The 72089-nt window shown below is 39.5% G+C and overlaps 1 protein-coding gene across 2 annotated transcripts; it reads right to left on the bottom strand.

Moving 5' to 3' along the window:
- Positions 1–21987: 21987 nt before the first annotated feature.
- On the bottom strand, positions 21988–65314 carry LAMP2 (lysosomal associated membrane protein 2). 2 transcript variants are annotated; one of them, XM_033201765.1, is made up of 9 exons: positions 65000–65314; positions 52644–52762; positions 51032–51245; positions 44890–45048; positions 43742–43926; positions 42520–42642; positions 38806–38869; positions 37916–38080; positions 21988–27287 (listed from the first exon to the last, which is right to left on the bottom strand). In XM_033201765.1, the coding sequence occupies exons 1-9, from the start codon at positions 65061–65063 to the stop codon at positions 27148–27150; spliced, it is 1233 nt and encodes a 410-aa protein (XP_033057656.1). In that variant the 5' UTR covers positions 65064–65314; the 3' UTR covers positions 21988–27147. The 2 variants fall into 2 exon arrangements, with proteins under 2 accessions (XP_033057656.1, XP_033057655.1); XM_033201764.1 differs by lacking the exon at positions 21988–27287 and adding an exon at positions 34275–35470.
- Between the last annotated feature and the right edge of the window lie 6775 nt (positions 65315–72089).

Below are 72089 nucleotides of genomic sequence, written 5' to 3'. Positions count from 1 at the left end.
GTCCCAGCTACTCGGGAGGCTGAGGCAGGAGAATGGCGGAAACCCGGGAAGCGGAGCTTGCAGTGAGCTGAGATCTGGCCACTGCACTCCAGTCCGGGCGACAGAGCGAGACTCCGCCTCAAAAAAAAAAAAAAAAAAAAAAAAAAAAAAGACCACAGACTGGGTAATTTATAAACAATAGAAATTTATTTCTCACAGCTAGGGATAGGAAGTCCAAGATTAAGGTGCCAGCATTCGGTGTTTGGTAAGGGCTTGCTGCATCCTCACATGGCAGAAGACAGAAGGGCAAAAGCACCTAGCTAGTTCCCTCAAGCCCTGTTTTAAGGGTAGACCCCTCATGACTTAATCAACTCCCAAAGGCCCCACCTCTGACTATTACACTGGGTCTTAGGTAACAACATATGAATTTGGGGGAGACACATACATTCGTCATAGCAGACAAAGATTTAGAGAAAATAGTTTATCTTAGTATATCTCTAGGTCAGCAGTCCCTAACTTTTTTGGCACCAGGGACTGGTTTTGTGGAAGACAATTTTTCCATGGAATGAGGTCGGAGCATGGTTTTGGGATGGAACTGTTCCACCTCCGATCATCAAGCATTATATTGTCATAAGAAGCACGCAACCTACATCCCTCACATGCGCAGTTCACAATAGGGTTCGTGCTCCTGTGAGAATCTAATGTCACCACTGAGCTGACAGGAGGTGGAGCACAGACAGTAACGCTTGCTTGCCCACCACTCACCTCCTGCTGTGCAGCCCGGTTCCTAACAGGCCATGGACTGGTATCAGTCTGTGGCCTGGAGGTTGGGGATCCCTGCTCTATACTGTCATTTTTAGTGACATGAAGATGTTCATAATATCCCCCTATAATCCTCATAATGCCAGGACGAATCTGTAGTGATGTCTTTTCTCTCATTCCTTATATTGGTAATCTGTGTCTTTTCTCTTCTTTTCCTAATGGGTCGGGCTAGGTATTTATCAATTTCATTGATTTCTTGAAATAACCAGGGGTCTTGCTTTTTTTTTTTTTATCCTGACAATCTCTAACTTACAGTATTTTCCTTGTACTATATAATCTCTGGTTTCATTCTATTCTGAATAGAAAAAATATTTTGTCTTTTCACTCTGCTGATCATGTTTGTGCACAGAAGTTCTTAATTTTGATGTAGTCCAATTTATCTATTTTTTCTTTTATTGACTATGCTTTTGGTCTCATATCCAAGAAATCATTGCCAAATCCATCCTTCTACTTTTAAATTATTCGTGTCTTTATGTTTAAATAGTGTTTCTTTGAGGCACCATATAGTTAGGTCTTGCTCTTAAATCTACTCTCCGGACCAGGTGAGATGGGTCACATCTGTAATCCCACTTTGGGAGGCTGAGGAGGGCAGATCACTTGAGCCCAGGAGATCCAGACTGGCCTGGGCAACATGGTGAGCCCTCATCTCTATAAAGAATTAAAAAATTAGCCGGGCATGGTGGTATGCACCTGTAGTTCCAGCTACTTAGGAGGCTGGGATAGGAGGATTGCTTGAGCCCAAGAGACAGAGGTTGTAGTGATATGAGATCGCACCATTGCACTCTAGCCTGAGTGATAGAGTGAGACCTTCCCTCAAAATAAATAAATACATACATATATAAATCTACTCTCTGATAATCTCTTACTTAACTGGGGGAAAACCATAGATATTAAATGTGGTTATTCATATGGTTAGTTAGTTTAAATCTATCATCTTGCTATGTGCTTTCTCTTTGTCTCATCTATTCTTTGTTTCACTTTCCTTCTTTTTTTTACCTTATTTTGGATTAATTGCATGTTGTTTATGATTTAAATTTTTTAACCTTTGTTGGTTTATTAGCATTAACTCTCTGTTTTGTTGTTTTAGGGTCACTTTAGAGTTTATAGTATACATTTTTAAGTTATCATAGTCTACCTTAATGTGATATTAAACCATTTTACATCATATGAGAAGTTTACAATAGTAGTAAATTTCTATTTCTCCTCTCCTAGCCTTTGAGCTATTATTGTCATGCATTTTACATTTACGTATATTATCAATCCTATGCTATATTGTTATTATTGTTTTAGCACTCAATTATATTTCAGAGATTTAAATAATAGGAAAACCTTTATTTAAAAGGAAGATATACACACACACACACACACACAAACACACACACACACGCACATAATATATATTCTTGTCTCAAAGATTTCCAGTGCTCTTTGTTCCTTTATGTAAGTCTGCATTTCCACCTATCATTTCTCTTCTGCCTGAAGGAATTTCTTTAACATTTCTTGCAGTATGGATCTGCTAATAATGCATTCAGTTTTTATATGTCTGAATAAGTTTTTTTTTTTTTCACCTTCTTTCTTGATATTTTCACTGGGTATAAAATTCTAGGTTAAAAATTATTTTTCTTTAAATAATTAAAAAATTTGCTCCCCTGTCATCTCACATTATTTCTGATATTAAATCTATTGTCATCCTTTTATGTAACATACTTTTTATTCTGGTTGCTTTAAGATCGTCTCTGGCACTCAGGTGAGTAATTTAATCATGATATGCCCTGGTGCAGTATTCAGTTTTTGTGTGTTTGAGATTTATTGAGCTTCTTGGATCTGTGAGTTTATAGTTTTCATAAAATTTGGAAAATTTTTTATCTATTCGTTCTTCAAATATTTTCTGTACTCCCCTTTTGGGAATATATATTTGTTTTTTGAGAAAACAAATCGCTTTCTCGCAGTTAACTGATGCTTTGCTCATTGCTTTAGATGTCTTTTCTTCTGGATATCCCATTTTGGAGAGTTTCTAATGCTAAATTTTCAAGTTTACTATTTTTTTCTGCAATGTCCAATTTGCAGTTCATCCCATCTAGTATAGTTTATCTCATCTCTAGAAACTTTATTTTTGCCTTCTTACATTATCTGTTTTTACTTAATTTTTTGAACATATGGAATATAGATATAACTGTTTTAATGTCCTTTTCTGCTAATTCCAACATCTATGTCACTTTGGGGTTAGTTTGGATTGTTGGATATTTTGCCTTATTATGGGTCATGTTTTTCTGTTTCTTTGCATGCTCGGTAATTTTTAATTGAATGCTCAATGTTGTTGAATTTTAACTTTGGGGTATTTGTTGTGTTTGTATTCTTATAAATATTCTTGAGCTTTGTTCTCAGACACAGTTAGATACACAGGAACAGTTTGATCCTTTAGGATCTTGCTTTTATGGTGTTTTAGATAGATCAAGAGCACTGTTCACTCTGAGTCCAACTATTCTCCACTATTAATGCAAGAGTCTTTTTAATACTCTACCCAATGTTCCATGAATTATGAGGTTTTACTAGCCTGGCTAAAGGGGACAGGCACTATTTCCAGTTCTGTGTGTGCCAATTCTTTTCTGTGGTTAATTCCTTAGCCTTAGGTAGTTTCCTCACATGTGTCCATCAGTTCTTCTTCTTTTTTTTTAATTTGACATCCTTGAGCCATGAGTCCATCGGTTCTTCAGGGGACCATTACTACTCAGAAGGATCCCCTGCAGGCTTCTGGAGTCCTCTCTATCTATATTTCCCCTCTCTGGTACTCTGTCTAACAATCCCTAGCCACCCTGGTCTCCCCGATTCTCCTACCTTCCTCTTTAACTCATGGAGTTTTCCAGACTCCACCTGAGTTCCTCTTCCCTGTGTCATGGCCTGCAAACTCTCTCCAGACAGTATGCTGAGTAAACATGGGTCTCACCTCATTTCTTTCCCATTTTTCAGGGATCACTGTCCTTCATTACTTAATGCTCAGTGACTGAAAAGCCACCATTTCATATCTTTTGTCCACTTTCAAAGTTTTTTGTTTCTAGTGGGAGAGTAAATTCAGTCTATATTATACCAACTTGGCCAGTAGTGGAAATATTCTTCCTTTTTTGTGAAATTTTATTTCCAAGTGTGTCAGTCAGGCTTCAATCAGAATAGCAGAACTACTGTAAGGTAGAATCCACAAGCACAAGCTGGCACCCTCAAGGATGGACTAAAACCCGTATCACTTCTTGTTTCCTCTGACCTTAACGGTATGGGTATCCTGTAAAAGCCAAGACACTTTGTCACAAAGCCAAACTCACACACCTGGCCCAGGAATAGGAGAAGCTAAAGGAGAATCCAGAAGAAGGTGGAAGAGTTCCAAACCCAGCTAATGTCTTGTGCCAGTGTGGTGAGCCAGCAGAAAAGAGGTAATGTATTTGAGCTCCAAAATGGCTACTGCATCACTTCTGTCCTCCAAGTCTCCCACAATAATCTCTCTTGTGACTAACCCTAATTACAAACCTAAAGGAAAGAAAATTCTGAAAATGTAGCTGAACCTAAAGAAGTTTGCCCATTACAAACCTACAACATAATGTATTTTATAATTTAAGCCATTTTGGTGAATAAAATATTTCCCCCATTTCTATTTATCCCCACTTATTCCTACTTTAGGATAATTTTTTTTTATGTTCACCCTGTGTCCAGCAATCTTGACAACTGTATTAACTGAATTGGTATTTATTAATGTCTCTTGCATTTTCTGGGCATACACTCACACCAGAAAAAGTTATATCTTTTTCAGTAGTTATTATGCGATATCATTCTCTTCCTTTATTGCATTTATTGGAACCTCACAGAATATGTGAAATAATTGTAATAGTATTCCTGTGTAATTTCTGATTATCTTAAAAACCCTGAATAGACCAATAGCAGGCTCTGAAACTGAGGCAATAATTAATAGCTATTAATAATTAATAGCCAACCAAAAAAAAGTCCAGGACCAGACGGATTCACAGCCGAATTCTACCAGAGGTACAAGGAGGAGCTGGTACCATTCCTTCTGAAACTATTCCAATCAATAGAAAAAGAGGGAATCCTCCCTAACTCATTTTATGAGGCCAACATCATCCTGATACCAAAGCCTGGCAGAGACACAACAAAAAAAGAGAATTTTAGACCAATATCCCTGATGAACATCGATGCAAAAATCCTTAATAAAATACTGGCAAACCGAATCCAGCAGCACATCAAAAAGCTTATCCAACATGATTAAGTGGGCTTCATCCCTGGGATGCAAGGCTGGTTCGACATACGCAAATCAATAAACATAATCCAGCATATAAACAGAACCAAAGACTAAAACCACATGATTATCTCAATAGATGCAGAAAAGGCTTTTGACAAAATTCAACAGCACTTCATGCTAAAACTCTCAATAAATTCGGTATTGATGTAACGTATCTCAAAATAATAAGAGCTATTTATGACAAACCCACAGCCAATATCATACTGAATGGGCAAAAACTGGAAGCATTCCCTTTGAAAACTGGCATAAGACAGAGATGCCCTCTCTCACCACTCCCATTCAACATAGTGTTGGAAGTTCTGGCTAGGGCAATCAGGCAAGAGAAAGAAATCAAGGGTATTCAATTAGGAAAAGAAGAAGTCAAATTGTCCCTGTTTAAAGATAACATGATTGTATATTTAGAAAACGCTATCATCTCAGCCCAAAATCTCCTTAAGCTGATAAGCAACTTCAGCAAAGTCTCAGGATACAAAATGAATGTGCAAAAATCACAAGCATTCTTATACACCAATAACAAACAGCCAAATCATGAATGAACTCCCATTCACAATTGCTTCAAAGAGAATAAAATACCTAGGAATCCAACTGACAAGGGATGTGAAGGGCCTCTTCAAGGAGAACTATAAACCACTGCTCAGTGAAATAAAAGAGGACACAAACAAATGGAAGAACATACCAAGCTCATGGATAGGAAGAATCAATATCTTGAAAATGGCCACACTACCCAAGGTAATTTATAGATTCAATGCCATCCCCATCAAGCTACCAATGACTTTATTCACAGAATTGGATAAAACTGCTTTAAAGCTCATATGGAACCAAAAAAGAGCCTGCATTGCCAAGACAATCCTAAGCCAAAAGAACAAAGCTGGAGGCATCACGCTACCTGACTTCAAACTATACTACAAGGCTATAGTAACCAAAACAGCATGGTACTGGTACCAAAACAGAGATATAGACCAATGGAACAGAACAGAGTCCTCAGAAATAATACCACACATCTACAGCCATCTGACAAACCTGACAAAAACAAGAAATGGGGAAAGGATTCCCTATTTAATAAATGGTGCTGGGAAAATTGGCTAGCCATAAGTAGAAAGCTGAAACTGGATCCTTTCCTTACTCCTTATACGAAAATTAATTCAAGATGGATTAGAGACTTAAATGTTAGACCTAATACCATAAAAACCCTAGAAGAAAACCTAGGTAATACCATTCAGGATATAGGCATGGGCAAGGACTTCATGTCTAAAACACCAAAAGCAACGGCAACAAAAGCCAAAACTGACAAATGGGATCTAATTAAACTAAAGAGCTTCTGCACAGCAAAAAAAAAAACTACCATCAGAGTGAACAGGCAACCTACAGAATGGGAGAAAATTTTTGCAACCTACTCATCTGACAAAGGGCTAATATCCAGAACCTACAAAGAACTCAAACAAATTTATAAGAAAAAAACAAACAACCCCATCAAAAAGTGGGCAAAGGATAGGAACAGACACTTCTCAAAAGAAGACATTTATACAGACAAAAGACACATGAAAAAATGCTCATCATCACTCACCATCAGAGAAATGCAAATCAAAACCACAATGAGATACCATCTCACACCAGTTAGAATGGCAGTCATTAAAAAGTCAGGAAACAACAGGTGCTGGAGAGGATGTGGAGAAATAGGAACACTTTTACACTGTTGGTGGGACTGTAAACTAGGTCAACCATTGTGGAAGACAGCGTGGAGATTCCTCAAGGATCTAGAACTAGAAATACCATTTGACCCAGCCATCCCATTACTGGGTATATACCCAAAGGATTATAAATCATGCTGCTATAAAGATACATGCACACGTATGTTTATTGCGGCACTATTCACAATAGCAAAGACTTGGAATCAACCCGAATGTCCATCAGTGACAGACTGGATTAAGAAAATGTGGCACATATACACCATGGAATACTATGCAGCCATAAAAAAGAATGAGTTTGTGTCCTTTGTAGGGATATGGATGCAGCTGGAAGCCATCATTCTCAGCAAACTATCGCAAGAACAGAAAACCAAATACCGCATATTCTCACTCATAGGTGGGAATTGAACAATGAGATCATTTGGTCACAGGAAGGGGAGCATCACACTTCCAGTGGGGAAGTCATTAAATCTTAAAGCTCCAAAATGATCCCTTTGACTCCATGTCTCACATCCGGGGCATGCTGATGCAAGAGGTGGGTTCCCATGGTCTTGGGCAGCTCTGCCCCTATGGCTTTGCAGGGTACAGACTCCCTCCCAGCTGCTTTCACAGGCTGGTGTTGAGTGTCTGTGGCTTCTCCAGGCACACTGTGCAAGCTGTCAGTGGATCTACCATTCTGGGGTCTGGAGGACGGTGGCCCTCTTCTCACAGCTCCACTAGGCAGTGCCCCAGTGGGGACTCTGTGTGGGGGCTCCAACTCCACATTTTCCTTCCACGTTGCCCTGACAGAGGTTCTCCATGAGGGATCCACCCCTGCAGCCAACTTCTGCTTGTACATCCAGGCATTTCCATAGGTCCTCTGAAATCTAGGTGGAGGTTCCCAAACCTCAATTCTTGACTTCTGTATACCCGTAGGCCCAACACAAACTGGAAGCCATCAAGGATAGGGACTTGCACCCTCCAAAGCAATGCCCTAAGCAGTACCTTGGCCCCTTTTAGCTACTACTGGAGCTAAAGTGACTGGGACGCAGGGCACCATGTCCTGAGGCTGCACAGACCAGGGGGTGCCTGAACCTGGCCCACAAAACAATTTTTCCCTCCTAAGCCTCCAGGGCTGTGATAGGAGGGGCTGCTGTAAAAATCTCTGTCATGCCCTGGAGACATTTTCTCATTTTCTTGGTGGTTAACATTTGGCTCCTCTTTACTCATGCAAATTTCTGCAGTCAGCTTGAATTTCTCCCTGGAAAATGGGTTTTTCTGTTCTATCACATCATCAGGTTGCAAATTTTCCAAACTTAGGCTCTGCTTCCCTTTTAAACATAAGTTCCAATTTCAGATAATCTCTCTCAATTTCAATGTTCCACAGATCTTTAGGTCAGGGGCAAAATGCTGCCAGTGTCTTTGCTGGGAGAACCTCCCCAAAGTGTATTCAGTAATCACACACACACACACACACACACACAAAGAAAAGACAGAAAGACAGGCAGAAAGATGGAAGGAAGGAAGGAATCTGGATACAAGGGAGGGAACATAATACTGAAACAGAAGTCTACAATTTGACCCAACTAGAAATTCAAAAATTACTTAAAGAATTTGTGAAACAGAAAGATAAATGTGCACTGAATTTCTTTTGCACCTCTACAACATAGCTTATGAATTAACTTCAGTATCTGTTAAAATGCACCAATTGGCAAACCTTCATGGCTTCAATCAATACTTGGGTTCACTAATACCTGGGGATCCTTCTAAATTTGAACAACACACCCCCTATAATGTTCAGGGAGTTACTGAACATAAAAGTAGAGGACAAACAGTTATGCCCCACTTTAACTATCAAAACAATTGCCTTGCCTAAATTCCCCATGATTATTGTACCCATTGCCCTAAAATATCCCATAGTGGACATGGATACTCTGATCCAGCAGGTAATAAATTAAAACTAAGTTTTTGGCACTTACAAATTGGCTTTAAAATGGGACCACATGGACTTTTCCATCTCTCCCCACCCCCACTAAAGTATTTAATAAGGTCCAATGTAAACTAAAATAGGGTCTTCAAGGATTGAAACACATTATACAAGGCTTATTGAGAAAAGGAGTGGTTGATACCACTGCTCCTGTTTATCACCATCCAATATAGCCTGTTCTTTCTTTCTTTTTTTTTCTTTTTTCTTTCTTTCTTTCTTTCTTTCTTTCTTTCTTTCTTTCTTTTTTTTTTTCTTTTTTCTTTCTTTCTTTCTTTCTTTCTTTCTTTCTTTCTTTCTTTTTTTTACTTAAGTTACTGGGCTTCAATAGCCTGCTGTTAAACTTGGAAAAAATGAATGGTGCCTCACAGTAGATTAGTGCAACTTCAATGCTGTGGCCTCCTCCATTAAGGGCCTATACCCAAAATCATTTAAGTTATTGACTGCATCTAATCAGAAACTGATAAATATTTTGCTATAATAGATATGGCTAATATATTCTGTTCAATGCCTATTTTAACAACCTCTCAACTCCAGTTTGTGCTCACCTCCTAAGGGATACAATATATCCATGGGGTACTTCAACAGCCTTGCCATTACACACAATCTTTGCAGATACAATTTTATCTGCACCCAACTTTTTTCATGGGCACAGATATGACATTATATTCATGATATCCTCTTCTGATGATATTCATTTCACACACTAAGAACATACAGTTACTCATAAAGGAGCTCAAAAGAATGAACAGGCCGTTGACTTACACAATACAAGGCTCCACCAGATCCGTAAATTCCCGAAAATTATTTGGCAAACCAAGGGCTACTCTGTACCTGACACTGTCAAGAAATAGCTATAGACCCTCTCAGTCCCTGCAGTGTTAAAATAAGCCACAAGCCTAACATCTTTTAGGTTTTTTGAGTTCAGAAGGCAACATATTCCTCCCTTACGAATTTTACTTAAGTCCATCTATGTGGTTATTTGCAAATCAACCCACCTTGAACGGACACGCCTCCAACAAAAGGCTCTAGATTCTGTCCAAATTGAAATACAACAACCCCTCCTGTTAATGCTCCTCCATCAGATTCTTTTCATGGTATAGGTGTTAGTAACCTCCTTTTGTGCCTCTTGGAGTCTCTGGACCACCCATATTGTCCATACATTGCCTATGGGCCAAAAAAACTGCCCTCCTCAGCCCTGTGCTGTAGGCAATTGCTAGCTGCATACTGGACTTTTCCAGAAATAGAGGGCCCGCATGCCTTGAGCCCATGGCCCTCCATACCTAGATGTCCACTATGTATTGAGCCATAGAAGCAGCACCCCAGAAGCTTGCGATGGCCACCAAGTACTCCTTATTCCCGGATGGAACCAAACCTAAACCCAGTGGCATATCCCACCTTCAGGAGGGCGTGGCCTCCCTTGTACTCAGTTCCTTACCAGATGTCATGGTGGTAGAGGAGGTCAACCTTCTACAAGACCTCTTAGCCACCTGAGGCACCCTCTAGGATCAACTAAATCAATGGCAATGGGAGTTTGTATACTTTACAGATGACATTGTTAACATTACATGTGATTGGTATAACTGAAGCTACTGTTTTTCATCCCTTTACCAGGACATCCCTGACAAAAGATGAGACTCAAGGCTAATACAATTGGCAAACTTCAGTCAGGCATCTTAGTGCTGTTTTCTATGGCCAAAAATCAGCCCCATCTGCACCATTTTACACACTTTCAGGCCATTGTCAATGGTCTTGCTATTTGGTCTAGCCAATGACAGTAATAACAATTTCTTGTCCAAGGATTCCTCTTTGAGGTAAAGAACTGTGGTAATCTACTGCCTCATAGTTATCTGAAATATAAATCAGGGTAGCACATACCTGTACATATACTGAAGCAATATAAAACTTCATCAGGACAATCCTTACCCTCTTTGTAGTTCCAGACATTACTGATAGTTACCAAGGCACTTATTTCACTTCTCAGAATACACAACACTAGGCTCTGAAACAAGGCATTCAATGGAAATTTCACCTTCCTTATAGGTTACAGGCTTCAGGCTTCATAGAGTCCCACAACCGCTTATTTAAACAAGTTCAAATTCAATTAAATGAAACATGTTATATTTTTGTCATCACTCAAACATCAGGGGTAAATTATAATGAAGTGCCTGACTCCATTTTTTGATGTTTGACAGTTAACAGCTTTTAGGTCTCACCCTTCACTCTCCCCTTATGCCTCACATCTGGGCAAGTTGATAAGAAAGCTTTAGTGCTCCCTCCTTTAGTGCCAGCAGGTGTTTCAAACCATACAAGCCCCTGCCCACACACAGAAACCTTTACCCGAGTCCCATCCCTAACCATAATTAAAATTCTAAGCCGATCTCCTTTCTTTGCTCTCTCAAGCAATTTTTGAATCAACTTGGGAGGCTTACCTGCTTTCTCCAGAAAGCTGCATTAGGTAAGTAATAAACATTTTTGTACTCTCTTAGTGCATGTGTGGTACCATCAGTCTTGACCTCTGAACCAAATTTGGGTGACGGTTCACCCTGTTTCTGCATGATGGTCATAACATATGTCTGTCATGTCTGTTCTCATGGTCTCAAGGTAACTCCTATAGCTCCAAACAACATGCCCTTATATACTTGCATCACAAACATAAAGGATTGGGACTCATGGTGAATGGATTTCACTTTATTGGTCCTCTATCTAATCGCAAAGAAAAATATTTCCCTGAAACCCACCCAGAAAATTTCCTGATATATCTTATTGACCATCACAGGGTTACATGTCTACCCCTAAACCAGTCACTGACAAAGAATAACATTGCCTGAAACCAATCATGAGGTGCTACCCAGGGCTTGCCACTCACTGAGCAATGTGTAGGCTGTGTTAGCAAAAGAGTGGACTTTGTTGTTGGTTATTAACCAACAATATCTGCCACAAGAATGTTGATACAGTAACTTTACAGATATTTTATATAGAATTTTTGCAGATGTGTCAGTATAATTTGTACAGTATTACTTTATACACTATCTTTCCTGATTGACTGTTAAAATTGTGTTGGCTTCACAAAATGAGCCTGGAAGTTGTCCCTCTTTTTCTATGGTGTGGAATATACATCTTTAACTTATAATGTACATCTTTAACTTATCATAATATACCTTCAAAAGTTGTACTACTTCAAGTATAATGCAAGAATCTCACAAGGAATTGCTCTTGGATATTAAACAAAAACAACGCAGACATGTCAGTGCCATCTCTTTGCAACTATACTTATAAATAAGATAGGCCAATAGCATTCTTTTTGATAATATATTTTTCTCACTGGGTGTGATTATAGATACACAAAATTATCTGGGGAGTTTTTCATATTTTTCATTGGCTGAAATAACATACATCACCATAATTATCTGATTTTAAAGGTTAAATCCAAATTAACATGGAATCATCTTTACACTTTCAATGACTGACTGTAACTATGATTCTAACATTTGGAGTGCCCCAGGACTCAGTCCACTGTTTTCTATTCATCTCTATATGACTCTCTTCTCCCTAGGGGGTCTCATTCAGGTCCATGGTTGTTAAATACCATCAATAGATTTCCAAATTTATATTTCCAACACAAATTCTTCCCTGTGCTCCAGACCTTTGAATCCCAGAAGACCTACTTGATATCTCTATCCTGGTTGCTAAGAGACATCACAAACCACGTCTCTGAAACAGTACTCTTGGGCTGGGCATGGTGGCTTATGCCCATAATATCAGCACTTTGGAAGACCGAGGTAGGAGGACTGCTTAAGCCGAGGAGTTTGAGACCAGCCTGGGCAACATAGTGAGACCCTGTCTCAAAAAAATAAAAATAGAAATAAAAGTAAATTTAAAACTAAAATATATATATAAACAGTACTCTTGCTTTTTCCTTTCCTTTCCCAATCTTCTCCATCTCAGAAATGGTACCATTATTCAGCCACTTGGCTCAAACTTAAAAACTGTAGGTCACCCTTATCTCCTTTCTTTCTCGCAATCTTTACACCCCCCTAGCCAAACAATCTATAATGCTTGTCAAGTTTACTTTCAAAATACATTCTCAGCCTCTCCCCAGATGAACCCCATTCCACATATTACTGGAGTTGGTGTTCATCTCCAATAACAACACTTTAGACTAAACCAAATCTTGATCATTACTTGCTTTGTCAGTTGCAACAACTCCCACACTATTATCCCTATTTATATTCTTAATTTCTATATAAGCTCTATTCCACGCCACATTCAGAGTAAAACGTTAGATCTGATGACGCTATCACTAAAAAAAGAAAAAAAATAAAAAAACAGAACAACAACAACAAAAAGCACTACAGTGTCACCTACTCACACCTAGAATAAAATTCAGTCTTCTTACTATTGCTTTTGAGGCCATGCAAGATAATATCTTTGTTTATATATGTTCTCAACATCATCTCATTCCACTGTCTCCCAAACATATCATGCTCTAGTCACACTAAGATCTTTCTTTCTTTTCTCTCTCTCTTTCTTTTTCTTTCTTTCTTTCTTTCTTTCTTTCTTTCTTTTTCTTTTTTTTTTTTCGAGACAGAGTCTCGCTCTGTCACCCAGGCTGGAGTACAGTGGCGTGATCTCGGCTCACTGCAAGCTCTGCCTCCTGGGTTCACGCCATTCTCCTACCTCAGCCTCCCGAGTAGCCAGGAATACAGGCGCCCTCCACCACACCCGGCTAATTTTTTTGTATTTTTAGTAGATACGGGGTTTCACCGTGTTAGCCAGGACAGTCTGGATCTCCTGACCTCATGATCCGCCCGCCTTGGCCTCCCAAAGTGCTGGGATTACAGGCATGAGCCACTGCACTGGGACAGGCATTTTCTTGGTTGCCCACCAGCCTGACTGAAAGACCACTGGGGTGTCTTGAAGAAAGACCGTGCTTGAGGGCAGGGGGTGCTGGCTACACACTCTAGCCCTCAGCCTGGGGCTGCCCCCATCCCAAGTCCCTTTCCAGTCAACAGTGGATGAAGAACAAAATGGATTCCAAGGACAGACCTCAGGGGCACCAAGCTCTGGATGGTGCTTCTCTTGAGAGGAATATGTGGGTTAAAAATAGAACTGGACTGGGCGAGTACTCTTGGGAATGCCTCTGGGCCCCTTTTCTCCCTCTTGGTGTGTTCACTGCAGGCTGTCTGCTCTCCAAGGCAGCTGCTACAAGGCAAGAAGGGGGCCAGGAATGGTTAGTTAGATCTACCTCCAATCTGAGCTAAAGGTGTTCACCGGTTACCCCATGAGATCCCGCCCAGCTCACCAAGATCAATCTTTGTCAAGGGTTTTCTGATCCTAACTAGTAATAAAGAGTGTGCACTTCACTGCTGTGTCTTCTGTGTCATGTGTATGTCAGGGCAGTTTGCTCAGAGGTGGCAGCTTAAATCTGTATGTTCCCTCCATCCCACTGAAGTTCAATCTCATTCACTACTGGAGGGCCCTTCCTCTTCCGACAAGTTACCCAAGGATTAGGGGCACCTCTGTGGGACCTTCAGTACATCGTGATTTTCCCTGCTACCCTCACTGTCCACATGGCCCCTTGAAGATGGGACTGCTCCAGGGCAGGCTGCTCCAGGGATGGTGGGACATGAGAGGTCAGGTGAGGAAGATGCTTCTTCTACCTAGGCTTGGCGCTCTGATGCCTGGGATCCAGCCTCCTGTGTACCACTAAGCCATTTCCCTGAGATCCTGTCTCCCTGAGGTCCCCCGATGTCCCATGTGCAGAAACTTCCCTCATGCATTTCTGCCTGCCAAGTCACTGTCCCCTCTCTCCTATGCATAATCCTATCAAGGTGTTTAGGATTCTGGAAAGCAGCCAGGCTGTAGCCTGTCTGCTCACAAGACAAATGTTCCCTGAGGTGAAGGGGAGTGGAGGCCGGCTACCTGCTTGGTATGGGCACAGGAATGGGGACAGAGAACAAAAGTGGCCCTGCCCCACCAGCATTCTCATTTCCCTGACAGTCACAATTACCAGGAAGGCCTTGGTTACTTACTTTGGAGTGCTGGAGGGGAAAGGGTCCATCAGAGACATCAAATCCAAAGCTAGGGTTTCTGGATTGGCACCTAAGGTTTTGTGATACTCATATGCTGATAGCTCCTTGGAATTTTTGGAAGACAGGACACAGATGAGACTTGGAAGTGTTATAGTACATTTTAATGTGGTTCTCAATGTGTAGTTTCTGGACCAGAAGCATCAGGATCACCTGGGAACTTGCTACAAATGCAAATGATCAGGTCCCACTCAGACTTCCTGACCCCAGAAGTTCCAGAAGTGGGGCCCAGTAGGTGTTTCTGATGCACACTGAAGTTTGAGAACTTTTGTTTTCATCCATAGTGTAATGTGAACGAATAACCCTAGTTCTCATTATAATTGGTTCATTTAGGGCTTCACAATGTACTCTGATGTCCACTGGAATGTATGAAGTTCTGTGCATAGCTTTTTGTATAGCTCAGTGTGATTACCCCACATATCAGGGCTTTTTTCACAGTAACCTGCCTGAATCTTTGGCCAGAATCACTGAAGTTGGCTGTCAATTCTCCCTTCGTTCTGGGAATGGAACATGTAGGTAAAAGCAGGAAGTGAGATGTTTGTGGGAAGAGCCTGAGCTTTGGCACCAGAGAGAACTGAGTTCAAATACCTGCTCTGCTATTCACTAGGTGTGCAACCTTGAACAAGTTTCTGAATTTCTTCAGACCGCAAAAAGTGTTGATTCCCTTCCCCTACCCTCGGGGTTCTGCTTTGTGATGCTGGGGTAATGAGTATAAGGGATGCCTCTCGATTGCCTACTCATACCATTGAGTGCCTTCTATGTGAGACTTTATGGCCATTATCCTGTCAGTAACCATCACATCTCTGTAAAGTTATAGGTATAATAGCTAACCCCCTTTAACTGTCTTCAAGGAGGATATTCTATCCTATTTTACAGATGGAGCAACTCAATCACCTACCTAAAGTCATTCAGTTGGGAGTTGGTAAAGCCTGGGTTCAAACTCCAATTTGCCTGGCACCAAACTCTGTCCGGAGCCATGAGGCCCGGAATTAGCCGACCTCCGTTGCTTAATCTCCGTAAAGCGGAGACAAGATGGCACATTTCCGGGTTCTTCATTACAAACTTTTCCCGCGCGCGCGTAAACATTTCCGCGCCCAGGAAGATATGCAGCCTACAGCGCAGGCGCGATTCCGCGCCCGGGAAAATTACCAACCAACGGCGCAGGCGCGATTATAATTGGGGAAAACCCGGCCCCCGTCACCGCCCTGGCCCAACCTCTTCCCCTGCCAGCCTATATAAGGCATTGCACCGCCGCCATTAAACGAGACTTAATCAGGCTATTTGTCTTGTCTTTATTTCTCTTATTTTCTTGTCCCCCCATTCCCACTCCCCCTTCCAGGGTCCGTGTCGACTGTCCTGCAGGTCGGGACAAAACTCCATGCTTTTTCTACTATAACACAGTGCCTTAACTTTTTACCCTTACCAATTAATAGCAGTTAATAGGGTATGCCAATACCTTGACCCATATCATTGATGATAATGAAGGAAATTTGAGTCACAGAGACAGTATGGCAGAAAGGGAAGTGGGATGATGTGCCAAAAGAGTCAGGCTTCGTTGCTATGGATAGTATTGGTGCTAGGAAAGGAAATGGCAGGAGAGGGTTGGGGACATGGCTCCTAGGAGTGTTGGCCTGGCAAAACCTGCAGAGACAGAGATGCAGGAGATAGACAGCATGCGATGTTTGGCATGTCCCCCATCCCCACCCCCACCAAGGCTCTTGCCATCAAAACTTCCACTCTCATTCAGCTGCAAGTAGTGGCTCCAACTCAGACCCTTACTATGGAAACCTCTGCAGATAATATGCAGGTCTAGGGGGAAGCACCTGTCAGGCATCACAGGAGAGAACAATAGACTGACGGATAAGTGTGCTTCTGTATTCCTGTGGGGGGCGGGAGAGCGGCACGTGATCAAGGCTAAGTGACTGGACTGATGAACAACGTAAAATAAAGGAATTTTTCTTGATAAAAACATGTTTCAAATGAGGAGAGTGCCCTGATATCTGGTAGAAGTGGAGGCTTTGTCCTCTCATGGGGCCAGCTCTCACATGCAGAACGCAAGAAAGAACCAGGCCAACACCCCTAGGAGCCATGTCCCCAATCCTCTCCTTCCGCTAACTCCTTTTCGAGCACCAACACTAGAAACCAAGACACACAGGAAAGAATCAAGGAGATTTAAATCTACTCTCTTGGGAAATCATTTTCCCGAGACCCTTCTGATTATCAAAATAGACTGCATTTATCAAAAAAGAACTATGAAAAACAATTCACACCACCCATAATCCCAAAACCTGGAGGTGACTGCTGTTTATACTTTGATGTATTTACTTTACATACACACACATATTTACAGATATACGTACATATATACCAAGACAGGACACAGTACACATTCTGTTGTGGCCTCAACTGTAGAAGTAACGGTTCCAATCTGGAGCCTGCTGTGGTGGACTCTGTACCAATCACGTGGTAAGGTATAAGGACAGGCAGAAACACTTTTTGGGTGGTAGACGAGTAGTTAGATGTAGATATGTAGAGAGAAAGAGAGATAGAGGTAGAGAGATTTATTTACCAAAACAGAATGGTACATATTTCTTTCTGATGTTCATTTCTCACTTAACAGTAAGACACAAGCACAGTCTCATATTCTTTATTTTTGATATTGTGATATTAAATGGCTTTGTAACATTTTGTCATGTCAACATTTCACAATATGCTTACTTAGTTCTATCTTACTGGGTACTTAGATTGTTTGAAAATTTTTATTTTCACTCCCAACATTGTTAGTGTGCGGTCTTCTGTATCATGGCCAAGAGTGAATATTGTCACTAAAAATATCTTAGCCAGTTTGAAAGATATGTTGTTTTAATTTATACAGGCTGAACATCTGTAATCCAAAAACCCAGAACCTGAAATGCTCCAAAACCCAAAACTTTTTGAGTGCCACCATGATGCTCAAAGTAAATGCTCATCAGAGCAGTTCAGATTTTCAGATTAGGGATGTTCAACTGGCAAATATAAGGTAAATATTCCAAAATCTAAAAAAAAAAAATCTAAAATCCAAAACACTTCTGGTCCCAAGCATTTCAGATATGGGATACTCGACCTGTATTTCTTTGTTTACTAGGGAGATGGAACATTTTTTCAAGTTGCTTATCCATCAGCAATTCTTCTGGCATGACTTTGCTATTCATGTCCTTATTCCAGCTTATTCAGGGAATATTCATCTTATCTTGTTTGTATTTATTTGATAGTAAAAATATCACCTTAACTCTTTGTTATACTTAAGATTGCAAATACTTTCCCTTGTTTGTAGTTTACCTGTGAATTTGTGTCTGGTAGCATTTTAGTGGTCAGATATATTAAATGTTTTTATATGGAAATCTTTTTTTCCACTGCCATTTCTTCTTTTTCTTCTATTCTTAGGAAGGTCTTTATTTTGAGGTAAAATAAACAGCCATTATATTTGATTCTATACCTTTTATAGTTTTTTTTTTTTAAAAAAACTTAACTCTATCCTTGAATTCTTTTGGTATTGTGAGTAGGCAACTAAGTGTATTTTCCCCCAAATAGCTAACCTAGTATCTTAGTATCTTAGCATCATATTTCTTTTAATTTATTTTTTGAGACAGGGTCTCCCTCTGTTGCCCAGACTAGAGTGCAGTGGTATAATCATGGCTCACTGCAACCTCAAACTCCTGGACTCAAACAATCCTGCCACCTCAGCCTCCTGGGTATCTGGGAATATAGGCATGTGCCACCACATCCAGCTAATTTTTATTTTTTATTTTTTGTGGAGACAGGGTCTTGCTATTTTGCCCAGGGTGGTCTCAAACTCCTGGCCTCAAGTGATCCACCTGTGTTGGCCCCTCAAAGTGCTGGGATTACAGGCATGAGCCACCATGCCTGGCCCTCAGCATCATTTGTAAATGTTCCATTCTTTCCCCACTCATCTGAAAACAATATCCTTATCAAATACCATATATATATACACACACACACATATACACACGCATACTGTATATACATACATAATGTATATACACATACACATAAATACATACTGCTGTATATATTTGTGTGCATACTGTGTCTTGTCCTTTGAACTGTTGGTCTATTCTTATACCCACCTAACATCTGATTCTAGCTTTCTAATACATTTTAACAAATGCAGTGAAAGCTATTACTCATTATTCATTTTTTCCTAAACCTTCTTGGTAGTCATCACCCGTGTATTCTCTCAGTTGAAGCTTTATAATCTAATTCTGTATTCCTTTGAGTCCAAGATGTACTTCTTTCAATTGAATTCTGTGAGACTTACCCCATAGCTTCACAATTCGATCTTTTCTTTTTTTCTTTTTCTTTCTTTTCTTTTTTTTTCTTTCTTTTCTTTTCTTTTTTTTTTTTTTTTTTTTGAGGCGGATCTTGCTCTGTCGCCCTGACTGGAGTGCAGTGGCACTATCTCGGCTCACTGCAAGCTCCGCCTCCCGGGTTCACGCCATTCTCCTGCCTCAGCCTCCCGAGTAGCTGGGACTACAGGCGCCCGCCACCACGCCTGGCTAATTTTTTTTAATTTTTAATAGAGACGGGGTTTCACTGTGTTAGCCAGGGTGGTCTCGCTCTCCTGACCTCATGATCCGCCTGCCTCGGCCTCCCAAAGTGCTGGGATTACAGGAGTGAGCCACTGCGCCCGGCCTCTTTTGTTCTTTTTAACCCAGTCTAAGTAGATTTCTGTTCCTTAAGGTTTTACCTCAGCCTTTTCTCTCTCCACTTCCTCTTTCTATGATCTTATCTAAACAGCTGACATCTGTCATCTTTAGGAGGAAGTCCAGATTGATATAAATAAAAAGCTAACATTGGCCGGGTATGGTGGCTCACGCCTATAATCCCAGCACTTTGGGAGGCTGAGGCGGGCAGATCACTTGAGGTCAGGAGTTCGAGAGCAACCTGGCCAACATGGTGAAACCTTGTCTCTACTAAAGATACAAAAATAAACAAAAATTAGCCAGGTGTAGCAAGGGGGTCAATATGGCTGAAGTGAATACAGGAAAGTAGTAGATGAGGAGGGAGGGGCATGGGGCTGCCCCAGATTATGGCTGGAAACTGCAGGTAAAGATTTCTTGAAATCGGCTGTGTAAACAGTGGCTCACGCCTGTAATCCCAGCACTTTGGGAGGCCAAGGCAGGTGGATCACCTGAGGTTGGGAGTTCGAGGCCAGCCTGGCCAACACGGTGAAACCCCGTCTCTACTAAAAATGCAAAAATTAGCCGGGCATGGTGGCTATCCCAGCTACTTGGGAGCTACTCGGGGGGCTGAGGTATGACGGTCGCTTGAACCTAGGAGGCAGAGGTTGCAGTGAGCCGAGATCGTGCCCCTGCACGCCAGCCTGTTCAACAGAGTGAGACTCTGTCTCAAAAAAAAAAAAAAAAATTCTTGAAACCCTTCCCAAAAGGCCTTAGATTTGGGAATAGGAACTGTGTATTAATAGGGTTCAGAACCACCTGGCAAAGATAGTTGAGTGTCATGGCTACACTGCACTTAAAGCTGAGGGAGGAGGGGAAGGGGTATGAATGGTATTAAGGAAAGTGAGAAGAGAGAGACAGTTCCATTTAGTTTCTTAAAGACACTTATACACAGTCAAAATGATTCATGATGCACAAGAGTTTGAGGGCAGAATGACAATGATATGTGATCAGAATAACCAGATGAGGCTACCCTGAAAAAAAGTGACATTCAGGGCTTAATATTACTGATGAGGTACAGTGCAAACTGGGCTTGGTTTTGATCTTCCAAAAGGCATGCTGCCATAACATCCATCTGCCCCACAAGTGGGCTGGATAAACTCAAGTTATTTTAAGAATATTGAAGAATATTTATAAGGCAACTACATACAAGATAGAAGAGTACAGAAGTCAGATTTCTGTAATCATTTAATGTAAGGCATGTGCTTTGAAAAAATCTATTGTTTCTGCAAAAGGCAGGATGTATAGTGGTTAACTGCATGTTCTTTGGGGGGCAAATAGAACTGGGCTCAAATGTTCATTTTGCCACTTAATCCTGTGTGACTTTGGTTAAGCAACCAACTCGAGCCTCAGTTATCTCATCTGTAAACTGGAAATGATACCCCCAACCTCAGACAGTTGGTATATTAAATGAAATAACGTGTTTAAAGTGCACAGCACTATAACTGCTCAGTAAAATTATGGCTTTTTCCTACTAAAGATGCATTGTATGGCAAGATTTCTCACATTCATTATGCATACCTCTTGAAATTAAAGGGACCCAAACTTACACTGCTATCAAAATACATGCAGACAGCAAAAACAAAGGAAAAACATTTCATCAGAATTCTAAAGGCAGTTCTGGCATTCAAAAAGTATACACATTGAACTTAAAAAGATGACCCTCCAAATTGACTTTCTAGATACATTGTAACCCTCACAGCAGCATATATGGAACCACTCCTCCTGATGATCAGTCAACTTAAAGTGCTTATTTCAGAGGCCTCGTGAGGTGGCAGAGTTATGAAGGCCATTTTTTTTTGACTTAATTACAAGCTATTAAATGTCTTTCAGAAAATGAAACCCTATTATTCTGGAACTATAGAGGGAGCCAATGTCTAATTCCTTCTCCCACCAAAAATACTTCTTATGTAAAAAGGAGTATGTTTATGTATGTGTTGTCGTTTTATCCAATTATATAAAAATTGAGCATTAGACTGGATTGCAAGGAATTTAAAGGAAATTCAGAAAATGGATAGCTCGTCCCCTTGCCCCACCATATCCCTGAGGTATATCTCACTCAGAATGAAATGAACTTCAACAATGAGTACAGTTCATCAATGCAGACAGACATACGCTGAAAGTACATTTGTTAAGATGTTCTTACATTTGTTAGATTTCCATATTTTGTTTTTGATGTTTTCCTGTAATTTCCATGACTATGTAGGTCCCCCTATTTGAGGTGTCTGTACTAAAGGTTCTGTACTAGCGCCTTCCTAATGACAGGACTTGGTTAAGTTGCAGATCTATGAGATCCTACGATTCCTGTTGACAATCCAAGAGACTAGAATTTAAGGAACTTAGGTTATACAATTAACTCTAAGCTCTTAAGGCTGAGCATATAGAATAAAAATGAGGTTATCCATAGTGGCATGAAATGTATGATCTTTATTAATTTTTAATCCATCAATCTAAAATCACACATACTAGATCAAACAGAAGTACCACAGTATGCTTTATTTTGCAGGTAGTAATTGGTTCTCTAAATTGATACATCCAAAACTTTAGTTAGCAGCAAGCATCAGTTCTTCCAAAGCAGCTTAGGTGAAAAACAATTCTTTACATTCACCAGTTCAAAGTCGTACTGTCTGATCCACTGTTGTATTGACATAAAAATGAACCCAGTAGGCAAAGCTAATTAAACACTCAGCTCATAGATGTTGAGCTTCCTTTATCTTATTGGAGTTGAAGCAGTTTTTAACCCTCTGTTAATATTCTGTATTTTAATTCTCAAAGAATTAAACACACATATTTTCTAATTAATTAAGATAGAGCCATGATAACTATTGAGGAATTAGTGATATTAGTCTCATACCCAAAAGGTAGAACACTTTTAAATGAACCCATAATTTTGAATGTATCTGAATTTCCAATTTATATGCTTAGCAAGGTCACAAGCTGGATTTAATTAATCTGGCTTCTAGACAATCATCTCAAAAATATGTATTGAAATGAAGCCACTGTTTTTTATGATGCTATCAATTTAACCAAATGCTTTTATAACAGATAAGCAGTTGTTCTCAAAAGAGAACACTTTAAAAGAAAACATTCTTTACATACTTAGCAAATAGAGGAGAGTGTGAATCTGCATGTCAGAGCTGTAGAGTTCTAGAGGAGTTGTAATTGAGCAATCTAACTTTCTACTCCAGTTTTTGAGATGTACATGTTTTCGAGATGTACATGTTTTTGAGATGTACATATAGAGAAGGCAGTAAAGAAAGATCTTGATAAATTTTCTTTAACAAAATTTTGTAATTCCAGTTATTGACAAAGGGTTCTGGCATGAGTTAATGGCAGCAATACAGTGGTGAGCTTCTGCATTGTGCTGAGAGGTAGATTGGGACTTAATCCTTGGATTGAATAACCAACTCACTTTATTTAAGGTTTAGGCTTAAATTTTTTAATCCAAAAAATATTTTCTGAAGTGAAGGCAGATCTTTGGGAACTTTTGTTTTTAGTTAAATATAGAGATAAAATAGCTTGATAAAATAAACATCTGCCTTACACTAATGACAGGTGTACAAAGCAGCCATTTGAACCCCAGACAACTTCAACACTGTGCTTCCAAATAAAAGTGCAATTGAACAGCTGAACCAATCAAGCAGACACGGGGATGAGCGGTCTCTAGTACCTTACTCCAGAAGCCAGAGCTATTAGCGGTCCCTACAGGGATATAAGTCTACATCAAGATCAACAAATGTACAGAATAATCTTGGTCCAGCTTTGGCTAGGCAGGCATCTGACTGGTGACATATCAGGGCCCACTAACCTCTAGAGTAAGCACTTGTTGCTGTGAGAAAAAAGAAATCAATATATTAAAAATATCAACTAGAGCATATTCATGTAGGGAATGGGAGAGTGCAGGAGGCACACAAACAAAGTATATAGAGTTTTTGTTTTCAGTGCAGGATAAATGAACCTTCTTAACAAGTTAAGGCTCTGAGGGAAAAAATCTTTCTAAACCACAACCTTAATAAACCATAACCCATACAGGTGTTCCAAATCAACACCTTTTTAAAAAAAGCTGAAGGTCTTACTTCATCCTTCAGTATAAATGTCAAGTCTGAGATAATCAGTATATTCCAAACTCCAGAAAAAAAAAAAAAGAAATTTCCTTGTTAAAATATAGTAGCTATTAACAGTGACGAAGAAAACAGCCAAACTTTTGCTATTAATACGATATCATGAAGCCATTTCTTTCTTAACAAAAAAAATACAGATTTAAATAATGCTGATCAGGAGGTGGGGAAAGGAAGTCTTATCATGAACCAAATTTCGTTTCTGCCACTAATGAAAATGAATCCATTATATTCTTGAATTTATTTCCTGAAGCACGTTAAATTCTTTAACACCTTTGATTTTGCAAATAACATCAAAGTAGTAAAATATAAGTAACTGTAACATATAAAATTACACATCAGTAAAAATGCTTTCATAATTGGATCCAGGGGCCTAAAATCATTACTAACTTAAAATATTCTAAGCCACAATTTTTCTTTTAATTATACTTTAACAAAGGAAGAAAAAAAGCAAAAGAATTGGTCCTAATATATTTTCTCTTAAATAAGTGTACTCATGCCCAAGTTAGCTAGCAACTCACTTAAGTTTGTCTGCATATCTTAAACAATCTATTGCACAGCATGTCCTGGCTTTTAGCCAAAGGAAACGTAACTTCTAATTGAAAACAAAACAAAACAAAACCCACTAGATTTAATTGATTACACAGACTGATAACCAGTACGGCTTTTCCTTCTTCCAATCATATAAGAGATAAAGACAACAATTATAAGGAAGCCCAAGGCCACACCCACTGCAACAGGAATAAGAAAGTTGAGGTCAGAGTCAGCAGAACATTCTTCAGCTGTTAGAAAAGAACAGACAGCAAGGAAAGGAAATTAGTAAAGAATGCAATTAAGTAGTAAAAAGCATGCGAGAAACAAGCATTTTTAAAGTGTACATAGCTTAGTCTTTTATAGCATTACCTCTATTTTATTTGCTCAATATCTCATTATCGCTTTATTTAAAATCACACGAAATTCCTCAGTACAAAAAGCAGAAGGTAAGGGAAGAACAGGAAGGGCCCAAAATAGAGAATTGTGCTTGCCTAATATGGGAAGACTTTAGGTTTGATTATCTAATGACACTGGGTTAAGGAGTCATCATCTTCACTTAAAACCACTGCCTGTGTATTCCCTACTCTCTTTCTCCTTTGTTACACCTATAATTAAAGTATAATAAGAATTCTGTATAAGTAATAAAATATAAGTTAAAAAAGACTTAGGATCAAGAATGCAGTATATATATATACACACACATATGCACACACACATATATGTATGTATATATATATATTTTTTTTTTTTTGCACAGGCATTAGGTAGCTAGCAGGTTATACACAATTACTTTTAGCTGAGCAGTGGCCTGGAAGAATAACAGCAGTATTTAATTCATTGCAGTCCATTCCACCGAACCACCAGGAAAGCAACATGTGCAATGTAGATTTTGAGTTCTGGATTCAGACAGCACTGAGTTTAAATCTTGACTCCTTCCAGTACTAGCCAAAGGACCTTGGGCAAGTTATTTAAATGGGGCCTCACTTTCCTCATCTGTAAGAGGGGGATAATACCCGTAAGGTATTTGAGGATTAAATACAATTTTATTTCTAAAGCACCTGATACACATCAGGAGGTCAACAAGTGTTCCTTCTCTTCTCTTTTCCTCTTATGCTCATGGTCCCATCTGAGAAGGATTAGGTTTTGAAGTAGCAAACAGAGATTAAAATAGGAGTGTTTTGGTATATTACTATTGAAAACGTCCATATTAGTATTAAAAAAAAAAACTTAAGCAAAACATAGTATGGAAGCCCAAAGTGCCCAATTCTGATCTCATAATTTCAAGTGTAAACCAGCTGTTGTTTTACTGTTGAGTGAGTAGATTTCATTAGGGGCAGTTTTAATCAAAATGCTAATAATAGTTTTGTTGCCCACTTGATATGGAACCTCAATGAATTTCACTCCCCTTTCTGTAAATAATCGTTAAGGTCATTTCCGGTAATAGCTAATGAAATTAACAAAATGTGTTATCTGGTGTGATTTATGATTAAGCAATGACTTGTACTTTTCTTCTAATTTTAACTTTTCCTCCTCTTGTACTTTTGCCATTCATAAAAATGTTGCTACAGTTCTGAGTACATAACACTCATTTCAGTAAGCACACATTAGCCTATGTTGAAAGAACTTACTATATTTTACTGAAAGCTCTCAAAGACTGAGAGCTGGGTAACAAGATACACTGTATTGTTAATCAGGAAGTTATAGAAACTCTGATCATGCCCATATATACATACAATGGGTTAATAATACTTCAACGCGGAAGTCTTCTAGTCTATTAATCTTCCTTATCTATGTTTCATATCTGTGCCACTCTTATACCACAGAATATGCTTCAACAAGGGCTGATTATCTAGTTCATTTTAATGCCAAAAGCTTCTCTTTACAACCCTATCTATGCACTGTCCCACAGGGGCCATCTTGAAGAAACAAGAGCCTAGTTGCTATTGCTTCACTGCCTCCCTTCTGAGATTGCTGTTAGCTTACATTTCATAAGTACCACTCTGATGACAACACTAAATAGATTTTAATGCTCCAGAGATCAACAAGATGAGGTAGAGAAACACAACACAATCTGTCCTAATTAGTTCATAGAATATTTCTATCTTTCAATACCAATCAGGCATCCAAAGAAGAACAAAACAAGAAACAAAAAAGCAAGTGGTTAAATATGCTTGAATCTTTTCAGTCTATATTGCTGAAACACAAACAATTCTCTTAAAAACTCTAATTATGAAGCCAGTTTAAGTTCTGTTGTAGCCTCTTGGGTCTGTATCATCCCTAGGGAAAAAATCACAAGCCTGAGGTACTAACTTCATGCTTAACTTAAACTCAGAGAAATCATCAGAAGTCACATAACCTTTAAAATGCTGATGGTCCTGAGGACATTCTCTACTTTATTCAACTGAAAACCAAGTTTAAGCACATCTGATGGGTATTTATACCACATCAATATTTATTTAATGAACTTTATACAAAGGCACATTGATGAGTTTAAATCACTATAGTCCTTATACACTGAAACAGAATACCAGTCGTGAAATGATATTTATTAATTCCATTAAGACACAACTACATATTTTATTCTTATAATGGCCATGTTAATAAGTTCAATGCATACTTCAAAGTTAGGATCAAAATTTGGCCAAGGCTTCTTAAGATAGACCTTAAAACATTGCACATCGATGTTCCTTTGAACAAGTTTGTCTCCAGGACCAGTAAATATGACACTTTGGATTTTAAGCTTATTAAAGAGAACAGGTTTTATTAAATAAAGACTGATATCAAAATGCTGGGATTGATAAAATAATTAAAGTTTCAACATATCAATTTTAAGAAGCAAAGTGTTTCAACAACTGAGAGGTAAGAAAACCTTGTTATTTGCATGTATTTTTATATAATCAATCAGGTTGCAGATTCTAAAATTGCTCATATCCAGCATGATGGCGCTTGAGACCAATAAAATAAGCCAGCAACACTAGAATAAGTACTCCTGCCAAGGCTGCTCCCACTGCTATGGGCACAAGGAAGTTGTCGTCATCTGCACTGCAGTCTTGAGCTAGATGTGGAGAAAGGACAATTGAGAACAGAAACAGTGACAAACTTTCAAATCTGTGTATTTTGAGTAAAATGACAGCACTTCCTAACATGCATATTTTGTTTTTTTATACCAAGGTAACAAGTCATTGGCATTCATTATCAGCAAATGAGATGTTCCACAAAAGTGATTTTCCAAATAACCAAATAATACACTTTTAAGTACCAAGTAAAAATGTAGTCATTTTGGAGGAAAAATGTATAACATGGTCACATACTTCCCAGATTTCTTAAACAGAACATAATGAACAAATATAATTAGCCTTGCCTTGATGATCAGGCCGTGAGCTTTCAGAGGCAAACTGTTATGATGTCGAAGAAGCACAGTGCTTCAAATATTGCAGATTGTTAAATATTAACTCACTGAATGAACAACTATACAAAGCAGACATAAGAACTCAATACATTACAATCTGGGGTCATTTACTAATGGGAAAAGAGATATAAGCGGGCCCTGATGACATAACTGTTTGCCTCAAGATGCTCAGTCCTAGTGTGAGAGTCAGACAAGAAAAATCAGTGGTTATAATTTCAAAATGTGTTGTGGTAGGAGCAGGCAACACAAAGTGCCATGGAAAAATTTCAGAGGCACACTCAAGCTCAGCCTTATTACATAAGACACACTTTGAAAAGGTAAGACTTCAGCTGAGATTTTAAGGATGAATAGGAATTAACGATGCAAGTAATGGGGGAAGGGCATTCCAGGTATAATAGCACAGACAAAAATATGGAGAGTAAAAAGACACAGCACTTCAAGGGAAACGCAAGCAGGTTGGCATAGCTAGAACAATGGATCAAAGGTATTTTGGCTGGACAGAAGGCAGAAAAAGTGTACAGGGACCCAGGTCACAAAGGTCCTATATGCTCTTAGGTAGTTTGGCCTTATCCTGATGAAAAAAAAAATTCAGCAGCAGGATATTAAGCAAGATTTCATTTCAGAAGTTATGGCAGATGGAGGTAGTAAGGTAGGGGGCATCTCTATCACTAGAGTCCAGGTAACCAATAATATTGTCCTGAGCTGGATTAATGAAGTGCAGAAGAAAAGCAGAAGGTACAGACTGGAGATCAAATTAGAAGGCAAAATTGGCCAAATGGATGTAGGGGATGTAGGAGGAGGAGATAATAGAATGGTTTCCAATTCCATACTTGACTGATTATGTAGATGCTGGTGCCAGTCTATAAAAGAGGAAGAATATATGCATTTCAGTTTTTTGTAGTTATATGGAACAGGGGGTGAAAAGGATACGTGGAAGAGAGAGATGCTCAGTTTTGGATATGTGAGTTTAAGATACCCGTGTCCTTAGTTGAGCGTGGTGGCTTATGCCTATAGTCCTAGCTACTTGGGAAGCTGAGATGGGAGAACTGTTTGAGCCCAGGAGTTTAAGACCCAGCCTGGGCAACATATCGAGAACCCATCTCAAAAAAAAAAAAAAAGACTATGTCCTAACCAAGTGGCTATATGAACCTAAGTGGTAGTTAAAACACGGGGCAAGAACAACATTTCTCAGTAAGGGGAAGTAGAATAAAAAGAGGACCACAGACAAAAACCCTTGGGAACACCAATACCTGTGGAATAGACAATGGAGTAGGAAAAAGATGTAAAAGGGCAGGTAGAAAATGGCACCAGAGGAGCCAAGGATGGGAAGTTTCAATTAGGGTGGAAAGACAGCAAATAATATTAGAGAGCTTTGAAACATGTCCATTGCCTCTAGCAATATGAAGGGTGGGAGATGTGAGTAAAATTGCTGCAGGTTTAAGAGGGAATGGGAAGTGATTGGTTAGGACATCAAGAACTTGGGCAAGTAACGAATACAATACTCATTTTGAGAAGTTTAGAATGATTAAGACAGGACAAAAGGGAGGTAATTAGAAGGGGGACATAGGGACAAGAAAGGATAGCTTCAGGTTAGAAGAACTTAAATAGGATGAGGGAAAGAGCCATTAGCAATCGACAGAAGATGCTTTGGTACAAGTTCTCCTACAAGGCAAGAGAAATGGGATTCCAAAAGCATAAGACATAAGAACTCAATACATAACAATCTGGGGTCACTCAGTAATGGGAAAAGAGATATAAATGGGCCTTGATGACATAACTGTTTGCCTCAGTTTAACCAGGAAAAGAAAACCTACTCTGAGACTGGAGAGGAGGAAGGAATGGTGGAACAGATGGTGGAAGGATGTTAACTGCTACTTCTATTTCCCATTTCCTGTGTCTTGTTGCCCTAGTGCTCTGCCTAGCTTGCAGTCTATTAGGGACTGATAAATCAGATAACTAAGCTTATTAGAATTGTATCAAAGATAGGACAAATAGGCTGCATGGCAATTCTGATTGTGCTTGCATTCAAGAAATGTGCCAAGCTTTCCACGCACCCCCTACTAGCCTCTGGGGCAATAACTAGGAACAAAATGCAACCCTGGAGTTTATGAACTTTCCTGACATTGACTTTGGCTGCCAGTTCAATTATTTTTTTTACTGGCTTCTTGGTTCTGTTAAGAATCCAGATAGCTGAGATTGCCGGATGTGACCTGTGAATAGATGGTGTTAAGAGTCCCCAGTTAGCACCTCCCCTACAATTTCCCAAATTACCATCCAGCCCATAAACTATTAGGTGACATGTACCATAAAGTATTATGCCGTGGGTTTAATATAACTTGGTTTTTAAAAAATTCATTAGTAGATTAATTTCTTATTCTGGCAACAGACTCATAGTTCTCTCTTTCCCAAATGGGTATTTGACCTAGTACTGAAACGACTTTCATAAATACTGCCAATAAGGCTTTCATGTAAGACAAATATTCCCAGAGTAGCTCAAAAGGCAATTCCACTAATACAAAGATCTTTCTAGATACTGTCACTTACTTAAAATGCTCTCAATTAGTATGTGAAATATTAATTTATAATAACTATTGATTGTATGAATTCAACCTTTAAAAATTATTGGCCGGGCGCGGTGGCTCAAGCCTGTAATCCCAGCACTTTGGGAGGCCGAGACGGGCGGATCACGAGGTCAGGAGATCGAGACCATCCTGGCTAACACGGTGAAACCCCGTCTCTACTAAAAAAATACAAAAAACTAGCCGGGCGAGGTGGCGGGCGCCTGTAGTCCCAGCTACTCGGGAGGCTGAGGCGAGAGAATGGCGTAAACCCGGGAGGTGGAGCTTGCAGTGAGCTGAGATCCGGCCACTGCACTCCAGCCTGGGAGACAGAGCGAGACTCCGTCTCAAAAAAAAATAAAAAATAAAATAAAAAATAAAAAAATAAAAATTATTTAGTTAATGGGAAAAATTTTGGTAAAACAGTAACTTTAATGGGATCACATTCTGAAGAAAAGAAAATCTCATCCTATAAGTCATTTTGACCTGATCTACTTGCCTAATGTATACTTAATGCTATATTGAAAATGCTTCTGGGGAAAAGTGTATTTGCAGAAGAATTTAATAGCCACAGAAGCAATAAAGATTTTTAAAGTTTAAAAAGTTCCATGGCCACTAAAATTGCAATAAGAAGTTTCATGTAGATTAAAAATGCTGTTAATCTTCAATTTTCTATCAGTTCAGACATTTTTCAAATACAATTTTCAACACAAGAACTGGAAAGCTGAGGTATACATTTACAACAAAAACTAATACAATTTCTCTTAAAAACCAATTGAGGCCAGGCACAGTGGCTCACACCTATAATCCCAGCACTTCAGGAGGCTGAGGCAGGCGGATCACTTGAGGTCAGGAATTCGAGACCAGCCTAGCCAACATGGCAAAACCCCATCTCTACTAAAAAAATACAAAAGGTAGCCAGGTATGGTGGCACTCATCTGTAATCCCAGCTACTTGGGAGGCTGAGGCACAAGAATTGCTTGAACCTGGGAGGCGGAGGTTGCAGTGAGCTGAGATCGCACCACTATACACACTCCAGCCAGGGCAATAGAGCAAGATTCCATCTCAAACAAAACAAAACAAAACAAACAAAAAAAACAATTGAGTCAAAACTTCTTTTTGGAAGAATCAACATTAAGAAGCACATTCTTAGGTGACATCTTATTTGTTATATACATTTTATATCTATAATCAAACTGTGTTAAGTAAATCACATGCATCTGAAAAGATTCGTGAAGCTACTCAGTATCATTCATGAATATGTATACCAGTTTCAAGGACAAGAAATGGTAATTATTAACGCAAAAAGTTAGCTACCAGGGTAAAAGAAAAGCAGATGGGTGGAAGATGAGCCCAAGACAAGTTAACATTATCTATCTAAATAAACAGATGAAATACTATAATCTTAAAATGTCCGAGTCTGATAAGAATTCCTACTGAAAAACTGCAGGAAACTTAAGTGGTACATTTTACACTGAACTTATAGTATGTTCTTGATACGTAACAAGTAGCTTCTTATCAGATTCCTTCTAAAATACTAAGATGTATGAAATACTGAGATGCATTCCTCTGAAATGCAAATTATCATTTAAAGAAATGAGTAGCAGGATTTTAAAGTCCCCATCCACTGGATGAAGAAATTGAGACACTAGAAGTTAAACAACTTGGCCAAAGACAATGGTAGTTAACTGCAGAGTTTGCAGCCGTGATGACTAACTGGCGTTCACATGGCTTAACTGGGTAATTCAGAGAAAAGTTACCACCTATATTGCTAAGTTTTCTTATGTGATATAGTAAGGTGACTAGGAAAACTATTCGTATATGGAAACTGGAAGGCTCAAGTATTTTAGGGTGATCTAAGTAAGAGAGAGACTGCACACAATCCTATGTTGGTTCAGATTAATAGCTCAATATGTATGGCTGCAATGTAAAGCTACTATGTAGAGATACTAAATATCAACCTCAACTTAGGAATTGAGAAAAATGTACAGAGAGATACTCTGAAGCTTTTATTATGAAATAACTATTCTAGATCACTGGTTCCCTAACTGACTATGCATCAGGTTTAGCAGGGGAGCTTACACACACACACACACTCTCTTTCTCTCTCTCTCTCTCTCTCTCTCTCTCTCTCCCTCCCTCCCTCCCTCCCTCCCTCCTCATTAGACCTACTACGTTAAATCCTCCAGGGAATCTATTTTTATATTTTATAAAACACTTCCCAAGTGAATTTTATTCTGTAGCCTGCCTACCATCAGTCGAGGCTTATGTATGGGACCATTCTTCCAGATAGTAATATACAGACAGAACATCAGAACATTTTGCAAATAATTTAGTTCTACTTCTAAACATTTCCAAAGTTTTTCCATTTGAAAGAAATTGCCATTATGCAGCATACAAAATCTTGATTTTAACCAACGGGAAAAAATGTGAGCAAATTGCCTTAAGAAATAAAAGAATCTTTATTGTTTTAGAAGCAATTTTGAGTAAACAGACAGGCAAATATCTAAAGATACCATACATCAACTAGTGGTTTAAACATTTGAGGACGAAAACATGGAAAGTATTTACATGGACCAGTTTCTTTATACAAATGCTAAAACATGAAAAACACCCAAAACCAAATAGAGGGTTACCATCAAGGTATGAATCCAGTAATACAAATAAAACTACAAAAGGTACAAAGAACACATAGCTATAGGAAATAATAGTGTAAATAGCAGTGTATAAACTGGCCCATGTAAAATACAAAAATATTCACTGAAGTCAGGTTTTCTATAAAACAGTGTTTATTAGAGGTATTTTACTATGAATCAGGCATATAATCTGAATGTAGAAACTTTTAGAAATATTAACAGCATTCAGTCAGTGCCACGCACTTGTGCTTCCAATTATTTTTTTAAAGCTGCTTTGTTTTGACTCATGTGAAATAGTTAAGGCCTACATTCTTATACGCATTATCCATCTTATAAGGTTAACAATTTTACACTAAAACACAGTTTAAATAAAAAATGATTTTGAAAAATCACATCTATATTTAATCTTTAAGAAGTGTTTTAAGCTGGTAATGCAGCTCACTGTAGCTCTAAGACAGGGGTTAGTCAGGAATCTGATCTTGAGCCATAAAGGTTTTCAGGCTAAATAAAGGACAAATTTAAGTGACAGAAAATATTTGTAATTCCAATATAACTCAGTTATATTGTTATAAAAATACACATGCTAGCATGCAACTGCCTAGATATGTGTGTATATATATATATATATAATATATATATATGTGTGTGTATAATATATATATGTGTGTGTGTGTGTGTGTGTGTGTGTGTCTGTGTGTGTGTATTGATCCATTCAATATCAATACTTTGGAACCCAGACATTTTCTCATTTTCTAGTGAATGGGAGGCACATAATCCCCCCACCAAAAAAAAACAAAAAACAAAAAACCAAAGAAACCTTCCATATATGGCTGCATATTAACAATTTTAATATTTGCTCTGCCATTCCAACACACACCAAAGAAGTTCTCCTAGAAGCAGCAAGAAATATTTGATGTGTTAACTATCAAGCTGATGTATTTTGCTTTATCCTATAAAATTAGGTGGTGCACGGTAATTTGACAATTGGTGCATCTCTCAGAGCACAAAACTGAACACAAAGCACATGAATTAATAATGATTCTACCATAACGAATAATAACAATGAAAGTTTTGATTAGCACAGAACCATTTAAATGTGAAAGCCAAATTAGTACTGTTGTAGCAATCAATGCAAGCTGGAAACAAAGAACAACTTTTTAATGGATTAAGAGAAGACCAAGACTTTTGGGTTAGATGCAAGTTTTTTTTGTTTTTTTTTTTTTTGCTTTTTTTTTTTTTTTTTTTTTTGAGACGGAGTTTTGCTTTTGTTGCCCAGGCTGGAGTGCAATGGTGCGATCTCAGCTCACCACAACCTCTGCCTCCTGGGTTCAAGCGATTCTCCTGCCTCAGCCTTCCGAGTAGCTGGGATTACAGGCACCCGCCACCACGCCCGTTTAATTTTTTGTATTTTTAACAGAGACGGGGTTTCACCATGTTGGCCAGGCTGGTCTCAAACTCCTGGCCTCAAGTGATCCACCCGCCTTGGCCTCCCAGAGTGCTGGGATTACAGGCATGAGCCGCCATGCCCAGCCTAGATGCAAGTTATTTTATAAGTGTAAGTGCACTTCGTTATCTAGGTTCTAGGACACACTGGCATTTCTTAAGAAAAAGAAAATAATAAAATACATCACTACCAACAAGAAATATTGGAAGGCTAAAGAGAAATCTGCATTAATTTTAGTACTGCATACAGAGGCCAATTTATGAGCACAAAGTACTAATGCCCTCAATTGGCACTGGCAAGCAATTATCTCTAAAGCACCTAAAAAATGGATTGAAATGCCCTGTTGGAATAGTCTTGTATCTTGCAATTTAAAAGATTGAAATATCCAGTTTTTTAAAAAAAGGATTAAATAATAAGATTAATACCTACTCTAAATTTTAAAAAGCTTTTGTATCTTTTGTCATTACAGCCACATAATACAAATGTATTCAAAAAGCATTAGAAAAGCATTTATTGCTAAGAACATAATAATACTAGCCCCTGTTCAAATCTACTAGTATATCTCTCATAGGTCAAATATGCAGCAATGCCAAAGTAGCTAAGTTAACCTGCAAACAAAAATCACAACAAAAAGAGCAAAAGGAGCAAGTACAAATCCACTATAGAACATGTTGTTCCAACTCAACTACATGCAGGGAAAAAAAAACATCTCTTTTTCAAAAATTGTTTTTTCTAAACTGTGTATTTTTAGTCTGAATGTCTAAAATGAAAACACTGAAATACTAATTCAAGACAGTAAAACAGAACCTATAATTCAGTGATTTTGCACATCTTTTGCTGTAAAAATAAGTTTTAAATTGCTTGGTTGGAGAAACCAAAGTCAGGCAACTAATTTGTAGTTGATAGTTTTTTGTTTAAGTTTGAAATCCCCCACACCACCCATTCTAAAGAGCCGGACTGCAACTAAATATACCTTAAATTGACCAGTATTGCATGTTGGAACTTGTACTTGCTTTTTTCTTTTGTAACAGAGATCACGTATTGATTAGTGTTACAGAGTCTGATATCCAGCATAACTTTTTCTTCTGCCAATTACGTAAGCAATCACTATAACGATAATCAAGCCTGAAAGACCAGCACCAACTATAATTGGGATTAGAATGGTGTCATCATCCAGCGAACACTCTTGGGCTGTAGGTGAGAAAAAGTGTGTAACAAATAATGAGTATAATCACAAAACAATGTCCTAAAGTAAAAGATGTTGATTTAAAAGTCAGAAATGTTCTTACAAGATCAACTTCAAGTAACTAAGACAGGTATATTTTTATGATAAAGCTATAGAAAATGGAGAACTGTTCTAGAATTAAAATTCTAAGACTTACTTTGTTCTTTCATTTGTTTACGTGTATATATGTAGATATTCATATATATGAATATATGTATATTCATTTACATCTATAAACACAGCTCATATCATAATATATATCATGATATATATAATGCACACATCACACATGATATATAATGCACACATTATATACATGATATATATAACGCACACATTATATACATGATATATAATGCACACATTATATATGATATGTTTGCATATACATATATACACACGTATATGTTTGTTTATATTCCAAGTCCTTTCCAAAATAGGAGTATTACTTTATCAGAAATTAAGGGAGCTAATCTAGCCCACTTTTACATAGCCAGATTAGCCTCTCAGTGGTAGCATGAATGTCTTTTGGGAAAGTAGAAACAGGATCAGGAAGGTATCATGTGATGAAAATAGCCAGGCTGGCTCTGGAGTCCCTTTAGAGTTAGGGGTCAGCAAGCTGTAGCCCATGGGCCAAATCTGGTACAAGAGCTAAAAAGGGCTTTTACATTTTTAAATGGTTGAAAAAAATATTTTGTGACTCATGAGAGCATATAAAATTCAAATTCCAGTGTCCATAAATAAGGTTTTATTGGAACCCAGCCCATCATCTGTTTATGTGTTGCTGTTTTCGTGCTACAATAGCAGAGTTGAATAGTTGTGACAGAGACCATATGGCCCCAAAGCCTAAAACACTTACTGTTTGGAACTTTAAAGTTTGCAGATCGTGACTTAGAACATACAATTTTAGTGGTTGCAAAGTCAAGAAATGGGGACCTCTTACTAATTTGAGTGTGCTTACTGCATTTCTTATCTGGTCAGGGTTGGCAGCCTAAAGGGGCTATTTTTTTCTATTTCTAGAAAGTGGTCTGATCCAGTAAAATCCAATCAACACTCTTCTGCCTTATTGCAATTCTATTTCTTTCCCTTACAGTCAAATATTACCTATGTGTTGTATTTATAGGTACCCACAGCCAAGAACCTAGTTCCACGAATAGATTATACATTCAATATCAGTATTAAATGTTGTATATCTCTTTGGGTGATATTTTTAATTCTACATACATAAAAACCAAAGTTTCAAAGTGAGAGAAAGAGCACAGCTCATCCCTATTACAGTTGACTAGATAAACCGTCCTGAAGTGATGATACTAATACTACAAATGATTTTAAACTGTAAACACAAAACTGGTCTTAAAATTAGGGGAGTAATGAAGGGGAGCCAAATAAAAAGTCCAAAAATAAAGCTAGTAAAGGATCAAAATAATTGAAGTACATAAGCAAAACAGGCAAGAGGGAAAATGAATTCTTGAAAATATTTTTAAAGTGTAACTAACGTCTTTAACCACAAGAATGGTAGGGTCGAGAGCCCAATTTATTGTGGCCTAACCAAGTCAGACTAGGTATTCAACACCACTGCAAAAGCAGTCGAATGGCTCACAGTATATTCGCTTCTAAACACAGCTTCCACATTTCCTTCCAAACCGTAGAATTAATGGTTGAAAAGGATGTGGATGACTGGAATAGCTCTGCTCAACAAAGTTGTGATCCACAAACCCCCAATTTTAGGTAATGGGCTTAAAATGACAAGTCAATTAAGGAATTTTACGTGCTTTTTTCTTCATGCAAATTTTAATCTTATAATGCCAAATATGTCTTTCATATTCGTATGAACACATTATAATGAACCTTCACAAGGGTTTCATTAAAAATCTAATAAATACTACCATTAGCCCTGAGTGATCTTCAAAAAGCCTCATTCACACTGGCACACGCTTTGAAAACTCTCCAGATCGTTTTGGCTTGTAAAAACATAGTTCATGACATTTGAGGCTTTGCTACCACTCTTTTATCTTTTGTCTTAACAAAATCAGACCAAACTGCTTTCATTCAGGTATGAAAATGTTTCCAGTGAGAAGACGGCCTCAGGAAGCAGATGCAACATGCTCAAAGCTGCTGCTCCCAAGTGCCATCTTCTCTACAAACTAAAACCCATACCTCAAATAAAGCTCACTTAAAGCTTCTATCAGTTTTTAACTTTTTTGCAAATGATTTTAAGATCACAAAAACATCTCGGTTGAGCAAAATGATGAGCCAAATATAGAGGTGCACAATTTGCTCAAGGCTATGAGACCTCTGGTGATTCATATTCCTCTATTTCAACGTTTAAATGTCTGTGATTCAAAGGAAAAGCCACCTATCAGTCAACATAAGAACATAAATTATTAATGAAAAGTTTGCTTGATTCTTACCTGTAGAATACTTTCCTTGTGTCACATTGAAAGGCTGAACCCTTAGATCAAAGGTATTTATCTGAAATGCTCCAGACACTGAAACAGTCTGCTCTTTGTTGCACATATAAGAACTTCCCAGGGGGGCATCCCAGTAGCTAAGATTGTTATTTGCAATGCTGAAAACTTCAAAGAAAAGAAACAGGTTAGTAACTTCTTATCCTATCAACATCAAAAATGGGAAAGTTGGCCAGGCACAGTGGCTCACGCCTGTAATTTCAACACTTTGGGAAGCCAAGGTGGGCAGATCACATGAGCCCAGGAGATCAAGACCAGCCTGGGGAAACATGGCAAAACCCTGTCTCTACAAAAAATACAAAAAAAAAAAAAAAAAAAAAAAAAAAAAAATTAACTGGGCATGATGGTGCACAGCTGTAGTCCCAGCTACTTGGGAGGCTAAGGTGGGTGGTTGGCTTGAACCTGGGATTGAGCTGTGGTCACGCCCCTGCAGTCTAGCCTGGGCACAGAGCGAGACCCTGTCTCAAAAAAAAAAAAAAAAAAAGAACAGTCCTCAGGGTTTTTCAGTGAAGCATGGGAGCCTGGGGGACAAGATCAACCCACAAAAAGCAATTCTTGCAATCACTAGGTTCCCTTATCTTTCCATAGATGTTTCTATAGTCTAAAAATCAGTCACATCCTTAATTATTATCTACCATACTTTGAAAAGATGGGATACAGAAAAAGAACATCATAGTTCTAAGTTACTGATTTTAAGGTATGATCAAGACACACTTTTTACATAGCATCTTCTATTTCATTAAATAAGGTGCAATTTGGTAATAAGACCACTGTAATTTCTAATCCTTCAGGGTAACCCACAGTCTTTTTCCCCAGGCCAATGCTTCGCTTACCGGAGCCATTAACCAAATACATGCTGACGTTCACTTCCTTCAGATAAAATCGGTTTTCATTTTTCTGTTTGAAAAAGAGCTTCCAGTTAATTAACATATCACAGCTGTCTACAGATAACAGATACAGTTAATATCCACAGAAGAAAAGCAATCTAACACTATTACACAGAAGAAGAAACCATGCTGTAGAATAAACTGTAAGTAAAAGAGAACTCATAATCTGACAGAAACCCCTTTCCTCTGTATTTTCTTTCCAACTTTCGGAGCACAGGTGTAGTCATGTGGATCTCAGACACTTGAAGATTTATGGCCTCAATTTTATTCCTCCTGTCACTTGCTGAGACCTCACCACCTCCAGCCTGCATCATAGCAGCCTCTTAAGTGGGCTCCCTGCCTTTCAGCCCCTCCAGCCCTAATCTTCCTTTTCACTGTTATTATCTTTCTAAAGTACTCATCTGATCAGCCAGTCATTCTAATAATTTCAGAGTGCGAGTACGGCAGGAGCTACCAAAATGAACCACACTTCAATCCCGCCTTCACCCTGTTAGCAATCTGCCAGGGAAGGCAAGGTAAACACATAAATAACCATATTACAAAAAAGAAAGTAAGAAGTCATGAAAATAGGAGAGAAATCACTTCCAACTAAGGGAGGAGAAAAAGTAATGCCAGCTTAGTGATGGGGCATTTTGAACCGGGCAGGATTCTCTTAGGAAACAAGCAGGAAAAGGGTTATTCGACAGAGCAACAGCATAAATAACAGTAGTTAGAAAATAAGCATAATCTCAAATTTTTATGCTAGCATTTGAGCACTTACTAAGTGCCCAGCACTGTTCTTAAAACTTTACATATGATGCTTCCCTGAGTAATTACAACACTCCTATGCAATAGGTGCTGTTATCATCCCCATTTTGGGAATAATCGAAGCACAGACATGTTAGGTAACTTCCCCCAAAGCTACATGGTTAGTAGTCAGTGAGTTGGGATTTAAATTCAAAAAGTATGGCTGCAGAGTCTATGTAATTATTATTACTATGTTCTCTTACCTCACAAGAAGTGCATAGAGGACAGGGTGAGGGAAGCACCCTGAAGGAACTAAAGGAAACATAAGGTTCATAAAGAGGGAGTGAAGGCTGAAAATGCAGGCTGCACTGCATGGGAGAAAAGAGTGCTTGAACTACCCAGCCATGGACTTTAGATGTTACTTTGTTGGCAAAAGAGAAACACTGTGAGGTGGGCAGATCACGAGGTCAGAAGATCGAGACCATCCTGGCTAACATGGTGAAACTCCATCTCTATTAAAAATACAAAAAATTAGCCAGGAGTGGTGGCAGATGCCTGTAGTCCTGGCTATTTGGGAAGCGGAGGCAGGACAATCATTTGAATCCAGGAGGCGGAGGTTGCAGTGAGCTGAGATCTTGCCACTGCACTCCAGCCTGGGCAACAGAGCGAGAGTCCGGGGAGGGGAGGGGAGGGGAGAGGAGGGGAGGGAAGGGAGGGGAGGGAAGGGAAGGGAAGGGGAAGAAAGAGAGAAACATTGATGGAGAGATGTGCTTTAGGAAGGTTACGTTGATGTAGAACACTGGAGAAGGTGAGGAAGAGGAGCAATCAGGCAGGAGCTGTTTGAATGGTCCAGGCAAGAGGTAATGTGGACTGGACCCAGAGCAAAGGCAATGGGGATTAAAAGCTAGGGGACAGACTTGAGAGAAATTTCAGGAGGACGCATACAGGAGGACTTCACACTTTCATCACATCCCTCTTCAACTTAGGCTACATCTTGGCTTGGCATTCAAGACTCCACAATTTGTCTCAACGACTTTTCCATACTTTCACTAAACATATAACACTCCTCATTCTCCCAGCTGGTCTTGATTATGCCCTTTATCCAGGGATAACCTGTACTTTCCCACTTACTCTCCTTATCTCCCTATATACAAATCTGACCCATCCTCAAAGGCCCAGCTCAAATGCCATCTCTGCCATTAAACCTTCCTGACTCTCCTCCATCCAGAATTAACCTCTCCCTCCTCCATTCTCCTGCAGCACTTTGTACTATTCTCTGGTTTGGCACTCATCCCATTTCATATACACTTTCCACAGTACTCTACTGCCCACAGAATCGAGTTCAAAAGCCTTGTCATGGCATGTAGGCCTTTCACAAAAATGGTAATTATTTCTAGATTTCTCCCATTACGACTAAACTGTTGGCACTTTAAGAATATTGGCTTTCTTCTTCATAACCCACCATAGCAGCCTGCACATAACGCACTCAAGTTCTATAAATTCTCCTAAGGAGCATCTATCATGACAGGGTTGAAGGCAATAATGGGTCCCACTGAACTCTGAGGACATTGCAGGTATCTCTGATTTTTCAGAGTGCCTGTAGCATGATTAAAATGTCACTATTTTGGATTACGTTTTAAAATAGCCTGCTGGGTAACTAAATATTGTAATTCTTAAATACTAAACATTGCCATATAAGAGTCAAGAGAAATCACGTTCCTTTTAGGAGTCTACCACAGCTAGAAAGATCAAACTCAATCACTTGAAAGGGAATAAACCCAAAATACTACTTTCCTCGTTCTTATTGACCACAGCTCCTATGAGGTAACTTAAAAGAGAATGTGCCTGAGGCTTGCTTTTACCATAATGGAGAGGACAAGTTTAATTAGACATTTTCAATAGTAATTCACTGGTCACATGGTACTTAACAGAGGAATTATTTGAATGCTGGAAAAAGGAAGATTTTTGTAAACCTTTCCAAAATGTAGGCATTTAGTGTAATCCTCAATTACTCGGCATATATTCTAAAGAGAAAAATGTGCTTTCGATTCAAAATATCAAGTTCACATATGAAATAACAACATACCTACTTTTTATATATCAGATATTGAGATTATTTCCCCATCCCCAAACACAGTAATCTGATTTAAAAGCAGAATTGGTTTTTATCTAATTATACAATATTTTTAGTTTGAGAATAGTTGGTGGTTCAACATTTTCCCTCACTTAGAGCTATCTTCTATTCCACCAGTCTCATTTGCCACAACATGTTCACACATACGTCCCCTCAAAGAAATTATGGGAATAATAATTGCTTCTGAGAAGGTGGAAATAAAGGTCCCCAATGATTAATTTATACTAGCAAGAAGTAGAACAGATATGCTTAACCCAAAACCTTCTGTTTAGGTTTCAGCTATTGATCAACAACAAAAACCTGAATGCTGCCATTATAAATTGTCCTGATTTAATGAATTCATATACACAATTACACAGAGCTTTGTACATAGTACTCAATAGATGTTACCTATCTTTATTACTGACACTATTACAAATAATATAGCCTCCAAATGGCTTAAAATAGTATCACAGAAAAACATGAGCATCAGCTAACCAATAACAGAGAAAAAATTATCATGGAAATTACTTATATATGGATAGATTAGACAATTGTGTTTTTTTGATGTGAGTTAATTCTTACTCTTACCCTAGAGTCTGTATAATGGCAAAATGGCCACTCTTGGTGAACATTAATGTAAGAGTCCAGTCCACAGACCATTGCACAGACTCTGAGGGATGAATGGACTACACTTTATAATTGAGTACTGTAGAACTGGAAAATAAAGCTAAATATCCCCCTCTCCCCATGCAATTACTTAGACTTTCAGATGTGTTTCTAAGAGAATGAACCTAACTTTAGAAAAATCTGTTACTCACCACAGCAAAGACAAAGTCAAGATACTTAATGGTGCTGCTATTCAGCCTAAGTAGAGCAGTGTGAGAACGGCAGCTGCCTGTGGAGTGAGTTGTATTGGGATTGATGTTAATAACTGAAGCAACCTTCAAGAGAAGAAAAAAGGGAAAAGGTACAGGTTAGCTATAAAAGTGGCCAGCAAAGCCTTATATGCTACCAAAACCAACTTCAGCATGGAACAAAAAATCTTTTGTCTGGATACTTAAATTCATGGTGTCTTAATTTTCAAACAAAGTTGGCGTGGGTCCTCAAGCTATGACTCAGATGACTTTAAAAAAAACAAGAGGAAAGCTTCTACAGTAATGAGCCAAATGAAAACACACATTTTTATGGAGCCCAAGAGCCATCTGTCTCGCTTGTTTAAGTCACAGGATCCTGGAAATCGGATTTGTTCCTTGGCACTCCCTCCCTCTACAGCCTCAGTGGAACACTGCAACTAGAAGTGCCATCATGTACTTGAGCACATCTATACTATCCGAGTCATCAAATAGCTGGAGAAACAGATAGCTATGCCATTCCTGTATACGAACCTACACTGCATTCAGATCAAAGTGTGAAGAAGTTATATTTTAAACTGACCGAAATAAAGGCCAATTGTTTGTACTCTGATCCACTGATGGCAAATAGAATCTAACCCCAAAGAGTACTTTAAACTGCTAGGTTTTCTGCCGGCCAACACAACACCTGAAAGTGACATTAACACTTCATGGTTATAGTAACTCCTAACTAATCAAAGTTCAACAAGCCAACATAAAATCTCCATTTAAAACTTAATCAGGCCAGGTGTGCTAGCTTACGCCTGTAATTCCAGCACTTTGGGAGGCCGAGGCGGGTGGATCACTTAAGGTCAGGAGTTCAACACCAGCCTGGCCAGCATGATAAAACCCCATCTCTACTAAAAATACAAAAAAACTAATTTTGCGTGGCAGTGCAGGCCTGTAATCCCAGCTACTCAGGAGGCTGAGGCAAGAGAATCGCTTAAACCCTGGAGGTGGAGGTTGCAGTGAGCCAAGATCATGCCACTGCACTCCAGCCTGGGCGACAGGGCGGGACTCTGTCTCAAAAACACAAAACAAAACAAAACAAAAAACTGAACCATTCTACTACCTTTGGGCTGAAGGTAGAATATGAAATATTTGAAATGAAATACAAAAAGGATGTATTGATAAAAATAGACACCTATACCTTATCCTGAGTGATGTTCAGCTGCAGCCCCATGGTAGCCAGCAGACAAGTATCATTGCCATTATTAACTGAATAGGTTCCAGCTTCTGGTTTTTCCTTTGGAGTAGGTGTTGTAGTAGGAGATGGCACAGTGGTGTGTATGGTGGGTGCCACTGTTGAAGTTTTGTCTTCATCACACAGGAACTCTAAAACAAGCAAAAAGGGACAAAAGAAACCAAAGTGGACATTTTCTTAATTCATAAGGCCAGGGAAAACCAAAAAAAAAATTCTCATAATAGAAGTCCAAAAGGGTTATATTAGGGGAAGAGAATATCTTGTTAGTATATCTGAAACTAAATTAGGCAGAGGTTCTTAAACTGCTGCTTCATATACAGACAATCTATATGAGTTATGACACAGCAGACAAACTCAGGACACATCCATATGCTTTATCAGCTCACACATGGCCACACACTCATCTTTTTCAGACCCTTAAATCTTTTTATTCCCAAAGAACTTTGCCTGCCTGATATGAAATTCAGAGATTTAAGTCTTAAATTTTTTGGTTCTTTATTCCCACATACAACTACCATAAGGAAGGATATTGTTTACCAGAAAAAAGCTTAGAAATCACCAAAGGACTTAAATACAAATGAACCATTTATTTGCATTAGCCCTATGGTAAATCATAGGCATTTCAACCTCTTCTTAGGAAGTGTCAGTAGTTTTCCAGCACTGGTGAATGAGAAATTATTACCTTTCCATAAAGCATGTAATTCAATAAAAATTACAAAATCAACTTTAAAAATTCAAGATTAGAACATTCATCTGATTTCTAAGCTTTGGTCTTGGAACTGCTAAAAAAACAAGCTGATAATCAAGCTATCCGAGGAGCTGTTCAAACAATGATTAGGTTTTATTAGCTGAGAACAGTATAGCTAGTGTCTTTTTAAAGACCATTCCACAACTTGTACATCAAAAACTTTAAATTGTAAGTTCCACAATAATACGAATTGCTATTATTTACAAAAACTTTATAGCCTAGTAGAAGTTATGAATAAACCTTAATACATAAATGCTTTCAGATAATGACTTCAATGAAGGCTACCTGGTATACTCTACTCTTAAATTAGGATCCAAGTAGAGAAATATATACTTTAAGTACCCACCATTTGTGCTCACTGTGCCATTTTGGACAAAAGCTTGTACAAGAACATCCCAATAGTGCTGGACAACATCATCCTTTTCCAAAGTTGATAAACTATTGCATCTAAAAAGGTCATTCAATGGAATTTTGATGGCCAAAAGTTCATCAACAGTAAGAATTCCTATAAAACAAGATTAACAATGGCTATTTCCAAGAGGTAGGAGAAAAATGATAATGTAAATATATTGTATAGGCTTTCTTCTTCTCTCTGCCTGCCCTACCCCAGGCCTAAAGTGACAAAGGGTATAGCATGCTCAAGGGCATGACCAGTTCACTGTGGCTAAAACATAAGGAGTAAGGGGGAAGAAGAAATGGGGGTTAGGGGCTGGGCACGGTGGCCCATGCCTATAATCCCAGCACTTTGGGAGGCTGAGGCGGGTGGATTACCTGAGGTCAGGAGTCTGAGACCAGCCTGGCCAACATGGTGAAACCTTGTCTCTAGTAAAAAGACAATAATTAGCTGGGCGTGGTGGCAGGCACCTGTAATCCCAGTTACTTGGGAGGCTAAGGCAGGAGAATCACTTGAACCCGGGAGGTGGAGGTTGCAGTGAGCCGAGATCGCCCATTGCACTACAGCCTGGATGACAAGAGCAGAACTCTGTCTCAAGACAAAAAAAAAAAAAAAAAAAGAAAGAAAAATAAATGGGGGTTGAGAAGGAAAGACAAGTTGCAGGTAATCATACTTTGAAGCATCTTCTATGATCTAAGGCCAGTTGGGCTTTTCTTTTTAGCAGTGGAGGGCTAGCTTCTGTTTTTAAAGCAGGAAATGACATATATATAATTTATTTTAAGGAAGATAGCAAATTTGTAGGGGATAGGCATGGGGGAAAACTTTTCAGGGAAGCCACTTTAGAGGGAAACCAGAGGGTGATGGTCTGGTTAAGGTGAAGGGTAAAGGAGGGTTGCCTAAACTAAGATGGTGTGGGGCAGTGGAAAGAGAGCAAAGAAGCCAAACTGAAAACACTTATCTATGGTAGAATCAACAGGACTTAGTGACTGTAACTAAGGAAGCAAGAGAGATGGATTAATCATGGATTTGTATAGTAAATCCTTATTTTCGTTTTACTAGTCCCAAGTAAGTTATATTAACTCCAATGAGCTTATAGAACCTCTTCCTGGATTAAATTTAAAGATGATTCAATTTCAGGGAATCTTCAGAATATGAAAGCAGTAAGTTACAGCCATTTCGTATAGTTTTTATTAGCCTGCGTATAGTGAAACTTCAAAAGATGATGGTCACCTAAGTGGTTTGGCTTCTTTTGGAGAAGTAGCAAGAAAGGAAAAGTATCCAAGGTCCTTAATATATGCCGCCTTCTGTGCCTCTCCATCATGTAGCAAGCAGCCATATAATGCTGCCTTGGCACCCCCTAATGGCCATAGGAATAAAAAAAAAAAAAAAAAAAACAAACACAAAACAATGAACTAGAACATTTTTCCCAGAATTGCTTCTCACCATTAACAAAAATGAATAGATACGTGAACTGGCTGTACATAGACCGACTTCAAAAACAAATGAGCGAAAAGACAACTTGCAGACATATTGGAGTTATACTATGAATAGCTTTTTTTAACTATGTATTGTTTATGAACATGTACTTATATAGTGAAAAACAAACATAAAGACAGGAAGGTTATACCCCAAATTCGTGAAAGTGTTTGCCTCTTAGCAGGCAAGGAGGAAAATGGGTCTGGGAAGTGAAGACAAAGGAAATATAAACTGTACCGTCAACGTTTTATCTTTTTAATCAAAAAGTGACACAGACATTAAAAAAACAGCATTTATGAATTCTGGATAATGGGTACATATGGGTCTGCTATATTATTCTCTGTATACATATATAATCTTTATATATATAGAATATTTGTGTATATATATATATGTAGGGCCTTTTAAAAAACCCTTATTATATATGTAACTTATATATATAATTTTTTTTTTGAGATGGAGTCTTGCTCTGTTGCCCAGCTGGAGTGCAGTGGCATGATCTGAGCTCACTGCAACCTCCACCTCCTAGGTTCAACCGATGCCTCAACCTCCCAAGTAGCTGGATTACAGGTACACGCCACCATGCCCAGCTAATTTTCGTATTTTTAGTAGAGATGTGGTTTCGCCATGTTGGTCTCGAACTTCTGACCTCAGGTGATCTGCCTGCCTTGGCCTCCCAAAGTGCTGGGATTACAGGCATGAGCCAGCACCACACCTGGCCAGTACATTTCTATATTTTAATCATGAAAAAATTTTTAAAAAGAAAAAAGCAACTTCAATGTTACTTCAATATCAGATGCCTAAAAATAAATTCGTGGTTTTTATTTTTATTTTTTGAGACAGAGTGTCACTATGCTGCCCAGGCTGGTCTCACACTCCTGAGCTCAAGCGATCTGCCTGGCCTCCTAAGTGTTGGGATTACAGGCATGAGTCACTGCACCTGGCCTAAATTAGTATTTTTGCGGGGAGGAGTAGGGGACAGGGTCTCCCTCTGTCACCCAGGCTGGAGGGCAGTGGCACAATCTTGACTCACCACAACCTCCGCCTCCTGGGTTCAAGTGATTCTCCTGCCTTAGCCTCCCAAGTAGCTGGGATTACAGGCACGCGCCACTACCACCCGGCTAATTTTTGTATTTTTAGTAGAGACAGGGTTTCACCATGTTGGCCAGGCTGGTCTCGATCTCCTGACCTCAAATGACCCACCAGCCTCAGCCTCCCAAAGTCCTGGGATTATAGGTGTGAGCCACCACGCCCGGCCATAAATTAGTATTCTTGAAACACTGAACTATATCAAAAACAATTATCAATAGTCCATTTCAGGAAGCCATTTAGCATTCCCAATACTTTCAAATATTATTACACAGAAGGCAGTAATTTAAAAAGTAATCCTCCCTTTGTTTTAAATAAAAGGGGAAAGAGAGAAGTGTTAACATTTCAGGGTCCATAGTTTTTCTATCCAAATATGTCAGATTAAACACCTCCTCCTAATAACTGCTAACAACTGCTGCCCCCATAGTCCAGGCATTTATTACATCAGCCCTTGATTACTGTAACAGCTTCTTAAGCCAGCATCTCTGCCTGCAGTCTCCTCACTTCTCAACTAATCCTGCAGAATATTCCTTATAAGTTACTGTCTCTGCTTTTGTTATATCATTTTCCTGCTTTAAAAACCTAAAATGATTCCCCAGTGCCTACCCCATGAAGCTAAATGTCTTTCCTTGGCTTCCAAGGTCCCTATAATTTAGGCCCACTGCATTTCACCAACTTTATTTTCCTTCTGCTACACACACAGCCTCTGATTTAATCAGGCAGCTCTCCAATTACTGCTGCATATGCTATGCTTCCCCCTGCTGGAAACATCCTGCTCAAAATCCTCCACTTACTCAAATTCTACCATCAGCTGAGTTTCAGCTCAGGTCCTACTTCTCTACCAAGCTTTCTCACTACTCTAACACATACCTTAAGCCTTCTTTTATCACTCCTCTTAATCAGGACCACTTGTGGGAACACTTTTAAATCAGCCAGTCTTTTTTTTTTTTTTTTTTTGTAGAGACGAAGTCTTACTATGTTGCCCAGGCTGGTCTTGAACTCCCTGGCTCAAGTGAACAGTCTGCCTCGGCCTCCCAAAGTACTGGGATTACAGGCATGAGCCACCATGCTCCACCTAAATCAGGCACTGTTAACCACAGGGATCTACATATGGGTTCAGGGACTATGTTCCATATGCAAAGTTTACTGTGTACTTTTTCTTTTTTCAGAGGGAGTCTAAAGTTTTCCTCACACTGTCAGAAGAGATTTATGAACCCTCTACTCCCTCAAACAAAAACGCAAACAACAACAAAATCCGACTGAGCTCAGTGTTTTCCAATTTTTCCATGTAACTCAGGAATAGCATTTAGCTTTGTCTCCCCAGCTCATTCTTAGGCTACTTGAAAGTGAAGGGCAAATCTTATACTAGCTCTGAAAGGTAAAACAGGGTACAAAGATAAACTAATAAGATAGGCAATAACCATTTGCTTTAGTTATACTCTCAAACTAAGAGATTAGTAAAAAGAACACTAGGATTTGATTTCCAAGTCTCATTCTGCAATACCTCCCAAGTTTTACATGAGCTTATTTACTTCTGGTTCTTTCAAATATGATCTTTTTATATCCATAAGTCCAAATGAGTTATTAATCCCCAGGTCTAGGCAACTAAAGTCCATCTACCTGTGTTTCTGGGGTCAGAATGAAACACTATCTGTGTGAAGAGCTAAGCTACTACAAATACCACATTAACTCAGTCTCAACGGGCAGGGGGAGAAAGAAGAGAATTACATCCCTAACAAAATTAAAATCTCGACCAGGTACAGTGGCTCATGCCTGTAATTCCAGCACTTTGGGAGGCTGAGGTGGGTGGATCATGAGGTCAGGATTTCGAGACCATCCTGGCCAATATGGCAAAACCCCGTCTCTACTAAAAAAGATTAGCTGGGTGTGGTGGCACACACCTGTAATCCCAGTTATTCAGGAGGCTGAGGCAGGAAAATTGCTTGAGGCAGAGGTTGCAGTGGGCTGAAATCAGACCACTGCACTCCAGCCTGGGCGACAGAGCGAGATTCCAGCTCAAAAAAATAAAATAAAATAAACCTCTACACTCTATATCTTCAAAATATTTTTTTTTTTTTTTTTTGAGACGGAGTCTCGCTCTGTCGCCCAGGCTGGAGTGCAGTGGCCGGATCTCAGCTCACTGCAAGCTCCGCCTCCCGGGTTTACGCCATTCTCTCGCCTCAGCCTCCCGAGTAGCTGGGACTACAGGCGCCCGCCATCTCGCCCGGCTAATTTTTTGTATTTTTTTAGTAGAGATCGGGGTTTCACCGTGTTAGCCAGGATGGTCTCAATCTCCTGATTTTAACATGCATTTCAGTTCTGGGAATTACTAGAATGGCCTAATTGCCGATGCCTTCCCAAGTTCATTTTGACCTGAAATTGTCTTAAAATAACAGCAAATATTGACTTTAGTCTCCCCTTATCCAATTTTTGCTTTCCCTGGTTTCAGTTACCCATGGTCAATTGAGTAATTGACCACTGAAAATATTCAGTGGAGAATTCCAAAAGTAATCAATTCATAAGTTTTAAAATGTACGCTGTTCTGAGTAGCATGATGAAATCTCTTGCTGTCCCACTCTGCCCAACCAGGAACATGAATCATGCCTTTATCCAGTATATCAACATTATCTACACTATCCATCCGTTTAGTCACTTAGTAGCCATCTTTGTTATCAGATCAAAAAAACATAGCATTTCCTGTATAAGTTTCGGTACTAACTGCAGTTTTAGGCATCTACTGGAGGTCTTAGAATGATACCCCTGAGTGTAATGAGGGACTACTATACCTTTAACTAATCATCATTTACTTTTCAATCAAAATCCAACCTAAATGATAAAAAGATTTGAACAAGAGGCATTTCTCCTAATCTCAAGTTACTTAACTTGTACACATTTAAAATATATATTAGTAGCCAGGTGCAGGGGTGCATGCCTGTAGTCCCAGCTATTCAGGAGGCTGTGAAGCATGAGGATTGCTTGAACCCGGGAGTTTGAAACTAGCCTAGGCAACATAGTGAGACTCCCCATCTTGAAAATAAAGTAGCTATTAGTAAAGCATTTTCTCATTCATCAAACCTTTGTTTCGTGCCCACTACTGAATGAAATCAATAAGAGTTAAGTATACGACTTCTGCAGGTCAATAGACTGCTTCAAACACCAGCTCACCCACTTACTAGATCGTGTGATGTTTGGAAGTCATTTAATCTTATCAAGTCTCATTTCCTTTACTTGTAAAAATGAAACAACATCTACTTCCCAAGGTTGCTGTTAAGAATTAAGTGAGATGCTGCAGGTGACACACTTAGGGTAATACCTGGTACACAGTAAGTCACTCAAGCAATGACAGCAAATATCATCAGTGTGTTGGATGGCGGCATATGTGCTATGCATGGGGTCGGTGGGAGGGGTATAAAGACATGAAGTTTCCATGCTAGTTAGGAAGACAGACATTCATAACAATTTTTAAATTGTTTACATTATCATTAATAAAAAGCAAGAGAACATAACACACATCCATTCTTAAGGTTACCTTTATCTTCAGCATCAGGAAATGTTGTGTTATCACCAGTGTTGTAGGAAAATGAGATGCTGTCAATTGAATAAGTAGATGCCGCCTTGCTAAAATTCGCAATCCAGGAAAAGCCAGGTCCAAACTGCACTGCTATTTTGGGACCATTCTGATCATCCCCACAAATGCTTCCATTATATGTCACAGTGCCACGGTCTGAAATGGTTACAGTTTTCTAAAAGAAATAGAAATTTGGGGGTGAGAAACAAACAGGGAGCAAGTAGCACCAACCATTTATGCAGGGCATGCCACTTCAGCCTAAATCATACATTCTCCGTGGCCAGGTTGCCCTTTGCCTGGTTTGCTGTGTAAACCAGTCCCTGATTCTTCAGCTACATACCACTCCTCTGGATAAATTCATGTATGTCTAAAAAGAAAAGGAAAACTTGCTTGAGCTGCTGTTCTTAAACTGATTTTTAAAAAAATTAGGTTGTAAGTAGTCAGGACCTTAACAAAAAGAAAGTAAGAAGGCAAAGGGATTAAGAGGAGACGCCAAAAAGGGGGAGATTTTAGTGTTAGGTTGGTGCAAAAGTAATTGCTGTTTGTGCCAAAAAGAATCGCTTACTTAGGTTGGTGCAAAAGTAATTGTGGTTTGTTCCTTTAATGGCAATTACTTTTGTACCAACCTAAGTAAGCATTTTTTTTTTGAGCTAGAGTCTCGCTCTGTTGCCCAGGCTGGAGTGCAGTAGCACAACCATGGCTCACTGCAGACTCAACTTCCTGGGCTCAAGCAATCCTCCCCACTCAACCTGGCAAGTGGCTGGAGCTACATGTATGTGCCACCATGCCTGGGTAATTTTTAAATTTTTTCTTGGTAGAGATGAGGTCTCACTATGTTGCCAAGGCTGGGCTCAAGCAATCCTCCTGCTTTGGCCTTCCAAAATGCTGGGATCACAGGCATGAGACACCAAGCCCAGAAGGGAAGCTATTTTTTAAAAGGGCAAGCTTTGGTGCTAGTACATTTTAAACACTTTACAGAAATAGTTAGACCTGAACACCATATAGTCATCTTCAGATCATTTGCCCTTAATCAAGTCCTACAAAAACTCCCAAGAACCAATGAATCAGAAGAAATATTCATTCTAACACTAAACAGAATAACTTCTGAGTGTGTATGCTTAAAAAAACTCCCAGAGTAGGCCGGGCGCGGTGGCTCAAGCCTGTAATCCCAGCACTTTGGGAGGCCGAGACGGGCGGATCACGAGGTCAGGAGATCCAGACCATCCTGGCTAACACAGTGAAACCCCGTCTCTACTAAAAAAAATACAAAAAACTAGCCGGGCGAGGTGGCAGGCGCCTGTAGTCCCAGCTACTTGGGAGGCTGAGGCAGGAGAATGGTGTAAACCCGGGAGGCGGAGCTTGCAGTGAGCTGAGATCCGGCCATTGCACTCCAGCCTGGGCAGCAGAGCGAGACTCCGTCTCAAAAAAAAAAAAAAAAAAAAAAAAAACTCCCAGAGTTAAGCATTAAGTCAGTCAATGTGGAATTTCATTTGTATACATGTATCTAAAGGATTAAAAAAGTCAATTAAATTCCTACTATAAAACTCAAAGAAAAATTAAAATATATACTTACATAAGTTTTATTTGTAGTTTCATAGCGTACTGTGAAATTCATCTGCCATTTTGCATAAAGGCAAGTGGCTTTTCCTGAATCTGTCAAATTAAGTTCCAATGCATAAGACCGCACAGCTCCTGGATTTATTTTAAAAAATAAGATTTTAAAATTGTACTACAAAGATACATACAAATTAAAAACAAGCTCTATCCACCACTGAAGTTCAACCAGCTCTAAAATGAAACAAAAGTATATCTATGTATACACATACATATGTCAGCAGTCAGCAGGATACTATATATACACATACATATATACACACATATACATACATATGTATATACATATACATGCAGTCAGCAGTCAGCAGGATACTATATATACACATACGTATGTGTATACTATATATATACACATACGTATTGTATACTATATATTCCCCAGAAGGGAAGCTATTTTTTAAAAGGGCAAGCTTTGGTGCTAGTACATTTTAAACACTTTACAGAAATAGTTAGACCTGAACACCATATAGTCATCTTCAGATCATATATATACACATACGTATGTGTATACTATATATAGTATCCTGCTGACTGTTTTTCTTTGTATTTTTAACAGAATCCTATTGATAAAAAAGTTGGCATTATCCCTTACCAAAAGAATGGTTACTAGACCTAGGATGCTTAGGTAATGGCTCAGACTGGTGACATTTATTTACCTTTTGCCTTCAAATAATCATTTCCACATGCATTTATACCTTACTAGTTTTGTTTTAGGCTATTACAGTTTGCCTGTTAGGACTTGTGATTTTTGAGGTAAATGAGGTAAGAGGAAGCCTGGTAGGGGTGTAAAACTACTCTCAGACCAGCTGGTGAAACATTCTCTGCAAAAATAATGATAGATTCTATCATCTTGTTGCTTTAAATCCTGTTGCAAGCTACACAACCTATGACACATGGATGTCTTCTCAAACGATTTTATTCTGATGTGATCAGATATTCTTTCCGAGTATCATGTAACCAAGGAAGCAGAGTTGCAAAGGGCTGTTAAATCCGTAAGAAAAACATGAATTCTTATAAATGCAAAGTTTATCACTTTGTTTCACTTTAAAATCCAATTGATTAGAAAGGCTGATGAATTTTTTGACACAAAGTTACTTCCTAAATTTTCAACCTGCTACCTCTTTAGGCAGAGAAATATTAAAGAGACAGAAAAGCCTGGGACTTTTCAGCTAACATGATTGATCTTCTACACTTAAACATAGAAACATTACCTATTAAACTGAAGAGCCCAAGGACCTAAAATACTAATTCAGAGGTGAAAAAATATTCCAGCAAACATGCCAGCAGCATAAATATTGAGCAATTATTTAAGGGATTTTCTTCACTGTATCACACATTACCCAAAGAGTAAGCTGTTTCCTGTTAAGATACTTGCATACTCTTTAAAAATATCTGAGCAATCCACTGTCATCTACAGGTACGGACATGCTATAGACTACAGAAAAGTGCTAAGATGAGTATCAAGAAGGTATGCCTCGGCAACAGCATTCAAGTTGTATACAAGAGCCTATCGTCATGCTCTGGAGACCTGGCTGCTTTGCAAGCCAGAATATTATACTAAAGCTTGTGGTTACTGACAGTGACTAAATGCATTGGCTAAGGCTCAAAAAGACCTTGTGAGGCCTAAGTAGGTTTTACGATCATTCTTTTCTAAGTACAATACGGAAGGGAGCTGTCACACTTACTGATCCAAGGCTCCCTGCCATGGAGCCAAGAGCTCCAACTTACAATTTTAATGAACTGGAGGTTTGCTTTTTATATTCAGTCTTTCTTGGTCTTGTTTAAGGTCTCTAGCTTTAGTATATTATTCTCCTTGTATTCAAAGCATTCAAAAGTATTGAAAATAACCAAGAAAAGCCTCAAATGTATTAATCGTTTTCTTTCCAAAGATATTAGAATAACAGGAAGAAGACCATGTAAAATAGTGATAGCATCAATGTGTCTTGGGGTGTGAGAACTGACGTTTTATGAAACAGAAGGTAGAGGTTGTGGTTCAAACGTATCACTTGAAATCAAATTCAAGATAGTATACCTGGTGGCCTGTAAACAAGAGCTGAGAAACACCCCGAGGGTTCTGGCACACTCTGTTCCATTCCCTTCACAGCCTTTATGCCTGGGAGTACAATTCTTTCCACTTCTTGGTCCCCAACTCTAACTACACAGGGACCACTTTTACTCAATATCTCTCACCTCAAACTCAGCAATTCCCAAACTAAAATTCATTCTTCTACTTCCTCCAAACTGGGTCCCTCCTCAGCCTCGCTAGCCCTAAATGAAGAGTGGGATCAGTCACTCAAGCTCAGTTTCAGAAATAGCCTCTACTTCTTTCTCTTCAAGAAGTCTTGTTGATTTTTTTCCCTTCAAATCTTCTCTTAAATCCAATCTTTGCCTTTTATTTCTACTCCCAATCTATCACCCCATACCTAAATTACGACAAACAATGCCTAGATACCCCTAGAAGTGCTGCCAGATTAACAATCCTTAAGTACCATTTCCTTTTACGACACTTTCTTGTTCAAAAAGTTTTACTGGCTCCCAAATTCCCATATGAAATTTAAATTCCTCTGCCTGACTTTCAAAGTAATCTTTAATCTTGTCCCATCCTATTGCTTTCTTTTCTCAAACTATTTTCCCAGAGCACACCCTTTAATCCAGTTAAACTTGTTTCCACTGGGCTCAAATGCCATACTCTATTCAACCTCTACCCTGGGCTTCTATTGTTCCTAACACTTGAAGTCTATTTTCTTCTATTGGCCTAAATGCTCACCTCAAAGATGGATTTTCCTCTCTTTTTGGCTGCCCCAAATCTGAAATACCCCTTGTCCCCTTGTTACAATTTCTAGCAGAAATCACCACCCACTATAAAAGCTGAAAACACTGGATACTTGCTTTCACAGACTCCCTTGCAGTAAGGAGGACCACTTGTGCTAGGCTCTGCCTAACAAAGGTATCCACCCCACACGTTGAAAGGAGGGCTGCAAATGGAGCCAGGAGTGGAACAGGGTGGGAGGCAGGTGTGGAGTAGCAGAAGCAGGATCAAGCTCCCAGGCAACAAGGCCAGCAGAGCAAGCTGCAATTTCACACTTGGCAGTGGTAGTGCAGTTCAGTGGCATGATCTGGGTTGTTGAATCCTGAATTGGGATTTGGTATATATAGCCAGGAGCACCAGAAATTCTGAGTTACCCAATATACCCCTTTAATAAACATTTCATATGTAACATATGTACAGAAACAGGCACAGTATAACAGATGTAAGGGAAAAGTGTACACAATATTAAGTCTACAGCTCACATAGTTTTCACAAACCAAACCCACTTATATCAAGAAACAGAACATTACCAGAACAGGTGCTGACCCATTGCACAATTGAAAATCTGCATATTATTTTTGACTCCCCCAAAACTTAACTACTAATATCCTACTGTTAACTGGAAGCATTACCAACAACATAAACAGTTAATTAACACATATTTTGTATGTTATATATGTATTATATACTGTGTTTTGAAAATAAAGCTAGAGAAAAGAAAATGTTAAGAAAATCATAAGGAGGGCTGGCACAGTGGCTCACACCTGTAATCCCAGCACTTTGGGAGGCCAAGGTGGGCGGATCACTTGAGGTCAGGAGTTCGAGACCAGCCTGGCCAACATGGTGAAACCCCATCTCCACTAAAAATTTGCTGGGCTTGGTGGTAAGCACCTGTAATCCCAGCTACTCAGGAGGCTGAGGCAGGAGAATCACTTGAGCCTTATACCCATGTATAAGTAGATCCACACAGTTCAAACTTGTGTTGTTCAAGGGTCAACTACACTTCCAAAGCCCTCTTTATTTCCCCTTCCAGTTACTATTCCCTTCCCAAGGGTAACCATTATCCTCATTTCTAACATATATATTAATTTTATCCATTTTTCAACTTGATATAAATAAAATCATTCACTATGCTCTCTTTTGTGTCTGGTTTCTTTCACTCAATTTTAGGTTTTGTGAGATTCACCCATGCTGTGCGTAATTGCAGTCTGTGCTCACTGCTGTATAACCTTCTATGATCAGGTGAATACAGGCCAGGTGTGGTGGCTCACGCCTGTAATCCCAGCACTTTGGGAGGCTGAGGAGCACGGATCACTCCAGGTTAGGAGTTTGAGACCAGCCTGGCCACCATGGCCAAATCCTGCTTCTATTGAAAATATAAAAATTAGCTGGGCATGGTGGCGCATGCCTGTAATCTCAGCTACTCAGGAGGCTGACCCAGGAGAATCACTTGAACCCGAGAGGCAGAGGTTGCAGTGAGCCAAGATCGCGCCAATGCACTCCACCAGCTTGGGCAACAAGAATGAAATTCTGTCTCAAAAAAAGAAAAAGAAAAAGAAACTACTTATCTATGCTACCTTTAATGGGCATTTAGATAGTTTCCGGTTTGATGCTATTACAACACTGTTGCAAACATTCTTGCACATATTGGTAAACACATTTATGTGTGTGTGTTGGCTGTGTATCTAGGAATGAAACTGTGGGGCCAAAGGATATGCATTACATCCCAGTATCTTTTTAATAAATTCTTTTCTGCTTAAAATCAATCAGATTGTATTTCTCTTCCTTACAATTAAGAACTTGGGCTGATATGCTCTCTGTTTTTTCAGTAGCCATTTTCTCCACAAAGCTTTCCTTGACTATAAAAGCCCTCAAGGAGCAGTAATAATGCATATCCCATTTCAGTATATTTTATATTATCCTGAATTATTCAGTTATTTTATAGCAGTAAATCCTGTCCCTCCTACTGTCATAAGCTCCAACACAGCAGTTTTCAACTGTCACTTCATAACAGACTGGTGTGCCATGGTAAATTATAATATACAGCAAGTAATTTGTTACTAATAAAAAAAGTACCAAGTCTGTGAATGAATGATATATATGGATAGATTCAAGATTCCCTTTAGATAACACTTCTATCACTTATTTGAATTCCAGTATGCTCCCTTGACCAGATGATCTGATCTATGCCACAACCCCTAGCAGTGTGTCTTTTATATGAATGTCATCTATCATGCGTGTCATGGTAGGGGACACCATGTGTATTACTTTTCCTCTATCTCCTATCATTCCAAGTAGTGCTGAATGCACATTAGATTTTCAATAAATACTGATTGATTATATCAAGGTGAAAACACACTGCAATAGGGATCCAAAACGTAGCTTAATCTAATTACAGAGAGGCCAGTCCTTTAGCTCTTCCAAGCCTTGAACCTATAAGTCTTCTGATATTCCCTCAAGCCCCATGTTGGGTTTTGCCTCAATAAATTTTGACATGGATTTCAAGCTAGGAACAGAGCTTTTCCCAGAAAGTAAGTTTACAGTTGAAATATTTACACTTTGTTAAAAAGTCTCTAGCAAGCAATTTCCATCCTTATTGCTGTGTTTGATTTTACAATACCCAATTGTTAAAAGGCTTTATGACATTAAAAAACCATAGATGAATATATTCTAGAGTGTGTAATTTTAGAGCTGAGAGTTTGTACTCTAAATAAATGAAAAAGGTATGCCTCAAAATCAACGTTCTCAAAGTCAAATATCCTCTCAATCCTGTTTTCCAAAAAGGTCATTTGTAAATTCTTTTAGAACCCAGACCTTGGTTGGGCAGTGGCTCACACCTGTAATCCTAGTACTTTGGGAGGCCAAGGGGAGGGGGCAGATCACTTGAGCTCAAGAGTTCAAGACCAGCCTGGGCAACATGGCGAGACCCCATCTGTACTAAAAATACACAAAAATAGCCGGGCGTGATGATGCATGCCTGTGGTCTCAGCTACTCGGGAGGCTGACGTGGGAGCATTGCTTGAGCCCAGGAGGCAGAGGCTGCCATGAGCCAAGATCACTCCACTGCACTCCAGCCTGGGGGAATGGAACAAGACTCTGTCAAAAAAAAAAAAAAAAAAAAAAAAAAACACCTCTCACAGAGAACACAGACCTTACTTCCCCAAGCCTATGACAATGCAAAAAGTGGCTAGGTTTTTGCAAGTCTATCTGACCCAAAAGGTAGCTGAAAAAATATAAACACACAAAATTAGGGGTGGGGGAAGAACATAATGCTAGCAATAAAACAAGACCAATAAAAAGAAACGGAACAATGATCTAAGATATAATGGATTGATCATAAAATGAAGTGATTGAGAGTCCCCATTCCTGGAATTGAAGAGCTAGAATTCAAATCTGGCAGTCCAACTTCCTAGCTGTGAGACTTTGGGCAAGTTACCCTTGTTTAGAATTATAGTGCATATTTCTCCAATAGGTTCTTTGAAAGCATATAAACCCTTCAGAGCTAAAAGAAATTTGCCAAACAAGTTAGATACCAATTTACAAGTCTCTCTTTTAGTAAACACAGCACCTAAAGGGAACCTTCCCACGTTTTAGCTTTATGTTTACTTTCATCATATTAAATTCTGGACTCTTGTCCTCAAACTCATGTTGAGCAAAAGGTCTTCTTAAAATACAGGACACAGAGGCATACAGTACCTATTTGTCTTTGTTTTCTATTCAGAGTGATGGTTTTCCTACAGGTTTAAGTCAGATTAACTGCTTCTCCTTTATAATTCCTAATAATAGGTACACTCATTGCATTCAGTTACCTTATACCCTTGCTTTTTGGTAAGTTTCTTAAAACAGAAAAGTAATATGATTTTAAAGTAAGAATGTTGAACACATGAAAAAGAGCATTAAAAGTTAATAAAAATATGTTTTTAAGCTATAAAATGACTTAATTTTTAAGGTCAGAGAGTGGGTAGGAAACAAGATTCAATATTACTCAACTAATGGAAAGTGCTTATTGTTGAGCAGTGTTTGGCACACCTCCAGAATTCTTTCACAATGCATAGCAGGATACCAACAAGTACTTACAAAGTATACTTTTGGGCCAGAGGGGATCTCTGATCACTTTAATAAAAAATTATGATCAGAATGCTTTTGCACTACAGAAAGAAGAGCAGCCTTCCTGCATCAAGGGTCATTTAAATCAGCTCCAGTGCTACAAAATAATCCTTGGTTATAGACAAAATCTACCCAAAGATATAGGGGAACAAAGCTGTTCTTTTGGGACATATTTGAGTATCTATAACCCTATCAGATGTGATAATCTGATATTTGTGACATATTTGAATATCTATAACCCTATCAGATATGATAATCAATGACTAACAAACTAATCTGGTATTTGGACAAATTTGAATATCTATAACTCTATCAGATGTGATAATCAATGACTAACAAACTAATGCAAGCCTGTCCTTTCCAGTATCTCTATTATAACTAGAATAATTTGGTAGAACCTCAAAATCAAAGTTATCAGTTAAATGAAATGTTTTAAGTCTACAGAAAAATCTTAGTGCTTGTTATCCCCTTCAAGACTATGGAGGTATATCTGAAGGAGTACAGGTAAGCATTATTATATGGGATTATACTTTAGCAAATTACTGTATAATTATCTGTACTGCTTAGCACTGATCTTCAAGTTTTCAATCCAAAAGTACTTCTCGCAAAACATCATTTAAAATTCATGGAAGAAAAAGATTAAATGAGTCTAGTTTACCATCATATCCCTAGTGCCCACCAATGAATATCTTCAACAAAAATTAAAATAAGGGTTAACCATGTACCAGACCCTATGCTAAGTAGGAAATGGGAGATAACAGTACATAAAGTAGTCTCTGCTCTTAGAGACTGCTACCATAGGAGAGACTTGATTAAACTAGGAGGAAACAAAAAAGAGTGGAAAATAGGCTAGTAACCTAAGATTTTGCAAATGATAAGGTTTATTCCTATTTCCCCAGATGGCCAAATGGCTGGCCTCCTGCCAATACCCAGGTCTCTGCCCAAATGTCACCCAATAATAGAAGGCCCTCTGACCACATAATATAAAGAAGGATCATCCACCATCACCCATTCCTATCATCTACTCATTCTCCTTTCTCATTACCTGTGTAATCTTCTTCATAGGGTTTTGTTTTGTTTTGAGACAGAGTTTTGCTCTTGTTCTCCAGGCTGGAGTGCAGTGGCGTGATCTCAGCTCACTGCAACTTCCGTCTCCTGGATTCAAGCAATTCTCCTACCTCAGCTTCCCGAGTAGCTGGGACTACAGGTGCCGGCCAACATGCCCAGCTAATTTTCGTATTTTCAGTAGAGATGGGGTTTCACCATGTTGGCTAGGCTTGTCTCAAATTCCTGACCTCAGGTGATTTGCCTGCCTTGACCTCCCAAAATGCTGGGATTACAGGTGTGAGCCACCACACCCAACCTCTTCATAGTGTTTATCACTATCTGACATTATATTATTTATCTGTCGAGCTTTCTTCTCCCACTAAAATGTAAGCTCCATGAGAGCAGGAACCTTATCTGTCTTATCCATTCCTCTGTCACTTTCACCTAATATAGTGGCTGGGACACAATAGGCATTCTGTAAACATGTGTGGAAGGGAGAGGCTCCTACCAGTGACGGACACTAAGAATATTTCTGTGAGGTTTTCCCACCCAGAAAAGACTCAAACCTAAAAAGAAAAATCTGAACCCCAAAACAAAAAACAACAACAAAAAAACACAAAGAAACAAAAAAACAGAAGTCAAGCTAGTTATAAGAATCAATAACCACAGAAGAATCCTGAAATCTCTGATGTCACAAAAGGACCATAATTAGGCAATTATATAAAGAAAGGATTTTCACTATTCACTTTATAACACCTCTAAATCATATAGCTTCTCTTCGGAAAGTTATCTGGTCAGTTACAATTCATCCAAATAAACACCAGCATAATTTAATCTCTATGAAAAAGACCAATATATAGCCTCTAAGAATCCTTTTCTGTACTTACTCTAAAGCTGCTGTTTTTAAAAGGTTACGGGTGAAGCTGGGATAGAGTTATAAAGTTACAAAGTCAAACTGGCACAGCTAGAGCACTAATGCTAATAAGACTATAAATTTAGGACAGGTCCTCCTTCATTGGCACCCTGTACAGTACCCAGGCACAGTTCTAGCTACATAGTAGGTACTTCACAAATATTTATTGATCTAGCTACATAGTAGGTACTTTACAAATATTTGCTGAGTTTTCAAAAACCTATTCTTGGTATCCATTTTGATATAGAAAAGTAACTTGCGCAAAACCCACCAAGCAACTGCTAAATTCTTGAGAGAAAAAGCCATATGGGAGGACTTTGGGCTCCACACTGAACCAACAGCCATCAGAAAATGCAGCTGTATAGAAAAATGGTTTCTATTTCATCCTGGAACCTCTTAAAAATCAGATCTAGGTACATTATTAATATTTACTTTTCCAAATCCTGCTCTGAACTTGGAGGTGGAGGGGATCAATCTTGGAAATTTTCCAAGATGATGAATCTAGTTAGTCCGATCAATAAATGGCAAACTAGCAGATGAGCTGATGGGTTCTTTTATGTGCTTATTTTTGCATGTTATTTTCTGCAATGAGTAAGCACTGCTTTTGTAAAAACAAAACAAAAAAGCTTCATTAAAAAACAAAAAAAAATTTAATGACATGAAAGCCAACAAGTAGGACAACTATTATTTTTTTCACTTTCCCCAAACAATAGCAGTGTTGTATTTGTGCACAGATTCAACTGGCAGGGAACTACTGATTAACAGATGCCTTGGTCAGATGTGTTCTAGTCACTGATAAGGTACTTTCCATTGTAAACAATCCTTTCTTAGGGTCAGTTGGCCCTCAGTAAGTGCTCCAAGGTACAGTTAAGGCTTCGAATTAAGTATCCAAGCAAAGCCTGCCTCAAGGCCACCTTTCAGAAGTGCTACAGAAGAGTTTCCTGCACCCTATGAACAGTTGGACTACATCAGGGATTCCCAAATGTTTTGGTGTCAGGACCCCTTTACTTTCTTATCAAACACTGAGGACTTCACAGAGGTTTGTGTGAGTTATATGTATTGGTATTTAGAGTATTAGAAATTAAGACTGAGAAATGAATAAAATATAAGAACATCAGAGTGGTGAGGTCATCACATGTTATGTAGCCACTGGTAAACTCCGCTGTACACTGGTGAGTGGATGAGCGTGAAAAGGACAAAGGACAAATACTTTCTTTTTTTTTTGAGATGGAGTTTCGCTCTTGTTGCCCAGGCTGGAGTGCAGTGGCGCAATGTTGGCTCACCACAACCTCCACCTCCCGGGTTCAAGCGATTTTCCTGCCTTGGCCTCCCAGGTAGCTGGGATTACAGACATGTGCCACGACACCCGGCTAATTTTTGTATTTTTAGTAGAGACTGGGTTTCACCCAGTCTGGCTGGTCTGGTCAGGCTGGTCTTGAACTCCTGATCTCAGGTGATCCACCCGCCTCAGCCTCCCAGCGTGCTGGGATTGCAGGCGTGAGCCACTGTGCCCAGCCAAAAAGGACAAATACCTTCTTAACATTATTCCAAAGTTTTGATTTCATAGACCCATGAAAAGGTCCTTGAGAGTCACTGAATTAGATAATCAAGAACCCTTCCAATACTATGGTTTTTGAGCAGGGTTTATCAATGACATTTTCAGGAAGATAATTCTTTGTTGTGAGGGGCTGCCCTGTGCTTAGTTAGGATGTTTAGCAGCATCCTTGGCCTCTACCCACTAGATGCTAAAAGCAATCCCCCAGTTGTGACACAACCAAAAATGTCTCCAAAAGTTGCCAAATGTCCCCTGGTTGAGAATGACTACTCCAGGGTGTTGATTTTATTCTACTGAAATGTGAATTACAAAATGTATACCTCTCACTGCTTTCTCAGACCCCTAATAAGTCTATTTCTTTCCCACTTCCATCTGGGTCTGTTCTTTATGTTATTTTATTAAGTCACAAATAGCAAGAGCAGGTGGGTAGAATAAGCACAGCATGAGTTAAGTCAGGAAGAGACACTAGTCAAAGTTCACCTTTAGGCATTAAAGCTGTTAGGGACCCACTGCCTATTAGGGCACAACACAATCAGCGAACATTCACCCAGTCATTTATTTATTTATTTATTTAGAGACACAGTTTCACTCTTGTCACCCAGGCTGGAGTGTAATGGCACGATCTTGGCTCACTGCAACCTCCATCTCCTGGGTTCAAGCGATTCTCCTGCCTCAGCCTCCCAAGTAGCTGGGAGTACAGGCATGTGCCACGACGCCTGGCTAATTTTTGTATTTTTAGTAGAGACGGGGTTTCACCATGTTGGCCAGGCCGGTCTGGAATTCCTGACCTCAGGTGAGGCCACCCGCCTCGGCCTCCCAAAGTGCTGGGATTACAGACGTGAGCCACCGCGCCCGGCCCCATCCAGCCATTCTAATGAGGCCCTGGTAACAACCCAATCCTTAGCAAGTTGTCTACCTGCTCCCTGCACCCCCCAAAAAATGAGGTAATAGGCTAGTGTGATGGGGAAGAAAGAAAACAAGAGACTCTGAAGGCAAAGAGGTAGTCTACCAAACTCAGTCTATCAAAACCTCTCATCTGGGAGGCCCTCCTAACTGAAACGTCTGGGGATTTTTTTGTCAGCGTCTGGCTGGGAGGAAGTAGCAAAACTGGGAGAAAATCGACATCCTCAATACCTCCAAGTCAGACGTGCACTCCCCATCAAAGTTCCCACCGAACCCCTTAGTCTCCAGAGGTTGGGTCCAAGTTTTCTTTCCTGGAAATTGCCCCAGCTACCTTAGGCTCCTTCGCCCTTAAAACGATGATACTAAACTCAAACCCAGCATCACTCCTAATCTCTTGAATCACCCTTTCTTCACAGCCTCAAATTCCAACCTTCAAAATGCCCAACCCTGTCCCTGCCCTCAGGCTCTACTGTCCTATCTGTCCCATCTGTCCCCCACCCACACTCTTCCCCCAAGCTACTCCAGGCGGCATGATCTCCTCTCTTAATTCCTATCTCACCCCATGGTTTTTCCACATCTTCAAACTCTTCCCTGATCTCAGCAAACCAGGACTCTCCTAATTGTCTCTGGCGCCCAAAATCTGCATGTACCACACTCCTACGCTCACTCCTCAGTGTTTTCCCAAGTTACTCTTTCCACCCTGACCCTCTCCACGCTTCACTCCTCCCAGCCTACTCCCTCGGCGTCCATCCCCCGTTACCGGCCCCTTCTTACTCTCCTGGGCCCTTCTTCCCCGACATCCCTCTGTCAGGCCTTCTCTAGGTCACCGCTCGCCTCCCCGGGCCAACCGCCGCCGCCCAGTGTCAGTTGCTGAGCCTCTCAACCCCCTCCCCCTGGGACCAGTCTTTCAGGTTGTAGCTTTGAACTGGCGCCCCGGGCCCAGGCGGACAGACTAATCGGGAGGGCCCGACAACTCACCCAGGACGAGGCAGACCAGAACTAGCCCTGAGCCCGGAACCGGGAAGAGGCGGAAGCACACCATGACCCCGCAGAGCAGGCGACGGCGGCGGCGACGGCGGCGGTACAACAACAGCTGCAACACCAGGGAAAAGGCTCGCTGGACCTGGGTCAAGAGCACGGATGACCACCGACCACAGCCTTGCAAAAGCCAGGAATCGGCGCTTCAGTGCGAGTCATAAGACTAGGGGCGTGGCTCTTTCTTGCTTACAGCCAATCTCCGCGCTTGAAAGCGGCCAGAGGGGTGGTGATGTAGAGGCCGGTGGGCGGGGCGACCACGCCCTGGCTTTTTGGTTCACAACCCTTCCTATGCTCCTAAGAGATATGCGCGGACAGCATTTTCTTTTTCTTTTTCTTTTTCTGTCTTTTTTTTTTTTAAATTTTACTTTAAGTTCTGGGATACATGTGCAGAATGTGCAGCTTTGTTACATAGGTATACATGTGCCATGGTGATTTGCTGCATCTATCAACCCTTCATCTAGGTTTTAAACCCCACATGCATTAGGTATTTCTCCTAATGCTCTCCCTCCCCTAGCCCCCCACCCCCTGCAGGCCCCCGCGTGTGTTGTTCCCCTCCCTGTGTCCATGTGTTCTCATTGTTCAACTCCCACTTATGAGTAAGAACGTGCAGTGTTTGGTTTTCTGTTCCTGTGTTAGTTTGCTGAGGATGATGGCTTCCAGCTTCATCCATATCCCTGCAAAGGACACGATCTCATTTTTTTTTTTATGGCAGCATAGTATTCCATGGTATATATGTGCCACGTTTTCTTTATCCAGTCTATCATTGATGGGCATTTGGGTTGGTTCCAAGTCTTTGCTATTGTAAATAGAGCTGCAATAAATATACGTGTGCACACGTCAAACGGTATTTCTGGTTCTAGATTTTTGAGGAATCGCCACACTGTCTTCCACAACAGCTGAACTAATTTACATTCCCACCAACAGTGTAAAAGTATTCCTATTTTTCCTCAGCCTCGCCAGCATCTATTGTTTCCTGACTTTTTAATAATCGCCATTCTGACTGGCGTGAAATGGTATCTCATTGTGGTTTTGATTTGCATTTCTCTAATGAGCTTTTTTTCATGTTGTTGGCCACATAAATGTCTTTTTTTTGAGAAGTGTCTGTTCATATCCTTTACCCACTTTTTTGATGGGGTTGTTTTTTTCTTGTAAATTTGTTTAAGTTCCTTGTAGATTCTGGATATTAGACCTTTGTTAGATGGGTAGATTGCAAAAATTTCTCCCATTCTGCAGCTTGCCTGTCACTCTAATGCTAGTTTCTTTTGCTGTGCAGAAGCTCTTTTAATTCGATCCCATTTGTCAATTTTGACTTGTGTTGCAACTGCTCTTGGTGTTTTACTCATGAAGTCTTTGCCCATGCCTATGGCAGACGGTATTTTCTAAGGCTAAGGAGAGAGGAGGAACTTTTGAGGGCCGTAGATAGTAGACTATTTCCGTTTTGGCTCCTTGACAAAGAAGAGAAAAATTTTGCGGGCACAAAAACGGTTGCTAGGCATCTCAAACGTAATACATACAAAAATAATACATGCTTATTCTCCAAACACTGTTGTTACCTATGCAGTTCATGCTGTGAGATGGACGAGGGAACCTAGAGGATAGTATGGCGTCATGGACCATCGGAACAAGACATGATCTTGAAGTTCACCTAGTTACAGCACTCTGTTCTCAGATGGGAGAATTGAGCTCAGAAACAAGAAGCATATTTTTTAAAACAGAGGAAGAAAAAAAAATGAGAGAAATAAAACAGAAGGATAAAGGGGGAAAAATAGAGATCTGTATTCCCACTATTAACACTATTATATATTTACACACATATATACACACACCCACATCTACACTTCCAGGTGTTTTTCCTATGTACATACACACAAATATTCTGTAATGAATTAATAGTAAGCATACTGTTTGCTATACTTGATAGATGAACAGACAAAACCTAAAATATTCAACAGATGAAAGCGTTTAAAAATCTTGAGTTGGAATAAAGCACTGATTCTCAAGTGTTAGTTTCCAAAAGAACCATCTGTTTTTTTTGTTTGTTTGTTTTTTTAACATACGGATTCCTGTACCTCATTCCCCAGAGATTCTGAAACAGTAGGTCTGTGGCAGTCTCATGAATCTCTTCTTTAACAAACACCCCAAGTGATTCTGATTCTGTGGTCCATGGACCACACTTTGAGAAACACTAAAAGAGAGCTTCAAAATCTAGTCCAGGAGATTTTAATCTGGAGTCTATGTATGAGTTTAGGCAGGATGGGAGGGGTGTCAGTGAATCCTCAGAAATTACTTGCAACATTTATGTATGTGTATTTTTGTGGGGAAGTTTGTAATTTTCACTTCTTCTCCAATGGGACCTGTGACTCCCTGCCCTAACCAATGTTAAGGTTAATAAACCACCCCAATTCAAACATTAAGAACCACTGATCTGCCCCACTATTGTTTGCTTTAATGTAATTAATTCCTGAAAGTGAGAATATTTGTCAGTGAATGTTTACTATCATAGGTGAAACTAATTTGTGAACAAGTGACCCAACACAAGACTAATGAACATTGCATACAGTGTTAGTCATTGCCTTTAGCAAAATGTCATTTGACTGCCATCAATGAGACTTGGCAGGAGCTATGTCCTGGGCATAGTAGTCTTCAGAGAACCCACAATTGAGTTGAGCCCTCTGGAGATGCCCCACCAATACTTACTGGACTCTAGCTCTTCTCTCTCAATTGTAAATTGCATAACTTTAATGTTCAGTAAAACCCTAAGTTCTTTCTATAAGAAGAAACAAAAAAAGAACATAGTGGAAAGAACATTGAGTTGGCAGTCAGAGGAGTTGGTTGTGAGACACCACTTACTGGCAGTGTGACCTTAGGCAGGTCACTTCATCTGTCTGAACTTCTATATCTTTATTGGTAAAATGAAATAGTGAGACTAGAGCTGTTTCTTGATCCTGGCTGCATGTTGGAATCACTTGTGGAGCTTTAAAAGTGGAAATGCCCCTTGGTCCCATCCCTTGAGATTCTGATTCAGTTTGTCTAGAGTCAGGCCTGGGCATGGTGTTTTTCTCAAAACTCCCCAAAGCAATATTGGTGGGCCTCAGATGATCTCTAAGGTGGCACCAGCTTTGTAATTCAAGGGTTCTATGTGAGTAAATGCTCATTTATTTAAAATTGGCCAGGCGCAGTGACTCACACCTGTAATCCCAACACTTTGGGAAGCCAAGGCAGGCGGATTGCCTGAGCTCAGGAGTTTGAGACTAGCCTGGCCAACATGGTGAAACCCCATCTTCTCTACAAAAAATTAATAACTAGCTGGGCTTGGTGGTGTGCACCTGTAGTCCCAGCTACTTGGGGACTGAGGCAAGAGGATAGTCCAAGTCCAGGAGGTGGAGGCTGCAGTGAGCCATGTTTGCACCACTGCACTCCAACCTGGCTGACAGAGCAAGACCCTGTCTCTGAAAATACATATATATGTGCGTGTGTGTGTATATATATATAAATATATATGTATGTATATATTTATATAAATATATAAATGTATATTTATATGTGTAAATATGTATATATAAATATGTATTTATATATGTACATATTTATATGTATATATTATATATAAATACATGTTTATATGTACATATATTTGTATATGTATATATTTATATATTTATATATGTATATATTTACATATAAATGTATGTGTATATATTTACATATGTACGTATATTTATACATATATAGATATGTATATATACATACATATATTTATTTATATACATATATGTATATATACATAGATAAATATATATACACACACATACTATATTTATATTATATTTATATTATATATAAGGATAGCCAGCCATGGTGGTACACACCTGTAGTCCCAGATACCAGGGAGGCTGAGATGAGAGGATCGCTTGAGCCCAGGAGGTTGAGGCTGCAGTGCTCTATCATGGTGCCACTGTACTCCAGCCTGTGCAATTGAGTGAGACCCTGTCTCTAACAATAAAATAAAATAAAATACTGTCTCAATTTGTCAAATATCTGGTGTAACAAATTGTCGCCATTTATCTCTTGAAGGTGTCATCAAATTAAAAAAACAAAGAAACACAGTGAAATATGAGCAGCCTTACAAGCGAAATCCACCCTCGCCCCCATCACAACCTTTTCCTCAGGCAAATACAAATGTTGGCTCCTTGACTGGGACAGGCATCGTCGTGAGATACAACAATGTTTTGAAAGTTGTAGATACATGCTGGGTATTTTGTCAGAATAAATAGGCTAAAAATTCTCAAATCTTTGTTTGCGCTGAACTCCCATACTCAGAATTGTTTAACGTTTTCCCCAAAAAACACTGTGAGAAAGATCCCTTTTTGTATACAGTCTCCCATTACCCTGCCCCAGATTGAAGGAGTTTTCCTTGGCTTTCGGTGCTAGATGCAGATGTATACGTGAGACTGGGGTTAGTGTTTGAGGAAATCTGTGAGATCCCCTCCAATCTAGCTTCACATAGGTTGACTTGATTGTTGATACTGCTGTACCTAGGGTGCTTTTATTTGCTCTCCTGAATATACCTCATACCACTCCAGTGCACAAACTCCTCAGCAGTCCCCCCGCACTGTCCCCTACCATCATAGGTAGATTAAGATTCTTTTCAGCACCTTTGAGAGTGCATTACTTTTTGGCCAAAGAGCAGGGAATCACTGGCAAACATTTCCCTACATGTCAACATACTGAATTATGTAAGAAATGGTGACCCTATCATATCTGGTAAATGATAGACAATGAAATGTGGAGATGAGCAGAGGAAATGAACTTAAAGGTGCAGAGGTTTAGAATGGAAGAATAATAAACAGTTTTATTAAATAAATGGGCTGGGCGCGGTGGCTCACGTCTGTCGTGCCAGCACTTTGGGAGGCCGAGAGGGGTGGATCACTTGAGATCAGGAGTTCAAGACCAGCCTGGCCAAGACGGTGAAACCCCATCTCTACCAAAAATACAAAAATTAGCTGGGTGTGGTGGCACTTGCCTGTAAACCCAGCTACTCGGGAGGCTGAGGTTCAAGAATTGCTTGAACCGGGGAGGCAAAGGTTGCAGTGAGCCAAGATCACGCCACTGCCCTCCAGCCTCGGTGACAAAGTGAGACCCTGTCTCAAAATAATAATAATAATAAATAATAAAAATAAATGAGTGGCCCTGAGGTATTGGTGTCATCTATTTGCCACCATAGAATCTTTACTTTTTAAATTTGCATTATCTTTTTCTCTGCCCCATTTTTCCTTTCCCTACTCATCCTTTTTTAAGTTTCTCCTACCCTCCCTCTTTTTTCTTTCTCCTTCTGGCATTTCCCTTTTTTCTGGATAATACCTATAATATCTACTGTCTGGATGACAGTATGGTCATTGCTCAACCCCACAGTGAGGTCACAGTGGGCTCAAGGGGCTGCCAACTCTTCAGCCAGAGTTCTCTGGAGAAATGGAAACGTGTCATTTTGAGTTGTTTGTTCTCCCGGCCAGTAGTATTCTCAACCTCCCCTGCCAAAATATCTGATCCAATCTGCTAAAACAAAATGGTTTATGCGTTACAACCACTGGAGGGCTTATTAAAACACAAATTACTGGGTCCCACTGTGAAGTTCAACAGGTCCGGGGTAGGACACAAGAATCTGCATTTCTAGCCTAGTGATCTGATGCTGCTGGTCTGGAGACCACATTCTGAGTAATGAGATCTCAAACTCTCAGCAGGGGCTCTCTGTCTTCTGGGGAGTGGGATTAAGAGATGAAGGAGGGCTGGGCATGGTGGCTCACGCCTGTAATCCCAGCACTTTGGGAGGCCAAGAAGGGTGGATCACCTGAGGTCAGGAGTTCGAGACCAGGCTGGCCAACATGGCGAAACCCCGTCTCTACTAAAAAAAAAAATACAAAAATACAAAAATTAGCGGGGCGTAGTGGCAGGTGCCTGTAATCCCAGCTACTCGGGAGGCTGAGGTAGGAGAATTGGTGAACTGCCCCCCCCGCCAAAAAAAAGTTATCCAAAAAGTCACCCTTTCCCCTCTTTTGGACCCCAGTCCCATTGCCCAAAGTAACAACTGTTATTGGTCTTTTTTTTTATTCTGTGGAGAAAAATCATATATGTACCAGCATATATATTTACATTCTTTTTTTTTTTTTCTTTTTTCTTTTTTTTTCTTTTTTTTTTTTTTTGAGACGGAGTCTTGCTCTTTCGCCCGGGCTAGAGTGCAGTGGCCGGATCTCAGCTCACTGCAAGCTCCGCCTCCCGGGTTTTACGCCATTCTCCTGCCTCAGCCTCCGGAGTAGCTGGGACTACAGGCGCCCGCCACCTCGCCCGGCTAGTTTTTTGTATTTTTAATAGAGACGGGGTTTCACCGTGTTAGCCAGGATGGTCTCGATCTCCTGACCTCGTGATCCGCCCGTCTCGGCCTCCCAAAGTGCTGGGATTACAGGCTTGAGCCACCGCGCCCGGCCTATATTTACATTCTTTAAAAAAAAATAGACAAATATGAGCGTGTTCTTTATATTGTTCAGTGACTTACTTTTCTCACTTAGTGGTATCTTTTGAAGATTTTTCTTACAAATCTGTAGCTTTACCTCATTCCTTTAAAAGACTGCATAATCTTTGTGTAACTGTACCATAATTTACAAACATAAAAAAATTCTTAAACACCAAATCTGTACATCTGTCTGCAGCATCACCATGTGGTTAGTAGAGGGATTGCATCATAGAACAACACCACTTTATTTTATAGAGAATTTTAATAAACCATTTAGACTTATGTCACTGTTTTGAAAATTGGAAACGTGCCACAAGATAAGCATTGCTCATCTGGCCAGCAGTTGTGATGCTGAACTAGATTTTTGGAACTCACTCAGCCATCAGATTATTTTTTATTTTTTATTTTTTATTTTTCGAGATGGAATTTCTCTCTTGTCACCCAGGCTGGAGTGCAGCGACGCGATCTCAGCTCACTGCAACCTCTGCCTCCCAGGTTCAAGTGATTCTTCTGCCTCAGCCTACC

This window comes from Trachypithecus francoisi, unplaced genomic scaffold (assembly GCF_009764315.1).
Source record: "Trachypithecus francoisi isolate TF-2019V2 unplaced genomic scaffold, Tfra_2.0 Lachesis_group6, whole genome shotgun sequence".
In the NCBI taxonomy this organism is placed as follows: Eukaryota; Metazoa; Chordata; class Mammalia; order Primates; family Cercopithecidae; genus Trachypithecus; species Trachypithecus francoisi.
This window is presented reverse-complemented; position numbering and strand designations above follow the sequence as displayed.

Bases quoted from the DNA above. Each gene is read 5' to 3' on its own strand.
- LAMP2 (XM_033201765.1), bottom strand. From the start codon at position 65,063: ATGGTGTGCTTCCGCCTCTTCCCGGTTCCGGGCTCAGGGCTAGTTCTG. The intron at 38,870-42,519 runs GTGAGTAACAGA...TTTTTCAAACAG, and splicing joins TTGACTTTGTCTTTGCTGTG to AAAAATGAAAACCGATTTTA. The intron at 27,288-37,915 runs GTAAGAATCAAG...CTCCACATCTAG, and splicing joins ACAAGGAAAGTATTCTACAG to CTCAAGACTGCAGTGCAGAT.